Source organism: Microcaecilia unicolor, chromosome 2 (assembly GCF_901765095.1).
Source record: "Microcaecilia unicolor chromosome 2, aMicUni1.1, whole genome shotgun sequence".
Classification (NCBI taxonomy): Eukaryota; Metazoa; Chordata; class Amphibia; order Gymnophiona; family Siphonopidae; genus Microcaecilia; species Microcaecilia unicolor.
In genome coordinates this window covers 381,790,630-381,862,718 of record NC_044032.1, presented here as the reverse complement: position 1 = coordinate 381,862,718, position 72,089 = coordinate 381,790,630, and the positions used below count along the sequence as shown (strand labels likewise).

Here is a 72,089-nt window from a genome sequence, read left to right as displayed (position 1 = left end):
GGCATTGCATGTGTTCAGTATTTTGAAAGGTGATGTTGCAGAGGGTTAGGAGAGATTTTGGATTTTCTTTTAAATGTGATATAGGGACGGGCTACCACAGTATGTTCATTTTGTGTCATTTCACGTGTCATTTAAGGGAATTTTCATTCTATTCAGGTATTTCTGGCCATTTTGTCATTTTGGTCTCCAAGTTCCCTCTCCTTCCTTCCCTCCCTTCATCCTGAGGTGTTCAGGCCTTACCTTCCTTCTACTGGGGCAATGGCACTGCAATTGGTATCTATAGGCCTGCTGGCTCCCACCCCCTCAACAAGCAGGAAGTTCAGAGGGAGTAGAAGCTGGCAGGGCTTAAGCATGTATGTATGCTCAAGGCCCTGCGCTGGCCATGATACATCTTCTATAGCTGCCAACTGCTATGTCACTGCCTCAGAGGAAGGGAAGTAAGGCCTGAACTGTATGCGGGACAGGGATGGAGAGGGAGGGAGAGAAGGAAAGAGATGCTGGAGACCACAGCTGGGGATGCTGGGGGGTGGAAGGGTGGAATAGAGAGATGCTGAAAACCAAGGGAGGAAGGAGGGAATTAAGCTGCCTTCTGCCTGGAGGGGATCACACACAGCTGAAGTTTTGCTTACGGTGTCAGATACCCTTGGGCAGCACTGCCTACTATGAATTAAGAGCTGGTTAAAAAGTTAGAAAACAGAGAGTAGAATTAAATCAGTATTCTCAATCTAGAATGTTAAATAGTGGGGTTCCATAGGGATCTGTGCTGATACCACTGCTCTCTAACATATTTATAAATGGCCTGGAAACTGGAGTAACAAGTAAGATGATCAAATTTGCTGATGACAAAAACATATTCAAAGTTGTTAAATCATAAAAGGCTTATGACAAATTGCAAGAAGACCTAATATGATTGGGCATCCACATGACAGGAGAAATTTAATATGAGCAAGTGCAAAATGATGCATGTATGAAAGAGGAACCCAAGTTATAGCTATGTGATTCAAGGTTCCACAATAGGCGTCACCATCCAGGAAAAAGAGTTAGGTGTCATTCTGGATCATATACTGAAACCCTCTGCTCGGTGTGCAATGGTGGCTAAGAAAGCAAATAGAATGTTAGATATTATTAGGAAAGGAATGGAGAACAAAACTGAGAATATTATAATGCCTTCATATTGCGCCATGAATACTGTATGTAATTCTGGTCACCACATCTCAAAAAAGATATAGAGGAATTAGAAAAGGTACAGAGAAGGGCAAAAAAATGATAAAGGAGATGGGACAACTTCCCTATACGAAAAGGCTAAAGAGGCTAGGGCTCTTCAGTTTGGAAAGGTTTTCTTAATCTTAAAAAGGTTAAGAAGAATTAGGCATTGTTTTGAACCTTTGATTTTGAGTCAGCTGGACTAGTGTAACTTTCTGTTAGCTGGATGCTCACTAACAATCTTGAAGAAGGTGCAAATTTTTATTTATTTATGTGTTGCATTTGTATCCCACATTTTCCCACCTATTTGCAGGCTCAAAGTGGCTTACATTGTTCCGTCATGGCGATCGCCATTTCCGGAGTGAGAGATACAAGTAGTATTACATTAAAGTTCATGACTGACAGAGTAGATTAAGCAGTCAAGTATAAAGAGTTCATATTCGGAATGAGAGATAAAGTGGTATTGCGTTAAAGTAAATGGTTCATTTACCGCATGGACATTTCTTTTCCCCCAAAATGGCCAGCCTTTTACCTGCTGCGGAAAAAGGGGGTCTCAAAGTGCATCAAAAACATGCGCCGACACTAGCGCAGGCCCCCTTTTACCACAGTTTAGTAAAAGGACCCCTGTAGGCAGTAAGGCATGTCAATGCTAGTATTCTGTTCCCCATGTGTGTGAGACATGCTCCCGACTCACCCATGCCCCTCCCAGTTCCACCCACCTTGAAGTTTCATGTTCTAGAATTCGAGCACACAACTTATAGAATACCGACTGCTAACTGGGGCCATATAAGCCCAATTATAGCCTACTCTTGCTAGTTGAAACCAATTATCAGCTTATTATTAAAGGTACATCACGACTGGCCTTATTCTATAACTTCTACATGCAAAATCAATGGCACACTACTACTACTACTACTTATCATTTCTATAGCGCCACTAGACGTAAGCAGTGCTGTACATTTGAACATGAACAGACAGAGCTTACTAACTGCCAGATTCTATATAAGGCACCCAGAGATCTGTGCCGAAATCCAGGCGTATTCTATGACACGTGTAACTTAATTGGCTTAACAAGCTAATCAGTGTTGATAATAGCACTTAATAAGCAATAATGAACACTAATTGGCAATAATTATAATTTATGCTCACAACTCAGTAAGTGTATTCTGTAATGAACTGCACCTATCTTCTATTGTGTGCAGCTGAAAAGGGGTGTGGCTATGGACAGAGAAATGGGCATTCCATAGGTGTGCCAAAATTTACGCATGTAGTTATAGAATTTGACCCAGTGAACGTAATTCTACATGCAGGGATTTACACCATGTTTTTGTTGGTGTAAAAGGACCCACGTAGGTTTAGGTGCTGGAATATCAACTAAGCAAATTCTATATAAAACACATAGATCTAAGCATCGCTTAGGCGGATTCTGATACTGTGCAGATTTTTTAGGCACCATATATAAGAGGCCCTTTTACTAAGGTGCACTTGTAAATGGTCTTAGCGTGTCCTAACATGGGACTTTCCCTCATGCTAAGCCCAATTCTAGCGCAGCATAAATATGGCCTTTATAATTATATTATTTTTCCAGCCTTGCGCTTATATCACCATTATCTCACAGCCACTGAAAAAATTAACATGGGAGCAGTTACCACCTCCTATTTAGGAGGTGCTAAAGGCTCCTGCATTAAATTAACATTACTTAATTAGCATGTGTTAATGTCAATACACTAGCTGACTAGTGCTTTCATACCTATTCTTTGCTTCTGATACGCCTCCCACAAAACAAAATTGTGTGGTGGACCATTCTTCCCATGTTAAGGGCCAGATTCTATATATGACGCCTAAAAAAAATGTGCGGTAAATTCTATAAGCAGTGTCTAGATTTAGGTGTGGTATATAGAATACGCTTAAGCTGCTAGGATTAGACATAGTAACATAACATAGTACATGACGGCAGAAAAAGACCTGCATGGTCCATCCAGTACTTATGGGGATAGTGCATAGGTGGAGTTTTTCTTCACCTGATTTGTTTTTTTTATTGTTACTATTTATTTATTTGTGACATTTATATCCCACATTATCCCAAACAAGTTTGAGTTCAATGTGGCGTACAATAAACAGTATAGGATTCATAACAAAGAATAATGCATAAGAAAGTAATTTGTTGTAAGAATCCAATTTTACAATACAGCATCATAAACATACTGGGATAGCTATGGATGTTTAACATTTAGAAAATCTATTATGAATAAGAAATTGTATTGTCTCATAAGCAGAATGTTTTCGTGCATTCCTGTGTGGCTTTAGTTCAGTGCTTTCCTTCTATATTCCCCTTAATTTGGGCTGGATTGAGACATGGTACTTTTCTTCATGCAATTTTGTTGTTTCCTTGAATTTGTGGGGACGGGGTGGGGGAGGGTTTGTGTATACAAAACAGCACAAGAACTGCAGTGGCTAATGCCAGAGCAAAGCTAGGGTGCCAATGAAGTGGCAGCAGAAAAGGAGGTGATGGCAGGCCCTCCTCTAGAAGGTTCTGTTCTGGAGCCTGTCCAGAGGAAACACAGAGAAGAGCTGTTAAAAGTATGCAAAGTCTGTGTGGAAAGCCTATAACAGTGATGGGCAACCTTTTGAGCTTGGTGTGTCAAAATTCGCCAAAAAACCGAGCATAACTTGGGTGGTGTGTCACTTCGAGAAAAAAACCATAATTTCACGATATTTATCATGGCATAACCTGCTGTTATATTACTTATATTTATCCCAAACAATTTATCATGGGAGCCCATTCTTAAGAATCTTACCTCACTGTTATGGCGGCGGCTAAGCAAGGGGCAGGCAGGGCACAACAAGAGAAGAGTCAGAAGACAGAGACCAGACCGTCCCGCTGCAGCCTCGTGCTCTCGTCGACTCGCGATTATTATGGCAGCGGCTGAAGAGAAGGCGGCAGGCTGCAGACAGTAGAAGTAAGCCGCTGCACCTGCGTGAAGCGTGCAGCGTGCAGGATTATCACCAGCTGATGCTGAGCAGGCAGGCGCTGGCTGGCATGCGCACGAGCACAGACGCTGCCTCTAGCCTGCCTGCATTGCCGTCGCGCATGCATCAGAGCAGAGGAGTTAAGAAGGTGAGGTGGTCGCGTGCTCATCGGAGGATTCTGTCGGGGAGTGCGGGGCGGATTTGTCGAGAAACCTGGACAAATCAAGGAAATGCTGAAATCCGCCACGTGTCAGCGAAAATGGCACACGTGTCAGTGCTGACACGCGTGTCATAGGTTCGCCATCAGGGGCCTATAACATGAAATACAAGGAGTTCAGTGTGCAGACCCTAAAGGACAGGAGAGAGGAAATATAATAGAGACAACCAAATATTGGATGTATCCAACAAGTCAGATGATATCTGGATTTCTAACTTAGAATCCCTTGCTTCATATAGTTTATTTTGTTTTGCTTTTGAGTCCTCATGAGCGGTAGAACTAGACTGGAATGACATCTATCTGGTGACAGAGGGAACAAAGGGCAGCTCTTTGCTACAGCCATGCGATGTCTGCGAAAGGAATATGCATCTTTCTCCTTTTTCTCACACCTTCACCAGCTCACATATGCGATGCTGCTTAAATGTAAATTACTGTGAAGACACTGTCTATTTTTAACACAGCAGTCTTTTTTTTCTTTAACACCGCACTTATGACTGTGTAGTCAACATTTAACGGATGACACATATAGCTGCAAGAAAAATAGCTGTCATATTTCAGCAGACCAGGTTGCTGAGTGACTTGCCACTTCATTAAAAAGTATTTAATCTCTAGGCCATTGGTTCAAATCCACTTCAGGTCAGAACTGACTAAAAATTATTGGGTGAATGAGTTGGCTGTCCCAGTTCTAAGAAGGACCTAGTATCTATGTTGCTGAACTCAGGAAAAGGAAGTACTTAAAATCAGATAAATAACACTTAAACCAGTGGTTCCCAAACCTGGTCCTGGAGGCACCCCAGCCAGTCATATCTTCAGGATATCCACAATGAATAATCATGACAGATTTTTGCATGCAGTGCCTCCACTGTATGCAGATCTCTTTCATGAATATTCATTGTGGTTATCCTGAAAACATGACTGGCTGGGGTGCCTCCAGGACCAGGTTTGGGAACCACTGCCTTAAACCTACCAGTTCTAATCAGCAGGCAAGCCAAAGAATGCAGAGGTGTGGTAGCTGAATTACTGTTTGAGTGACATACTTTTTTTAGAAGGGTAGAATAGCTGCTGTACTCAAACTGCCTGTGCTATATGTCCTGTCGATAAATGCGGGACTTTGGTATCTGGTGCTGTTCAAACTGTGCAAAATTCAATAGAAAATGTAAAATGGGAGCTTTCCTTACTGATAGTTCTTGTTCTGTTGCTTCCAGCGGCCATTAGGACCGGTGAGTTTGTACTGCTCAGCAAGAGGACCAGACCTAGAGCATTAGTGTTATCCAGCAACTAGATCAAACAGGAGGCAATAGTAAGAGGTACATACACAATGAAAATGAAAAGGATGACTTTTCTGTTTAACTTGGATAAATCCTTCTTATCTGTTCCCTTCTCCACTACTGCCAACTCCAGACTTCGCGCCTTCTGTCTCGCTGCACCCTACGCCTGGAATAAACTTCTTGAGCCCCTACGTCTTGCCCCATCCTTGGCCACCTTTAAATCTAGACTGAAAGCCCACCTCTTTAACATTGCTTTGACTCGTAATCACTTGTAACCACTCGCCCTCACCTACCCTCCTCTCCTCCTTCCTGTACACATTAATTGATTTGATTTGCTTACTTTATTTATTTTTTGTCTATTAGATTGTAAGCTCTTTGAGCAGGGACTGTCTTTCTTCTATGTTTGTGCAGCACTGCGTACGCCTTGTAGCGCTATAGAAATGCTAAATTGTAGTAATAGTAGTAGTAGTAACTTGACAAAAAAAACTGTACTCGTTAATCAGAACGTCAGGCAGAGTTTACATAAGAAAATGACAGAATTCTGAGGAGAAAGAGGGTCAGTTCTATATCGTCCTCCCTCTTTCTGAATACAATTTATTTTCAGCAGTGATTTAGAAAGGACCTATAGAGGTGAATTCAAAAGTCCAAGTCAGAATGTGTGGAATTCACATACTATTTTACAAGCGGTTCTGCCACACTAAAACCCCTTTTAAAATAGGAGCAGGGCTACACATTCTAGCCCTGCACATCCAGAGGAAACAGAGATTACAGAAAGCAAGATATTAGGGGGGAGGGGGAGGGAACCATACTCCCCTCTCTGCCTCCCCTCCCCATATACAAACATAGACATGGGAGCAGCTTTCTAAAATTGCTGCTCCCGAACCTCTGCATGAGCAGCCTCCCTCTGATTAGGTTCCCACCCTGATGTCTACTTCCAAGACCTCCTTCCCTTCCCCACAATGTTACCCTACTCCCCCCAACATGAAAGGCCAGACCCCCATCATCATACCATCCCACAACCCCCACCAGCAAAGCCACATACTCTCGGAAGCCCCACATGTGAGCACAAGCCCAACACATGACAGCCTCTCCCAGACTTACAGTACCCTCCCCCCCAAGGGCCCAAGGCCTACCAATATGGCCCTTGAACCACAAGCCCCCCCCCCTCATCACCACCACCACTTAGACCCAGCCCCCAAACTTACTAGGGTTTCCTGGTATCTAGTGAGGCAGAAGCAGCCATTTTGGAGACCTGACAGCCATGAGGTGAGAGCGAGTGGGCATTGCTTCCACCCCCCTAGACATTGGGCAGGATGAGATTTACAGCTGCTCCTACAGTATGCACTGAAATGTGCTTCAGAACAGGTGCAAATTCCAATGTCCAGTTTTCCCAATGCAGACATGGATCCCTATTTCTTCAGATGTTTATACAGCTGCATGAAAAAGCAAATGAACAAACTTATTCTGACGAAGAAGGGCAACCTTCGAAAGCTAATCAAGAAATTTATTAAGTTATGTCCAATAAAAAAGGTATCATCTTATTTTCTTTTCCATGTTTTATTTTGTTTTATTTCTGTTGAATACCTTTAAAAGTGGACTAACACGGCTACCACACCTCTCAACTCCAGAAGTTTAGAAGCTGTCTTTTAGATGTGGGGATGTTTTCTCCAAACCGTTAAGAACCTTCTAAACAATTTTGCTGAGTTTCCAAAACAAGCAGCTATCAGCTAGTGTTTGAGACATAATATTTCTCTAAGAAGTATCAGTTTCACAACACTAAAAGCCAGCTGCATATACTACTCCATTCCACAGAGTGACAAGCTTTGCAGTCAAAGGCAACACTCCGAGTCACTGACAGAGGCACCCCAAGCATGCTCAGATCTCACACATGAACTGAACATGCATGAGAACTGAGTATTCTGCAGAGTCTGTGTTAGCAGTTTGGAGCACCACCAACGACTGCCAATTTTCTAATGGGGTGTTCGGCAGATTGCAGATGCCTTCAGCTGGCAGGGCTTGGAGATCCCTGCCAGCTATGTTAATGGTGCGCCTAGGGTTGCCAAATTTTTGAAAGATAAAAACATGGCACCTGCCATGTTCTATCCCTTGCCACACCGTGTTCCGCCCCCAGCAAATAAATTCAGTGATGACAGCTGTACAGGATTCAAAGCCTTCAAGCCATATTGAGAGCTGGGAAGGGATAGTACAACAGCTTGCACTCTTGTACATAAGTATTGCCATACTGGGAAAGACCAAAGGTCCATCAAACCCAGCATCCTGTTTCCAACAGTGGCCAATCCAGGTCACAAATACCTGGCAAGATCCCAAAAAAGTACAAAACATTCTATACTGCTAATCCCAGAAACAGTGGATTCTCCCCAAGTCCATTTAATAATGGTATATGGACTTTTTCTTTTGGAAGCCGTCCAGATCTTTTTAAAACTCCGCTAAGCTAACCGCCTTTACCACATTCTCTGGTAACGAATTCCAGAGTTACACGTTGAGTGAAGAAATATTTTCTCAGATTCATTTTAAATTTACTACATTGTAGCTTCATCGCATGCCCCCTAGTCCTAGTATTTTTGGCAAGCGTAAACAGACGCTTCACATCTACCCGTTCCACTCCACTCATTATTTTATAGACCTCTATCATATCTCCCCTCAGCCGCCTTTTCTCCAAGCAGAAGAGCCCTAGATGCTTTAGCCTTTCCTCATAGGGAAGTCGTCTCATCCCCTTTATCATTTTTGTCGCCCTTCTCTATATCTTTTTTGAGATACGGCGACCAGAATTGAACACAATATTCGAGGTGTGGTCGCACCATGGTACGATACAAAGGCATTATAACATCCTCATTTTTGTTTTCCGTTCCTTTCCTAATAATACCTAACATTCTATTTGCTCTCTTAGCCGCAGCAGCACACTGAGCAGAAGGTTTCAATGTATCATCAACGACGACACCTAGATCCCTTTCTTGGTCCATGACTCCTAACGTGGTGGAACCTTGCATGACGTAGCTATAATTCAGGTTCCTCTTTCCCACATGCATCACTTTGCACTTGCTCACATTAAACATCATCTGCCATTTAGACACCCAGTCTCCTAAAGTCCTCTTGTAATTTTTCACAATCCTCCTGCGATTTAACGACTGAATAACTTTGTGTCATCAGCAAATTTAATTACCTCACTAGTTACTCTCATTTCTAGGTCATTTATAAATATGTTAAAAAGCAGCAGTCCCAGCACAGACCCCTGGGGAACCCCAGTAACTACCCTTCTCCACAGGGCTGCCAAGAGACTAGGCCGGGCCTGGGGCAAGGCCGCCCAACCTCCGCCACCCCCCGTCGCTCCCCTGCTGCTGCCGCCCCCGTCACTCCCCCCGTCGCTGCAGTCCACGGTTTCACCTGCCTGCCTGCCTCCACGACTCTGGGCCCCCTGCATTTAAGGCGGCAGTTGGAGATCACATCTCTTCTGGCCTTCCCTCCCTGTGTCCCGCCCTCGTCTGATGTAACTTCCGGTTTCCGTGAGGGCGGGACACAGGGAGGGAAGGCCCGAAGGGAGGCGATCTGTAACTGCCGCTTTGAATGCTGGGGGCCCAGAGCCGAGAAGGCAGGCAGGTGAGCCCAAGAACTGCAGCGCCGGCGGCCTGACCCCGGCACCGGGCCCTCCTTGGAGGCCCGGGGAATTTTGTCACCCCTGCCCCCCCTCTTGGCGGCCCTGCTTCTTCATTGAGAATACTGACCATTTAAGCCTACTCTCTGTTTTCTATCTTTTAACCAGTTTTTAATCCACAATAGAACACTGCCTCCTATCCCATGACTCTCCAATTTCCTCTGGAGTCTTTCATGAGGTACTTTGTCAAACGCCTTCTGAAAATCTAGATACACAATATTAACCGGCTCACCTTTATCCACATGTTTGCTCACCCCTTCAAACAAACGTAATAGATTGGTGAGGCAAGATTTCCCTTCACTAAATCCATGGTGACTTTGTCTCATTAATTCATGCTTTTGAATATGCTCTGTAATTTTGTTCTTTATAATAGTCTCTACCATTTTGCCCGACACCGACGTCAGACTTACCGGTCCATAATTTCCCAGATCTCCTCTGGAACCTTTTTAAAAAATCGGCGTTACATTGGCCACCCTCCAATCTTCCGGTATCATGGTCGATTTCTAGGATAAATTACATATTACTAACAATAACTCCGCAAGTTCATTTTTCAGTTCTATCAGTACTCTGGGATGAATATCATCTGGTCCAGGAGATTTGCTACTCTTTAGTTTGTAGAACTGCCCCATTACATCCTCTAGGTTTACAGAGAATTCATTAAGTTTCTCTTACTCGTCAGCTTCGAATACCATTTCTGGCACCGGTATCCCACCCAAATCTTCCTCGGTGAAGACCGAAGCAAAGAATTCATTTAATCTCTCTGCTACGGCTTTGTCTTCCCTGATCGCCCCTTTTACTCCTCGGTTATCTAGCGGTCCAACTGATTCTTTTGCTGTCTTCCTGCTTTTAATATACCTAAAAAATGTTTTACTATGTGTTTTGGCCTCCAATGCAATTTTTCAAAGTCCCTCTTAGCCTTTCTTATCAGCGCTTTGCATTTGACTTGACATTCCTTATGCTGTTTCTTATTATTTTCAGTCGGTTCCTTCTTCCATTTTCAGATTTTCTTTTAGCTCTAATAGCTTCCTTCACCTCACTTTTTAACCACACCAGCTGTCGTTTGGTCTTCAGTCCTCCTTTTTTAATACGCGGAATATATTTGGCCTGGGCTTCCAGGATGGTATTTTTGAACAGCATCCACGCCTGATGTAAATTTTTGAACCTCGCAGCCGCTCCTCTAATTTATTTTTCACTGTTCTCATTTTATCATAGTCTCCTTTTTTAAAGTTAAATGCTAACATATTTGATTTCCTATGTGTACTTACTTCAAAGCTAATATCAAATCTGATCATATTATGATCACTGTTATCAAGAGGCCCCATCACCATTACATCTCGCACCAGATCATGTGCTCCATTAAGGACTAGGTCTAGAATTTTTCCTTCTCTCGTCGGCTCCTGTACCAGCTGCTCCATAAAATAGTCCTTGATTTCATCAAGGAATTTTACCTCCCTAGCGTGTCCCAATATTACATTTACCCAGTCAATATCGGGGTAATTGAAATCACTCATTATTATTGTGTTGCCCAGTTTGTTAGCATCCCTAATTTCCTGTAACATTTCTGCATCCGTCTGTTCATCCTGGCCAGGCGGACGGTAGTACACTCCTATCACTATCCTTTTCCCCTTTACGCATGGAATTTCAATCCATAGTGATTCCAAGAAGTGTTTTGTTTCCTGCAGAATTTTCAATCTATTTGATTCAAGGCTCTCGTTAATATACAATGCTACCCCTCCACCAATTCGATCCACCCTATCACTACTATATAATTTGTACCCCAGCATGACAGTGTCCCACTGGTTATCCTCCTTCCACCAGGTCTCAGAGATGCCTATTATATCTAACTAGCCGTTGAGCCCGTAAAAACGGGCTGGTATAGAGGTTTTCCTCCCCCCGCGGTCACCACCGCTCCCCTCCCCCCCCTCGAAGTCATCGCCGCCGCCACCCCTCCACCTGGTCCGGGCCCTCTCTTCACTTCTGAACTTACAGATCCATTCGCCGAACGCAGGCAACGCACATCAGCTGAGCTGCCCCTTCCTTCTCTGCCTGTGTGTGTCCCGCCCTCGCTGACGTTACGTCACAGGAGGGCGGGGCCACAGGCAAAGAAGGAAGGGCTCACTGCAGCTCAGCTGATGTGCGTTGCTGCGTTCAGCGAATGGATCTGTAAGTTCAGAAGGGAAGGGAAGGGAGGGCCCGGGCCGGGTGGAGGGGTGACGGCGGCGACTCCGAGTGGGGGGAGGGAGCGGTAGCAACGTCGGCGGCGCAGTTTCCCTCTCTGTCCCGCCCCCCCCCCCCCCGTCATCACGTATTGACGCGGGGGCGGGACAGAGAGGGAAGTCTCTACTGCGCATTTGCGGTGAGTACGGTCACTCGCCGTTTATATATATTGATTTTTCATTTAGTGCAATATATTCTATCTCTCCCATCTTATTTCTTAGGCTTCTGGCATTCGCATATACACATTTCAAACTATGTTTGTTGTTCCTATTTACATCATGCTCAGTACTTGACAGTATTAATTTGCAATCTTTTGTCTGTTTTTTATTTTTATTTAAGGACACCTGATCTACTACGGTCTCTTTTGCAACCTCACTATTAGGATACCCTATCTTCCATGTTTTGGTGATATCTTTGAAAGATACCTTATCCCGAACTATATGCTTTTGAGCGACTGTCAGCCTTTCCCCCCTCCCCCCATTTGTAGTTTTAAAGCTGCTCTATCTCCTTTTTAAATGCTGAAGCCAGCAGCCTGGTCCCACCCTGGTTAAGGTGGAGCCCATCCTTTCAGAATAGGCTCCCCCTTCCCCAGAATGTTGCCCAATTCCTAACAAATCTAAAACCCTCCTCCCTGCACCATCGTCTCATCCACGCAGAGTCTATCTGTTAATGCTGTGGTACAAAGTTTTTAAAACTATGGGGAAAAGACTATGGAGATTAGTTGATAAAATTTGCTGTTTTATATTTTTATTTTGCCTATCACTAACCTACAATTCCTCCTTTAAACCCCAATTTTTAAGTTCCCAAAGCACAAAGCAAAATAGTGTTCACTTGTAGCATGATATGATATGTAGCATTATATGAGTTTTAATTGTCAGAGTTATTGATTTTGCTGGATCAGATACAAATGTATATATAAAATATATACAGCTGCAAAGACATTACTTCCCCCTTTTCCCTGGAAGCTACTGATAACAAAAACTAGCTGGGTGGTTACCTAAGTCCATTAACACATCTCCAAAGAATAAAACTCTGAAGATGGATAGCAATCACAGAGACTACAGTTAACAAAAGACAGTGAAACTCCACCTATTCTCAGACAATGACTCAGACTGAAAAGCCCATCTAGCTATCTAAAAGAAGCCCACCTACTACTCTTGTAATCCTGTCAGATGCCTTATGGATGTGTATCTGCCACAGATGGTCAGACAAAGCCTCATAGATGAAACCAGTTACTAAAAATAGATGAAACCAGTTACTAAAAATAGATGAGACCAGGTACTACAAAAGGGGCTTGCTGGCTTCTTCCCTCTGGACACTTGGCTCATGGATTCCTGACCGCTCTCTCTCTCTCTCTCTCTCTCTCTCTCTTTGGATCTGCCTCTCTGCTGAACATTACACACACCCTGACAAGACTTTCTCCATGCTCCAGCAACAACTTTGCAACAAAAGACTTCTTTAGCAGAGAGGATCTCCTTCATCACTTCCACCAGCTACCAGCAGCCTCCATCAAAGTGAGTTACTATTATCCAGCATAATTTATAATTCAGACTTGATATCTTGAAAAGCACATTTCTCATGTGAAAGATTTTTTAAAACTGCCTCTCTCTTGTAACATTATTACATTACCTGTATTGTAAATAAACCTTTTAAAGTTAAATATATGGTCTTTACTTCTGACCACATGTCTTTAAACCTTGCAGTGCAGGTTAATGTAATTCAACAAATATAATATTTAATTCCCCCTTTTCTTACATATTCTTATAGTATTACCTTATAGGTAATTGGTGGAGAATAGAATATATATTATCTAATACACTTACTAGAGAAATGTCCTCTTCTTTCAGAACATCTGCCCCCAATAAGTCATAGATCTCTCTGCAGTCCCTCCATACAGAATTAAATCCAAATATATATTCTGCCTTCACAGAATCACTTGGCCTCTCCCCCAACAACTGGTATAGGGCAGAGCTAAGACATTTCCCCATAAAACATTGTACAAAAAATACAATCTCAGGAACAGCAATATAAACCCTGTCAGCATATTGTGAAATAATACAAAATTGTACAAAAATTCACTGAGGACCTAGAACAAGTATATTATTCCAACATAACTTCCAAAACTCACATAACATGGACCGTACCTAGGGATGGGCAACACCATAAATATGCAGTGGGCCCTAGAACATCAGAACATGTATTGGGAAAACTGACAAGCCAGATTTTCAGAGAAACATACATAGAAAATTCATGCTAATAGAGTATCTGGTCTCCCACTTGCAGAAAACACATAGAGACCCTCACCAAATTCCATACCAAGTGACCATAAACTAATAGAAATATGTAGACAAAAATTCAACTGAAACCCCAATGAACTAGACTCTTGCAGGCAGTACTTCAGATAAACAAAAATATTTCTCCTTGTATTGTAAATAATATAAAGATAGCAGATATAAGGATCAGAGCTTGGGGACAAGGGGGTGGGGGGCAAATGTGAGGATTTGTTGTTCTTATCAGGGTGATTGGGTGATGTTGGAGGTCTGGGGTTTCATGTCAGGGGGTTGAGGAAGCTGGCATTGGAGTAGGGATGTGACCGAGAGTTGGGGCATGGCCTTGCTCTGGGCTCACAGGCCAGAGAGGGCCCTAAGTCTGCCTGAAGCTGAAGAAGGCACAGCCTGTTAACAAGCACTGAGGTCCCCTCCCAAATTTCTGCCTTGGGCCCTGGTCCTGTCTAGCACTGGCTCTGTATAATCCAAAAACTGACGTATTCCCATCACTAATCAGAAATTAAAATTATTTCTACCTTTGTTGTGTGGTCATTTTATTTTTCTAATCATGTTTTCCCAGTATCTGGTTTCTGTGTTTCTCTGTTTTCTCTTAACTCTTTCTCCTGTATCACTTGCCCGTTTGACATTTCTTCTTTATCCCTGTCCACTTATCCATCTCTCTTTTGTGTCCCTGTCCTGTCCTCTCCAATGTCCAACAGCTCACCTTTGTGACTCCTTCTCTTATTCTTCCCCATGTCCAGAATCTTCCCCATTCCTTCACTTATGTCCATCATCCCATTTCTGTGTCCATAATCTTCCCCCCATTTCTTCCCTCATGTCCAACATGCCCTGTGCGCTATCCTTCCCTGTGTCTGTGAACTCCCCACATTCCTTCCTTTCAGTGACGTAACCATGGGTGGGTACAAGGCCCACCTAGCAGTGGCACTGATGTGATATGGCTGGCAGGGATCCCCAAGCCCTGCCAACTGAAGACTCTCGGCATCTCTTCCTCCCTCCCCTGCAGGCATTCCAGCATCTAAACTCTACCCCCAACCTATCCAATACCTTTTAAACTCATCAGCTCTTTGCCAGCAATGAGCAGCAGCTCCCATTCGCTGCTCATGCCAACCCCCAAGCCTACCTCTGATCTGGTCCAGACTAAGCGGAAACAGAAAGTCGTGTCACAGATAGGCCCAGGTCAGTGCGAGCAGCGCATAGGAGTCACTGTTCGCTGCCAGCAAAGAACTAATGACTTTAAAAGGTACCAGACAGGTTAGGGGTAGAGTTTAGATGCTGGAATGCCTGCGGGGGAGGGGAGGAAGGGATGCCAGCCGGGGGGCAGGCACTGTTTCCTCTAAGCTGAGCGGGAGTCCTCCAACTGCATAACTGCCAGTGGAGGGTGGTGCTTCAAAATAGTAATTTCAATCCTTAGGAACAGGTAGGTTCCCTGGAATCCAGCAGAACTTGCCTTACTATTGAAAATGTGATAGTGAACAGCATCCTCCCCCTCCACTGGCAGGACTAAAGGTGAAGGGGTCCTGCTCAGCTAAGAGGGAACAGTGATGGTGGGGTTGATATGCCCACCCATCTTGGGCTGAGGCCAACCCAAAATTTGATGTCTGGCTAGTCCCTGCTTCCTTTATTCAGCATCTCTTCTCTGTGTTCAGTCTTTTCCTTGTATCCAGCATTTTCCATCATTCCTTCCCTCATGTCCAGCATTCCTTCTCTACATCCTTTTTCTTCCCTTTCCCATCCAGCATCTCCTCTTTATTTCCCCGTCTTCCTCTGTGTCTTTATTCTTCCCTCCCACTCCCCCGGTATCCTAACATCTTTTCTCTGGCTCCTTTTTTCCAAGCAATGCTCCCTTTAGCTCCCTTCCAAATTCTTCTATCCCCTGCAGCACCTCCCTTCCCTGTAGCCCCACCAGCCCCTTACCCATGTCTACCACCAGATCACCCAAAGTTTCAGCAGTGACATCATCATCAGATGGCAATGCAGAACTTCCCAGCTGTCTGCACTCTGACGGCTCTCCAGGATCCAGTCCCTTACTAGAACACAGACTCCCTGTTTCTGCGAAGGTGGGACACTGCAGAGCCATCAGCACACATGCAGCTGGGAGGTTCTTCGTTGCAGGTCCTCATGTGGCAGAAGCGGTGCGAGGAGGAGGTTGGGAGGGAGTGCCCTGTCCAGAAGAACAGAGGTGGTGGCCATAGCTCCTTATTTCTTCCCTTTAACTAAATCTTCTCCTCTACTTTCCACTAGTTGCTTTGGCACCGTGACAGTGTCCTCGCTAGCAATGGGCTGCTCTGGAAGAGTTTCTTTCCTTCTACAGCCAGTGTAACTCTGTTCTCAAAAGATGTAGGTCAACTATGGTCCTTCATCCTGCTAAATCTGCAGAGACCTTATGAAACTGAAAAAGAAAGGTGTTCGCTTCTTGAGGCAGAGGCCCTGAATACTGCTGGTGTGCCTCCACCATGATAGAGAAAAACAAATGAGTACCTCTATCTCCAAAAGATTCTAGTAGAGGTAAGGATGATACAAAACAGATAACTCATGGGGAATCTCTGTAGACAGAAACATTTTAGTTAACTGTTTCACAAATGAATCTCTCCAAACTCCAACAGAGAAGCTATGTCCTTCAACCTAGTGTCCAGCTTGGGGTCTTTGTGTTGAGGTTCAGTGTGTCTAAAAGCAGAGGAAGTCATCGATAGCTAATTTACTTATTTTATTTATTAGGATTTATTTACCGCCTTTTTAAAGGAATTCACTCGAGGCAGTGTACAGTAAGAATAGATCAAACATGAGCAATAGGTAATTACAGCAGTAAAAATATTCAAATAACAATACAAAGTATGATAGTATACTACTTACAATGCCAACACAATACGTAATAGAACATTTTAATTGATAGTGAAGGATAAAGCAAAGATGAAACATATAGATAGGTAAGACAGTAAGAAGAGTTAGAAAGTAAAGTGACTAATTTAAAGAAAGTTGCACATGAGGTCAGAGAGAAGGTTAAATATTATCTCAACTAGGGTAGGAGTGGATAAACGTGTCCTGCTGCAGTACGTGCAGCCCATGTCACTCCTTGTGTGTGTGAGTGAGGCTAACAAGCCAGCTACTTCTTCCGTTAAAGGCCTAGATGAAGAGGAGCCAAGCTTTCACCTGCTTCCTGAAGTAGAGATAGTCTTGTGTTAAGCGGAATCTTTCAGGCAGTGCATTCCAGAGTGTGGGGGCTACTCCGGAGAAGGCTCGCTTGCGGGTATCACATCGTGTAATGACTTTTGGAGAGGGTGTGGTTAGTGATAGTCCTTGAGAGGACCTTAGTATCCTTGGCGGTGTGTAGAGGATCATCCTATTCTTCAGTACTCGGGGCCATTTCCTTTAAGGGCCTTGAAGATCAGACATAGAGTTTTAAATTTAGCCCTGTATTGTGCTGATAGCCAATGAAGGTTTTGCAAAAATGGTGTGATGTGATCATGTCACTTGCAAACTTCTATGAGTCTTGCAAGTGAAGTAACCACATCTAAATTTAAAACCATATGTCTAATCTTCAAGGCCCTTAAGGCCCTTAAAGGAAATGGCCCTGAGTACCTGAAGAATAGGATGATCCTCTACACACCACCAGGGACACTAAGATCTTGATATTTGCAGATGAAGAGACCTTCATAAAGCTGTAGGTGAGTTTTACAATCTTTGCAGCATCGATGTCAAAGCTACAAGGTTCATGTATATGAAAATGTTCACTTCTCAACATGAGAGCAAAAGAGCATATAAATCTTTTAACTTCTCACCATTTTAACTAATTTCTATGCAGATACAATCCCCAGTGCTGCAGCAAAGTATTTGACAGCATATTTGAACAAATCTGTATCGATCTGACTCCTCTAAATGCTCTTACTGTCTTCCCACATTCTCTTGGGGATAATACAATGTGCCAACCATTACTAAAAGACAAAAAGTGCAAGGAACCTTCAAGAGTGGGGGTGTCAACTCAATAATTTATTGAACAGACTCGACAGGGAATGTGTTTCGGCAAAACCGCCTGCATCAGGGGTCTATAAATAGGATGATATACAAATATCTCAAAATGTCATCAAAACGGAGAGCTCTCTGTGTAAGAGGAAGTGGTCTAGGATCAATAAAAGGATGCCAAAACAGGGCAGGAACACCAAAAGAGCTTCGGGAACAGAAATCTGTCCAATTAGAGCTGCTGTTGAACTGGCAGAGTAGCTACGGACACAGAGGATTCTCCTTTTTGATGACATTTTGAGATATTTGTATATCATCCTATTTATAAACTCCAGATGCAGGTGGTTTCACCAAAACACAGACCATGTCGAGTCTGTTCAATAAACTACTGAGTTGACGCCCCAACTCTTGAAGGCTCCTTGTGCTTTTTGTGGTTTTGCTCTGGTTTGAGTGTACTTTTATACTGGAGGAATAGCCTAGTGGTTAGTGCAGTGGACTTTGATCCTGGGGAAAAACAGGAACTGAGTTCAATTCCCACTGCAGCTCCTTGTGACTCTGGGCAAGTCACTTAACCCTCCATTACCCCTGGTAAAAATAAGTACCTCAATATACTATGTAAACCGCTTTGAATGTAGTTGCAAAAACCTCAGAAAGGCAGTGTATGAAGTCCCATTTCCCTTTCTTCCCCCCCCCCCCCTCTCTTGCGTTCCCAATGTGCCAACCATTGCCAAAACTGAAACCTTAAAACATAGGAAAACTTATTTCCTGGCTACATATCAATATTTTAGAATTAGGTTGAACCTTTAGCACTTCACAAGGGTATATATACATTGTCCTCCGCTGTGAGATGCTGTCTGATCAGATGGGGGTTGATTCAAGATCTGGGCACAGGTGATAGACTGAATGGTTCCTGAAAAGAGAAACCACATCAGCGTTCATCATTTAGAGGATTTCCTGATGAAAAGCAGCAGGTATGACCAGCATTCCCAACCTAACTCCTCCTCTTGCTCTCAATGGGACCAGCCAGGCAGAGTCAGTTTTCAGCTGTACAAGTTTCTCTCTGTGTCCCCTGTTGCACATTAATTTCGGACCTTGGACTGTAGTCTGCAGCAACAGTGATCATTCTATTTATTTATTTTTAATTCATGTAATGTTACTTCCCTAGTTTAAAAAAAAATTCACAATACAAAATACACTAATTCTGAGTGAATACGTCAAATAACCTTAGGGAAAAACACACAAATTTCAGCTCTTTCTCATCTTGCTGCTGGTATGTAACTACAATTGCATAAGACTACTACTACTACTATTTATCATTTCTATATCGCTACTAGACGTATGCAGCACTGTACACTTACTTGAACATGAAGAGACAGTCCCTTCTCAACAGAGCTTACAATCTAATTAGAGCTTACAATCTAAGAGCCACCCTAACCACATTCCTGCAATTTTCCTATCACACCACTCAACAAATCAAACACGTTCACATTCAGGAATTATATGGTAGGGAAGCCCTGCACCAGCGCATCTTGAACTGGGCAGGGCAGGGCGCCGCCATTTTAAAGGTGGTGCTGGCTGATGAAGGAATGTGCTATACCGTCCTCCATTGGAGAGGTACGGGAAGAGGGGGGAGAGCTCTGCTAGACCACCAGGGAGGATGGGGTTGGGATGGCAGCCCAATTGGGCCACCAGGGATTATTTTTGGGTGTTGGAGGGGGTTAGGGGAGCTGGAGATCCACCGGACCTCTAGCCCCCTGCGCCCTCATGTCAGGGGGGGTGTCGGGGGGTTGGAGGTCCTCTGGACCTCCTGCCCCATGTCGCTGTCCCGGGGGGAGTTGGGGCTTGGGGGGTACTAGGCCACTAGGGCCTTGATTGATTTTTTTTTGGGGGGGGGGGTTGTGGGGCCTGCAAGCATACAAATGCATGCTGGACAGGCTTCCCATTCCTCCCTAATGCTCTGCATTTGGCGTGCTGCCCACTGAGCATTTGGAATAGGTAATGCCCTGTTTAGATTGTAGTTGCTCATTGCATTCAGAGGTGGCGAGCGCATTGTTACACGCGCTCGCTGGCTCTGATCATCAGGCGGGAGCAAACGCGGGCGCTAGTATGGCACTATTGGCCTCTAGCACCCGCATTTGCTTCTGATCATTGGGGCCTAAATATTTTCAGACACACTAATGAACTGACTGCACATCCCTATTATTTTGTAAACTAGCTGAAATACCTCACCCAGAGAAAATATAGCAAAAGGTGTGAGGAGTGAATTGTATCCATTGCATTTCTTTAAGAAATTAACATCGCTAGTGCTGTTCTTATGACATGCATTTACATTGAAATCAGCTGACAATAACAAATGGCATGGTGACTGAACTAATTACATCAACACCGGCAGACACTTGCAAAAGATTTCCCAGCATTGTCTACCTCCAATGTGACTCAGGTACTCTTCTCTCTCTCCTGGCACACTATCTCTGTTCTCTCTCTTCCCTCCCCCCCCCCCCCCCCCCCCACTCTCTCTCTCCCCACTCCCCCCAGCAGTGGCTCTCTCTCTTTCTTGCCTCTACTCCAATTCCGTGGTCCACTGCACTGTGGCTCTTTGTATCCCTGGACTCACCTGTACATCTACCACCACAGCTCTTTAGATGTCATGATGGGCCCAACAGAATTTTAGCTCCTGAGGTGCTGTTCTTAGGCTCCTATTGGCTACATCCTCCATATATCTGTCTCTCACTGGGGTGGGGGTGAAGGGGTGCACAGCTACACTAACACACAGATGTGCACACCCCACCCAAAAGCAGCAGGCAGACACCATTCCTGGCCCTTGCATGCATTAGATAAATAGATGGCATAATCTACTTTTCTTTACATATTAAAGGGTAGATATTCAGCTGGTGGCGGTCAGTGATTTTTTTTAGCCACCAGTGGCTTTATTTCCAGATATGCAATGCTGAGCTATGTCCTGACACCGGCATTGAATATCCAGGCATATGTGGCCAGCTAACACACATGTGGTTAAGTGCAATGTTAACCACATAAGATGAACAGCATAAAGATAGAACAGTGTTTTATGCAGTCCAATTTGTCTGGTTACCTTATAAGGTTAAGTGCTGAATGTCTGCTGAATAACTGCCAACTCTGCCCCCTGACCACCCACAGATTAGCCGGTTTCAGGTTAGGGTACTAACCACAAATATTGCACAGTGCTATCCAGCTAAATGCCACTAAATATCCATGGTTAGCCCCGGATAAGTGATTTAAATGGCCAGGAGCCTCTCTTGGTCACATGCTCAGGGCACAGACCGTATAAGTCTGCCCAGCACTCTTCTTGTACTAAAAGTTCTGAAGCTAACGTCGAAGCCCCTTAAAATTTACACTCCAGCCCATCCCTATCTATTCAGTCACGATCAGGGCATAGACTGTAGAAGTCTGCCCAGCACTGGTTTTGTTTCCCAATTATCGGTGTTGCCACCCAATCTCCGCTAAGATTCCGTGGATCCACTCTTTCTAAACTGGATTCTTTTATGTTTATCCCACACGTTTGAATTCCATTACCTTATTGTAGAAAAGCATTAGCATCATATCTATGTTATCTGGATATTCTAATGCATGCTCATTTGATGTTTCATTATTATTATGCTGACATCATATTATATCTCTGTTATTTGAATTTCAGTGCTGTTAAATGTGTACATTTTTGATACTGTTTCATGGTAGTCCTATTATTAGGCTTCAATTTGCTGTTCTCAAGTTTGCCTCATTTATTGTGTTCATGTTTATATTTGGTCATTTTTACTATTGTTATGCTGTTAACAAAATTGTAAGTTTTATGCTAAACTGTACCTGCTATGCACTGCCTTGGGCGAATCTCTTCTAAAGGCGGTTTATAAAGCACCTCAGTATGAATTCCCTCAGTAAGTCTACTATGCATATAGACTTTGCTGATTGCCAATTGATCACTTCCACCAATCCCTAGTTGTTGCAGCAGAAGGCAACCTGCTTGTTCCTGGGCCTCTCCACTACACCTCTAGTACCACCATCAGCAGAAACATTTCAAGGAATGTAATACTTTTAGGCACTCCTGACTCCACCTGTTCCTCTGGCCACATTACTGCTGCCCCTTCCCCAATGAAGTACAGTAATACCTCGATTTTCCTTGACCTCAGTTATCGTCGGTTTCGGTTTTCGTCGATTTTTTCCGTGAAAAATTTGTCTCGGATTTCGTCGGTTGCCTCGGATTTCGTCGACGTGTCCACGTGACCTCGCTGCTAATTTTCCGAAAACAAAGGGCGACCCACGCGTTCTCCTGCTCAGTGTGGCGTTGTTTCTCGTTGTGTGAGCATCACCCCGTGTGTCTACCCAAACAATTCCATTGCTTTCCAGTGTTGATTCATATGGAAATAATTGCCTCAGTTTTCGTCGGTTTCGGATTTTGCCGATTGTTTTCAGACGGATTATCGATAAAAACCAAGGTGTCACTGTATGCCCTTAATCCTCCCCCATGGCATCTGTGAATAATTCTAACTGATCATTATACACTGTTTCACCTTGCCACAGTGCTGTATGGTCGAAAAGCTCCAAAAGTCATAACCTTTCTCATACACCTCATGATTCATCAAAACCAATACTGACTGGACAAAGGCTCTACCCATTGGTATCATTAGCTGGTGAAATTCAGGCTGCCAATTAGAGACTATGGGCCCTGTTTACAAAGGTGTGCTAATGTTTTTAGCTTGCACTTCAAATTAGCGTGCGCTAACTGTATAGATGCCCATAATATTCTTATTGGTGTCTACATGGTTAGCGTGCAGTGGCGTACCAAGGAGGGAAGCGGTGGGGGCGGTCCGCCCCGGGTGCATGCCGTTGGGGGGGGGGGTGCCGCGCGCCGGTCAGCATCGTTGGTTTCCATGCTCCCTCTGCCCCGGAACACCTATTCCGGGGCAGAGGGAGCATGGAAACCAACGACGCTGACCGGTGCGTGGCACCCCCCCAGCGGTGTGCACCCGGGGGGGGGGGGGTTCTTTCACCAGGGTGGGGGGGTGTCCCTTCGCCGGGGGGGGTCGCACTGCATGGGGGGGGGGGGCGCTGCACCCGGGGGGGGCGGGGCGCATCGGCGATCCGCCCCGGGTGTCAGCACCCCTTGGAATGCCACTGTTAGCGTGCACTAATTTTTAACGCACACTAAAAACGCTAGAGCGCCTTTGTAAACAGGGCGCAAAGTCATCTTCTTGGAACCTTCAGCACCGTTAACAGCCTCTCATAAGGCACTGATTTTGCCCTCCAGTAACTGTGATCTCTTTAACATGGAATTCGTTGCCAGAGAATGTGGTAAGGGCGGCTAGCTTAGCAGGGTTTAAAAAGGGTCTGGCCGGCTTCCTAAAAAGGAAAAGTCCTTAGACCATTATTAAATTGACTTGGGGAAAATCCACTGCTTATTTCTGGGATAAGCAGCATAAAATGTATTGAGCGTTTTTGGGATCTTGCCAGGTATTTGTGACCTAGATTGGCCACTGTTGGAAACAGGATGCTGGGCTTGATGGACCTTTAGTCTGTCCCAGTGTGGCAATACTTATGTGCTTATGTATGTACTTATTGTCCCCAGGAAGCAAATCAACGTGTCACAGCCTTCTGTTTTACCTCAGGCAACTGAAACTTCTAGTGATGCTGCTAATTCTAGAAAGGGTTAAATACGTCCTAACCATAAAACTGCTAAATTCTACAAATTCCAATTTTTTTAAGCTATTATGAGGATAACACTGAATATTTTATGCAGTTAAACCGCTGAAATAGAATAAAACTTGTTCTGTTTGTCAGTGTGGTGTGGCAGTTACAGCACAGAGCTGTGACCCCTGGAGTCCTCCCCCTCTCACCCCCTTGTGTGGCCTTCAGTTTGTCATTTAACCTTTCCAGCAGAGGTCTTGCAACCACATGCAGGGCTTAAAGTGGTGTGAAAACAATAAATATTTAAGTAAGAACACAGAACTGCAGCTATGGCTCTTTTCAATGCGAGAGACACAACACACACTTAAACATTAGACTAAAACATTCAACTGCTGGACTCCTATGACATCACAGCCAAAAACATATCTGTAGCAGGGCTTTTTTTGAGGGGGTACTGAGTACCGGCACCTTTTCCATTGTCTGCTAAAATTAACCCATGGACCCCAGGTTTTAATGACAGAGCTCAGGCTCTACACACAAATTCTGCCTTGTCATAGGTTCTGTGACATGTTGCAGGGGGCCTGGCTATTGTGGGGGTGGATCCCTCAGTGATTGCCCCATCCCTGAAGGGTGGCCTGGCATTTGAGTACCGGCACCTTTTTCACTACAAAAAAACACACTGTCTGTAAGTGTCTTAAGGGGTTCAATTTTCTTTTCGTACAAATAAGGGGCGGGTTAGCAAGTTGATAAGTGTGGAAAGTTAGTCACAGCTGTATTTTAGTTCAGTGAAAGACAAAACACTCAACCGACCCCTTTTCCCTCACGTTCAAGTGGGCTAACATGGAAACTACAATACTTTGCTCATTTTTAGGTGTGATCTATAATCCTACTGGAATTTTCAGACAGAACATCCTTGGCAGCCAGCTATGTGGGGAGGACGTTTCCTATCACTTTATTCAGCTTTCAAAGCCGAAATTTCTCCACAAGGCTCTTCTGACAGCAAAGTGAGAAAAGCACAATGACTTGAGCTTTGCCTTCAGGGCTGAATTGGTAAAGGGAGGGGTGGGGAGAGGAGGAGGAGGCAGAGCCAGGCACGTTTATTTGTTTGCTTTTCTAACCTGCGCTTTCAACTGCATTCCTTTGGGTACAAGAAGCAAGAGCTAAAAAAAGAAGAGAGGAAACCTCCCTGCGGTAGGAGTTGCTTTCCGGAGCCAGCTGCTCCTCCCTTTCCCTCCATTGGCATTGGCACACCTTCCCTGGCTCTGCCTGCCTCGGCTCCCAACCAAGGAGAGAGAGGGTGAGGAGGGCAAGCAGTGCCCCAAGTGTGATAGGTGGAGCTGAGACTCGGCACAAGTCAGGGCAGGAGAAGCTTCACCTGCCTCTCTCACCTTCACTATGCATTTAAGAGAAGCCTGAACACAGGGCAAGGGCAGGCAAATGTGAAGGGAGCTTTTCTGTTTCCCCCGAACTGATTGCTATTATCTTCACTTGCTGGATGCCTGACTATCCAGGGAGCTTCTCTGCCCTCCCCTGCATGGCCCGGGAGCTGAGCCAAGAGGAGGTGCTGGATTTCCTCTGCCAGGCAGGGGGGAAGGTGCCCAATGCCGCCCTCCTGCGCCACTTTGGCTGTTTCCTAAGGGACTCTGGTGCCAGTCCGGAACAGCGGCTGCAGCGCCGGGAAAAGTTCAAGCGCTTCGTCAACTCCGTGGCCGTGGTGCGGCAGGAGCATGAGGGGGCCACCGCCGCCGCCACCACCACCTATGTGGTGCTGAAGAGCCGCTACCTGGACCTGTTGGGAGAGGAGCTGCGGCCTCTGAGCCAGACGGTGGCGGGAGAGGAGCCGGAGAGGCAGCCTATCCAAGATTGTACGACCCGCCAGAAGGAGGTACCTTCCAATGCTGACCCTGGCCAGGCTTATCACTGGCAAAATCATGGACTTTCAGAGCCTCCCAGAGGTGGAGGAGGAGGGGGAGGGCAGTCAGCAGAGGCAGCAACACAGTTCCACCCTGCACGATCGGAATTGCCCAGAAGAGGCAGTGACCTGGTCCCTTTAGCCACCAAGTCTCAGGATGCCCCATGCCCACCTGCTCCTGCCCAGCCTATTCCTCTCCAATCACAACTGCTCCAGACTGCACACTGGCTGTCGAACTGTCTTCCGCCAGCACACAACCACGGAGTTACAGATCAGGAGGCATGGATGAAAGAGGTGCCTGTATTCAAAAGCATTAGGTGCCAGCTTTCCCTGCAGGATATGGAAGACTTTGTGGAGCAGGCAACCTGTGAAAGCGAGGGCAGTGACAGTGAGGAGGGAAGCAGCGGGGATCACCTTCAGGACAAACCCCCATCCAAAAGGGAGTCTGGGCCAAGCAGAGCCAGCAAGCTAGTGTGCCCACAGCCAAGGCAGAACCAGGAGAAACACATCAGCAACCCACTCCCTAGTCATGAGAGTGTAAATGTCATCCCTTCGAATACTGACCCAACCAATTCCTTGTACACAGGGCAGGAAAGTGTGGCATTGCCCAGAGCTCGCAAATCCCAGCGGCACCGGAAAGCTTCAAGTTTACAAGACAAAGCTTCATCCTCAGAGGATGACCTTAACAAGAAAGATCACAGAAAGAAGAACAAACGTCGTCCATCCCACTCCAGAAAGGGATCTCAGGTGGTGCCCACATTTGCTCTGGTCCCGGCTATAGAAGCACCTATCATACTCAAGCCTGTGGACAGCAGACGTTTCAGTTCAAACCGTGACTTGTCCAGTAACAGGCCAGGGCCGAGCCTTTGTGTTTGGAAAGAACAGGTTCAAGTGGACCCGAGGACATCATCGCATCCTCAGGGCTTGTTGTCGGTGCCCTTGGAAGCAAAGGAACATGATTGGATGGTCAGACTGGCCTCAGGCTCTTGGCTGCAGGTCTACACCCTCTTCCTGGAAGAACCCCAGCTGGCTGTACGGAGGGACTTCATTTCTGGCTACACCGCCTTGCATTGGGTGGCCAAGCATGGGGACAACCGCATGCTGCAGGATCTGGTGACTGGGGCTTGGAAAGCTGGTGTAGCCCTGGATGTGAATGCAAAGTCCAACGGTGGTTATACCCCACTGCATCTTGCTGCTATCCATGGGCACCAAAAAGTGATGAAGGTGCTGGTACAGAAAATCAAAGTCAGGGTGGATGTGCGCGACAACAGTGGCAAGAAGGCTTGGCAGTACTTAAGTGGCAGCAGCACCTCCGGGGAAGTGTGGCAGCTGCTGGGAGCGCCCAGAGGGAAAACCATCTTTCCTGTACGAGAGTTAACTAGGAGTACCTCTCCTACCCGAAAGGGAAAGAGCCAACAGGGGTCCGGTCACCTGAACAGGAAGGCTTCCCTGGCCGCCTTACTGAAACCACAGCACCTCAAGTGGAAATTAGCCAACCAATTAAATAACCTGTCTGTACTCATGGAGCGTGAAGTCCATAGTGATTAAAAATGAGGGGGAAATGCAATAATTCTTATTTTTACTACCTAGATATAGAAGCTGGAGTTTCTGGATTGTATGGAAACTGATTTGAAGCAACACCTCCTTCTCTGAGGCCTGAAAGAGTATTTGCCTTCTAAAAAGAGAGCTGAAGCTGAACCAGCAGGGCCCCCTTGAGGGGGAAAGAGGGTGGAAATAGGGTCCTAGCAAGTTATCTGGCAACTGGGGGAAACTCCCAATATCCAGTGGGCTTTCAGTTTCATCCTGTGTTCCCCTACAGCAGCTGCCTGACGCCACCTGAAAAGCATCCAGTTGATAGGGACCTGGTAAGTTAAACAGGGGAAACTCCAGATGGGTGTTCTGGGGCCAGCCAGCCTTTTTTTTTTCAGGCTTCTCAGTGATTCAGCTCCCTTGTATCTCTCTGGTTTGTCTAATTTCTGGTGAATGGGTGTTCCACCCACTGCTGCCTTAAAATGCTGTCTGTAACTACCTGTTGTCTTCTTTGTGCAGCCCTTCCCCCTCATTGGTGAAAGTCTCTTCTTGCAGAAAGGCGGTAGGGATGTGCATTCATGAGAGAGCATTCAGTTCATATGGGCACCTAAAACTTTATAAAGTGTGTGCCCAAATTGCTTGTGTATACCTATGAATTAACAGGTGTACAATCAATTTACGCATGCAAAAAAAAAATTCTCACATGTATACAGTGCATGCAAACATCACAATTGTGTGATTAAAAAAAAAAGAAAGAGACCCTCCCCCCAAAAATAACCAGCAAAACTTTGTTTAAAATTAAGATTAAGCAAAGTTTTTTTGTGGTGGTGCACATCCCTAGAATATGGAGCAGAGGGTGGAGGGAGTGAGTACTGGTCATTGCATGTAGAGAGAGTTGAACTAATAAAAAATAAGCCATCGATAATGAAGGAATGTGAATCTAATGTTATTGCAGAGCTAGGTGTCATGGTACCCTGCCAATGAAGAGAGCACAGTCTCATCTTCTAAGAAGGACATACAGAACAATGTATGAATCTGAACAAGTTTGAAACTTGTGAGCGGTGTTGCCAGTCGTCAAAACTTCAGCCTTAGATGCTGTAACATTCACTTAGTTTTCCAAACCGTTCAGATTTCAGTTACCTTCCAAAGAACAATTGTACATTCCTTTACCTGCGAGCTCACTGCTACATCCAATACATATGCTCACCATGAGATGCAGCGCAGCGTGTGGTGTGCGGAGATAAGGGGATATTCAAACATCTTTAATGGGTGGTTGAATTATGAATCTGGTTTGGAAAATTGTTCAGTGTCAAGTGGAATCTTTGATAATTGGAAATTCCGCTCCCAAGGGTCAGACTTAGGATACAGAAATTGTTCTTCTGTGTGTGCTGTCAAGTGTCCAGCATTTCTGTGTGTACTATGGATGTGCATATGAGAAAAGATTTTGTTCATTTTTGTTTTGGTTTGTTCCCCCCCCCCCCCCCCCACCCTGATTTTCAAGCATTTTTTGGTTAAATTCTTTAATGCACATTTTTTATCAACTTAACACACATTAATTGAGAGGCTCATGTACATTAAATTGATTTAATTGTTTCAAAATGTTTCTTTAACTAGACCCTTTAGTAGAAGAGAGAATTGTGATCATATGATTGTTTAGTCACTGACAGAAGCATGTGACCATGCTTTCTGGCTTTTGCCCTTCAGTCTTTTACTGGTGAAAAAATCCCCTAATGCCGCAGCCGCTGTTGCATAACGTAACTATTTTGTTGAATGTGGAGTTTAGATTTAATTATTTGCCTTTTTCTAAATCTGACTTCAGGGCAAGTCATATATTCAGGTACAGCTGGCAGATTCCTGCTTCAGAGGGCTCACATTTAAATTGTAACTGGGGGAAAGTGACCTGGTTTGCCCAGGATGGGGGAATCAGGATTTGAACACTAGCTTTGCTGGTTCTCAACCTGCAGCTCTGATCGCTAGACCACTCCCACTGGAGTTTTTACTAAATATCACTTCTGATATCCACCAGACCAGGGGGGTCCTCAAAACCCAGTCCACAAGGTCCACAACCAGCCTAGTTTTCAAGATGTGTGAGAGCTATTTGCATACACTGCTTCCGTTGTATGCAAATAGATGTCATACATATTTATTGTGGGAATCCTGAAAACCAGGCTGCATTGGGGACCCCGAGGACTGGACCCCTGCACTAGACCAATTGCCATGACTCTTGACAGTATGCACACCAGATTCATAGTAGACTTTGGGCTATTTCCAGCCAGAAACCATGTAATAATGCTACTGCAGCTTGTGTGATGCCACAATGACATATAAGTACATAAGTATTGCCATACTGGTAAAGACCAAAGATCCATCGAACCCAGCATTCTGTTTCCAACAGTGCCAATCCAGGTCACAAATACCCGGCAAGATCCCAAAAATGTACAAAACATTTTATACTGCTTATCCCAGAAATAGTGGATTTTTCCCAAGTCCATTTAATAACGGTCTATGGACTTTTCCTTCAGGAAGCCGTCCAAACTTTTTTAAAACTCCGCTAAGCTAACCGCGTTTACCACATTCTCTGGCAATGAATTCCAGAGTTTAATTACACGTTGAGTGAAGAAAATTTTCTCTGATTCGTTTTAAATGTACTACATTGTAGCTTCATCGCATGCCCCCTAGTCCTAGTATTTTTGGAAAGCGTGAACAGACGCTTCACATCTACCCGTTCCACTCCACTCATTATTTTATAGACCTCTATCATATCTCCCCTCAGCTGCCTTTTCTCCAAACTGAAGAGCCCTAGCCGCTTTAGCCCTTCCTCATAGGGAAGTCGTCCCATCCCCTTTATCATTTTTGTCGCCCTTCTCTGCACCTTTTCTAATTCCACTATATCTTTTTTGAGAAGCGGTGACCAGAATTGAACACAATATTCGAGTTGCGGTCGCACCGTGGAGCGATACAAAGGCATTATAACATCCTCATTTTTGTTTTCCATTCTTTTCCTAATAATACCTAACATTCTATTTGCTTTCTTAGCCGCAGCAGCACACTTAGCATAAGGTTTCAACATATCATCAACGACGACACCTAGATCCCTTTCTTTGTCCGTGACTCCCAACATGGAACCTTGCATGATGTAGCTATAATTCGGGTTCTTTTTTCCCATATGCATCACCTTGCACTTGCTCACATTAAACATCATCTGCCATTTAGCCGCCCAGTCTCCCAGTCTCGTAAGGTCCTCTTGTAATTTTTCACAATCCTACTGCAATTTAACGACATAATATAAATAGAGATGCTAGTAACCACCCAGATCAGTCATACTTGCATATACAGTGTAGCTTTTGTCTACTCACTAATGGAATTACACATCGAAAGTTGTGTAGGAGGTCCCTGGGGCAGTTCTTAGGGTGCCCATTTGATTTTCTCTGGTAAGTAACAGTCTGCTGCTCTTGGGGATCCTTTAACTAAGCCACGGTAAAAAGGGCCCTGCACTAACGCCGGGGGGGCCATTTTTGCCATACGTTGCGGCCCTTTTTATCGCAGTGGGTAAAAAAGGCTGAAAATAGCCACGGCCGTGTGGTAAGATTACTCTTACGGCGTGACCATGCGAGGGGGAGCACTTATCGCCACCCGTTAAGGTGGTGGTAAAGGCTCCCATGATAACCTGGTGGTAACTGGGTAGCATGTGGTACTGTCTGATTAACTGCCATTCTAGAAAATAGTGCCCTAGTTTCCCTAGTGCGGGAAACTAGGGCTGGAGCTACCACCAGTGCCCACGTTGGGCCAACAGTAGCTCCATATTGGTGCGATAAGCCCACATTGGGCTTACCGCCGTTTTGTAAAGGTGCCCCTAATAGCCAACTTTTTCTTTGGTTTGGTGGTGCAGAAAGAAGACTTGTGCTGGTAAAAGTGTGCCAACCTCTTCAAAACAGATTTGTTGAATAATTCAACAAACCTGGAGAAATTTGAAAGGTTCAAATTTGGACTGGGTGGATAACCCTTTTTAGAAGAAATCCATAAAATGTCATTTGGATTTTCAGAACAGTTGCTCTAGAATTTGAGAGCTTGTGGGTTTGCTTTGAATGTTTTGAATTTGCTCCATGTTTTTTGAAGGTCTGTCAAATTTTCTCCAGATCTGCCTTTACAAATCTGGTGGACATTTCCAGTGAGTTTGCATTGTTTGCAGTATTTGCAGGAGATTATATATATATATATATATTTATATATATAGGTTCACAAAATCATCTACAGAGAAGCCCCGAGTTACATGACAGACTTGATCGACTTACCAATTAGAAATACATCCGAATCAACACAATCTTATCTAAATCTGCACTACCCAAGTTGCAAAGGACTTAAATACAAAACAACTTACGCATCTAGTCTTTCCTACAAAAGCACACAACAGTGGAACACATTACCAAAAGCCTTGAAAACGACGTATGACCACCTAAACTTCTGGAAATCACTAAAAACTAACCTGTTTAAAAAGGCATACCCTACCGATCCAACATAAATGCCTGATCTTTGCAACACAACAAAACTAAAGAACGTAATGGACATAACACAAGTCTTCCGTTGTACGACTCCCTAGTGTGGCTGTGCCACACGAACTTTATCTTTACCACAACATCACTTTGTATTTGTTTACACCGGAGTCTGTAACGCCTCTCCAGTACTATGTAAGCCACATTGAGCTTACAAATAGGTGGGAAAATGTGGGATACAAATGTAATAAATAAATAAATGCACCCCAGACACCACTGGTGTGCACCCCAAATTAGTCAACTATATACAAATATATTAGCCTGAAAACTAAAGCTGGCTTAGGGTCTCAAGGTCCAGCCATAGGAAACTTCAGTTTCAAGTGAAATCTTTCAGCTGCAAAAATTTAAGGGTGGGCCGTCATTTTCATCCACATAGGAAATGTCAATGACATATCTTGTGTCATTTCATGTTGCTACTAGGGCTGCATTTTGATTAAAATTTTTAATCACAATTAGGTGGTGGTAAGCCTCAGGCAATAAATAGCCATGCACTACTTTTAATATTAGTGCTCAGCCATTTACTGTCCCATTAAAAAAAGGCCTTTTCCACGGTAAAAAATGGCCCAGCGCACGCCAATTTCATGCATCCAAAACTAGCACAGGACACTTTTTACTGCAACTTAGTAAAAGGCCCCCTTAGCTCTCCATTGCCCCCCCAGGTACAAAATAAGTAGCTATATAGAACATGCAAATGCTTTGATTGTAACCACAGAAAGGTGGTATATCCAATCCCATCCCCCTTTGTCTAATCTCCCTCCCTCCCACCTCCAGATCCAACAGCTCGCTCTTTCTCTACTTTCCCTCCCTCTCTTCTTTCCCCAGCTCCATTATCTCCCTTTCTTTCCTGGGGTCCATTCATTCTCTCTCTCTCTTCTCTCCCCCATCTACCCCCCATGAACAGCAACACATGCTTGGCCATAGCTTCCACCAGTAGCCCCTTCAGTTCTGCTTACAGGTCTGCAGCTCACTCCCCTCCCCCCACCCAGGATTCAGCATCTGCCCCCTTCGTAATCCCCCCTTCCCCCGTAAGTCTACCTTAAGGGTGGTCCTCTATTGGTCCCCAGAAGTGGTAGCATTGCACATATGCTGCCTGTGGCCTGCTGTGAAGCTTTTCCTCTGGCCCATCCCGCCTCTTATAACATCACTTCCTGTTTCTGTATGGACGGCACAAGTCAGAGGGAAAGCTTTAGATCAGGCTGCATATGTGCAACACTGCCACTGACAAGGATCAACAGAAGACCACCTTTAAGGTAGACTGGCAACGAGGGTGGTGGGTGATGTTGAATCACTGATGGGGGGGAAAGATGACGGATTGCCCTGAGGACAGAGGTTGGAAGTGGAAGAGAGCAGAAGAGATGTTTGAAGGAGACAGGAGATGCTGCAGTGTGTAATCATAATCAATTTTTATATCATGAATAATGATTAATGCTACCAAATGAAAATGAGCAGAAAAAACATGACATTTCATATTTTATTGTTTGCCGATAATAGTGCGCAGTTTCCAGAAATAGTGCACATTCTATCCCTATTTTGGAACCACCAAGTATGCTCAAACCATTGTGCATGTGCACAGGGCTGCCGAGAGACTAGGCCGGGCCTGGGGCAAGGCCACCCCACCTCCGCCCCCCCCCCCCCCCGCTGCCACCCCCCATCGCTCCCCCCCCCCCCCCGCCGCTGCAGGCCCCGGTCTCACCTGCCTGCCTCCATGGCTCCGGGCCCCCTGCATTCAAAGCGGCAGTTGCAGATCGCCTCTCTTCTGGCCTTCCCTCCCTGTATCCCTCGTCTGATGTAACTTCCAGTTTCCGCAAGGGCGGGACACAGGGAGGGAAGGTCCGAAGGGAGGCAACCTGTGACTGCCGCTTCGAATGCAGGGGGCCCGGAGCAGAGGAGGCAGGCAGGTGAGACCGGGGTCTGCAGCGCCGGCGGACTAACCCCGGCGTCGGGCCCCCCTTGTAGGCCCGGGCCCAGGGAATTTTGTCCACCCTTCCCCCCCCCCTCTCGGCGGCCCTGCATGTGCAAACTCAGGAAAAGAGTGTACCCTCTTTCCACCTAGTGTGTACTATTTCTGGGAAATATGAGAATGTCAAACTGGCCAAACAAAAAGAAATAAGAAGTCCCATAAACGACATGGGGAATGAAACAAAACCAACATTTTCTCGCTGCCCATCCCTATAAAAATCCTTGCAGTGGGTGTTATATTAATACTACGATATGATCTTTATCATGGTGCATTTATGTAGAGTGAAGAGAGTTTGGAAGCTGAAAACTTTCCACTGGGTAAAGCTTGCACTTGGAATCAGCTGAAATGAGAGTGAGCCCATGTAAATATGCCTGTGTAGAAATATGTCATGCAAAACAATGTGTGAATTCTTAAGGCTTTTGAATGTGATTGTTACACTGCATGCATATTGCCAATCAGGATCGAGAAGCTACTTCCTGATCCAACAGACAGCTCCTTGTACTGTATTATTTTCCTTAAACAAAATTTCACTTTTATATACTGTTGTGTACTTTTCTGCCCTTTGCTATTTATATTTGAGACTTTCTTGCTGCTGTTTCGTGTCTCTAGCTCATGTTGCATTCCTGAGCTGAGGCCCTCGGATACTTCACTTTCATTGAACATTATATGGACTTTCAGACGGGAAGCGAGGATACACAAACAGAGGACTCTTGTTTATCAAAGAAGTGTTTGAGTTGGCCAACTCCAGCCTCTTCCTTCTGATCTAGCTCACTAATATCTTAACAGTATACGTTCCAAAAAGTGGTACTTTGAGGTTTGGTATGTGCCAAGAAAACTGATTTCATTTCTGCCTGGTGAGGTTGGAACACAGGCAAAAGCCCAAAGCTATGACAAAAAGAATGTTTTTACAATAAAAATACATCTTTCTTTTTTTAAAGATGGTTTCAAGCTATATGTTGGTATTACACACCGAGCTGGTGAGCATTTCATCTGGATCAACTTTCATGTCAATCAAGTTGATGTGCCCTCTTGCTTTGACTGTGTTGATGGACAAAATCCTTTATAAATGGTGTCGTAAGCGCAGTATTATTATGCTTTCCCTTTGGGGATTTGCCAGGAAGTTCACTGAGAGAGGAAGGGCATATATTTTTTGGGGATTTATTAACCGCTGTTATAAAGAGATTCACCCAAGGTGGTGTACAATAGGTACAGTTTAGCATAAAACTTACAATTTTGTTAACAGCATAACAGTAGTAAAAATGGCCAAATATAAACATAAATAAAATAAATGAAGTAAATGTGAGAACAGCAAATTAAAACTTAATAACAGAACTACTATGAAACAGTATCAAAAATATACACATTTAACAGCACTGAAATTCAAATAAGAGAGATATAATGCGATGGCCACATAATATTTATTTATTTTGCTGCATTTATATCCCACATTTTCCCACCTATTTGCAGGCTCAATGTGGCTTACAATATAATACAACTACAATCACATTGATGGAATAGAGAATCAGAGTATATATAACAGATAAAGTGCATAGGAATATTATGGCAATCATATTAACGGAGAAGAATTTCAGAATTATTGCTATTAAGGTTCATACGAAAATTATGTTGATTAAGAAGTGGGTAAGTGGATAACAACATAATATAATGATACCAATGAAACATCTAATAAGACGCATTAGAATATTCAAATGACATAGATATGATGTTAATGCTTTTCTACGATACAGCTTACCATGTAGCCGAGGGGCCAAGTGCATAACCTGGTGACTCTCTAGTAACATTTTCAGCATGTAGACCCTTATTTTGATGGTTATAATAAGAGCTGGCATTTATTTGTAAGATGAGTTCAAAAAGTAAATTGACCAACACAGAAACAAATGGCATTCTGTTTCCACAGGGCCTTGCTGTGGTAGACACAGGCAATGAGAAAAAAACCTTGGAAAATTGGACCTGGTTGGTTTACAGAGTGTAATGTTATATATGATCTTCCACATGTAAAGCATGTTTTGCACATGGAAGAGGCCCTGTGTAAAACTCTGCAGCAAAATACATACTTTGACCAAACCATGTGCTCTGTTTACTAAGGTGTGCTAGCGTTTTTAGCGCGTGCTAAAAATTAGCACATGCTAATTCTAGAGACATCCTTATATTTCTATGTGTGTCTCTAGTGTTAGCGTGCACTAATTTTTAGCGCACGCTAGAAACATTAGTGTGCCTACAGCACTGCTGAGCATAGGAGCTAACTTTTCAAAATGATTGGGGGGTGCTGAAATTTTTTTTTTGTTTGTTTTACAGGTGGTGCATTTTCCCCCCTTCTCCCCTCTCCCTCTCTCCCCCCTCTTTCCCCCTCCCCCCATTCATATCCAGCAGTTCTCCTCTCTCCCCTCCCCTCTCCTCTCATCCATGTCCAGCGAATTCTCCTCTCTCCCCTGCCCTCCTCTCCCTCCATCCATCCATCCATGTCCAACAAGTCTCATCTCTCCCCTGCCCTCCCCCCCATGTCCAGCGATTTCTCCTCTCTCACCTCCCCTCCATGTGCAGTAACTCGCCCCATACACCACCTGCCCCTTTTCAGCACCCCTCTCCTCCAAGTTCCAGGCCCCCCTCTCCAAGTGCCAGTCCCAACCTCATCCCAACCTCCTCTCCCACAACAGTCCTCAGTCCTCGTCTTCCTCCCACCCAGAATTTAAAACTCATCTTACCTCGGTGCTGGGCTGGCAGCAGTGAAAGGTGAGCAGGCTCGGCTTCAGCCTTCCCTTCTCTCTCAGCTCTGGTCCCGCCTTCGCGGAAACAGGAAATCAGGGCGGGACCAGAGCTGAGAGACAAGGGAAGGCTGAAGCTGAGCCTGCTCGCCTTTCACTGCCCGGGACCAAGGTAAGATGAGTTTTAAATTCTGAGCGGCAGGAAGGTGAGGACGGAGGACTGTTGAGCCGGGCGGGTTAAAATATTGGGGGTGCTTGAGCACCCACAGCACCCACAGAATCGGCGCCTATGCTGCTTAGTAAACAGGGCCCCATGTATGAGCCTTCCCAGGGATGTAATTTGAGTTAAAAGAGAGACAGAGCTGTGATGTGCATATGTATTTAGCACTGCATTTTGTCTAGCAAAAAAGGCGCCGGTACTCAAATGCCAGGCCACCCTTCAGGGGTGGAGTGATCATTGAGGGACCCACCCTACAATAGCCAGGACCCCTGCAACCAGTCATAGAATCTATGACAAGGCAGAATGTGTATGTAGAACCTGAGCTCTTTCATTAAAATACGAGAACCATGGGTCAAGTTTAGCAGACAGTGGAAAAGGTGCCGGTACTCAGTACCCCCAAGTACCCCCTCAAAAAAAGCCCTGGTATTTAGTAAAAGAGACAGGGATGTGTATAGAATGCATTTATACTATCTTCAGAACAGGTGTAAATTTGTGCATATGAATTTTCATCTTATTGGGGCCTGCTTCTGGGAGATGATTTATAAAGTACATCAGCATCTATGTTGCATTTACAAAATAAGGGGTCAATATTCAACGCAATTTAAACTGCCTGTTCGGAGCTAAGTGGTAATTTTCAGCAGCACTTAACCGGTTAGCACCAAACTGAAAACTGACTCTTTTGGGGGCATTCCAGGGGTGGAGTCGGCACTTGGCTGATTAAGTGACAATATCCAGCACTTAACCGGTCAGGTTAATCATATAAATGGGACTGCATAAAAGCCAGTCCTATCTCTATGCAGAAACCCATAACCAGTTAAGTGCTGAATATGCACTAAGGGGCCCTTTTGCAAAGGCACGTAAGGACCTACGCATGTGCACCGTGTGTCAAATCAGTATTACCGCCTGGCTAGCGCGTGCGCCGGGCAGTAATTCTGAGTTTGGCATACTGAAAACCCACAGTAGAATAATTTATGCTCCTAAAATTTATGCTCCTAAAATTATGCTCCTAAACCTAGGATTATAATCGGCATCTCAGTGTTTAGCACACACTCATTTTTAGCGTGCGCCAAAAATGCTAGCATGCCTTTGTAAAAAGAGGCCCTAAATTAGGAGCATAGATTTACACTCAGAATTTAGGAGCGTAAGTTTGGGAGCAAAAATTTAGGAGCATAACCTTTATAGAATAAGGCCCATGTTGGGTAGAATAACCAGAGAGCTATAAATCAGCCAGGAGTGTAAATTTAGGTGCATAACCTTTATAGAATAAGGCCCCATATGTCTCCATCCTAACAGTGATTATCCTTGGTCAGCTGCCACCTGGGGCAGATCGCCGCTGCGTACTCCCTCCCCCCCCTGTTCTGGGGCAGAGGGAGCAGGGAACCAGCTGAGCCAACAGTCATGCTGCTGCTTTCTGCACCCTTCCAGCAGCATGCACCCGAAGCGGACCACCCCCCACCGTCCCACCCTCGGTACGCCACTGCATCCTAATGCCCTTTCAGTACAGTGCTGTTTGTGATACTGCATTTGTTGGTGTCAATCTGATTTTTTTAATATATTTTTTAAACAAAAGGAAGAACAACATGTAAAATACTGGTACTTAAAAATCTGCATTATATTGTGCCTAGACACTGACATGTTTCAGTATCTCTGGAGGTATCAAAAATTATTTTAACTGAAAAATAAAAAAAACAAGCCTTCAAACAAATGAAAACATAATATTATTGGATAAGAATTGTTTGCACCAGATCTATCTATTTTTCTCCTCGAGGACAATTCTTTGTGCATCACATCATACATTTCAGTGAAAGATATTTTGATTTTATCATAGTTCAGTGGAGTCAAAGTAACAGGGTTGAAAATGGCCCATTTGATATTAAAAGCAGTAGGATTCCTTTGCAGACTGTGATGTTTGGAGAAATCGCTGGGGAAACCTGTAGAGAAAGGAATTAGATTTCCGTTTTGGTTAATGCCCTCATTACTCCCCAGCAGAAGTAACTGATTCCACCCTTGCATCTCAGTTTTCCAAAAAGCCTGCTTTGCTGGTTCTGCAACGTTCTTGCATGCATACTGTTTTCCCAGATTTGCATACATGATTACCGGTAGGGACCAAAGTACAGGTTTCGATTGTGTAGTTTATTGATAGTGATGTTAAGGTTGTTATGCAGGTGCAGCAATATGGTTTGTGATACAAAGCCAAATCTAAGCATTTGCTGTACTAATTTCAATCTTAACGTCGATGGATTTATGACTGGTTTGAACAGCTGTGACAGAGCTGAGTAGAGGCTGGCAAGGAGCCCAGTGTTAGCATTTCCTACTTTTCAGTGCTGTGTGTCACTCCATGGCACCTAAAGTTAGGCGCTGGGATGAGCCATGCTAAGCTAGTATTCTGTAAAGGGTGCTCTCCCTCGGATTCTAAATAGCATTCCTAGAGATCCGCGCTGAAATCCAACCGTTTTCTGTAACAGCATGTGTAACTTAATTAGCCATGATGGTATGCTAATCGTGATCTCTTACAGAATATTGACAAGCAAGTACTTTGCCACTGGGCTTCTGCATGGGCAGAGTGTGCAAATACGCAGTTAAATTCTGCACCCTGGTCCACAAGATTATCTATGGCGATGTCCCGGGATATATGTCTGACCTCATAGAACTGCCAACCAGAAACTCAACTAGATCATCACGAACGTACTTAAATCTTCACCACCCTAGCTGCAAAGGTCTTAAGTACAAATCAATTTATGGATCCAGCTTCTCCTATATAAGTACGCAACTCTGGAATGCACTACCAAAAGCCGAAAAGGCAACGTACGACCACCTCAGCTTCCGGAAATCATTAAAGACCAACTTATTTGAAAAGGCATACCCTACTGATCAAACTTAAATGCTTAACTCAGCAATACAACAAACAAAAACTTACAGTGAACACTATATAACCCCTCTTCTCTACGATTCCCTACTGTGTCTGTAACATATTTATTTCACTGACTATAACATTACTCTGTATATTTGTTTCATCACCGGAGGTAGATACTACTACTACTACTACTTAGCATTTCTATAGCGCTGCCAGGGTTACGCAGCACTGTACAAGTTTAGACAAGGGGAAGGACAGTCCCTGCTCAAGAGAGCTTACAATCTACCGCCTCACAGTATTATGTAAGCCACATTGAGCCTGCAAATAGGTGGGAAAATGTGGGGTACAAATGTAACAAATAAATAAATAAAATACTACAATATATGCACATTCTGGCTAATACCGAAACGTGTATTTACATTAGCTGGTGTAAGTGGTCATGCCTAACTGTACGTGTTTTCAGCCAATTATGCTAATATTCTGTTTAACCTCTTCTTAGACACCCTGTTATAGAATCATCCTTTAAATTTTATACTATAGATCAGTGGAGTAAGTAGGAAATGAGGGGTCCCACAGCAGAATCCAACAATAGGAGCACAGAGAAGGATCCTCTGATGAAATCCAGTGACCCAACAGCACTTCCTGAAGGCTTCACCCCCACCTCTGATGTAAAGCTGTGGCACATCTTCGCACCTATCTTGTGGGTCGATACCCACAACGCACAACCCCATAGCACAACAGTGTAGAAAATGATCTGAGCAACGTTCAAAGATAATGATATGCAAATAGTATGCACGGTTAATTTGCGCTAACCAACTGAAAGCAAGGGGAGTGGCCTAATGGTTAGTGTAGTGGGCTTTGATTCTGGCAACCTGGGTTCGATTCCCTCTGTGACTCCTTGTGATCTTGGGCAAGTCACTTAGCTCTCCAATGCCCCAGGTACCAAAACTTAGATTGTGAGCCCTCTAGGGACACAAAGTACCTGTATATAATGTGTATAGTGCTGCACATGTCTAGTAGCACTATAGAAATTATTAGTAGTAGTGGAATGTGCCTGGCATGGTATGATGCCATCTTTCTCAGTGCTGCAAGCTCTGCTCATCTTGTGAATCATGAGATTGCTGTCATAGGTGCTTGTTTTTTGTTTTTGTTACATTTGTACCCCGCGCTTTCCCACTCATGGCAGGCTCAATGCGGCTTACATATTGTATACAGGTCCTTATTTGTACCTGGGGCAATGGAGGGTTAAGTAACTTGCCAGCTCTGGCTGCACTGGCTGCTTCAGCATCCTCATTTTTGTCAAACTTCTTTCCTATGCCCAGGAAGGTGCCATTGATGTTGAGTTTAGCACCCCCCAGTTGTTAGGAAAAGCTAACTGCTACAGACTGCTGAAATAGGCAAGTATAGTTTGGAAATACTGGAAGTGCCAGTATACAGAAAGGACTGGGGTTATAACAATTTTGTCAGTTTTTTCATATCACTTTTTTTGGTTTGTTTTTTCAACCCCTGTTGCTATTTCTGCCTCGTTGTGTGGATGATTACAAACAGATGTCAGCAGACGAAGCAGAATTTCAGTTATTCAAAAGCGTCAAATAGTACCATTTAATTTTTACGGATTATCCTTGCACAATTTTTTTCTGGCAGAGCTGATTTTTGTTTTTTACTGAAAAATTTCCTCAATCTAGTTGGATAAATTGGTTTAGATTTAGGCCTGCTGCTTATGCAGCTGTGGATTTCTGCTTAATTCAGCTGCTCAGTGTGAAATATCAGTGGTGACACATCCTGTAAATGATTCTCAGATAATTTGACTTGGCTAAATTTACACACCTTGCACATTTAAGAGTCCTTTTACTAAGATATGGCACAATCTTGGCTTAGCATGAGCTAAGCCCATTTTTAATTCAGCAGTATTGAGGCCATCTTAAACATACTTTTTTGCAGGTTTCACACTAATTTTTTCCATTAATTTATTTTTGTTACATTTGTACCCTGCACTTTCCCACTCATGGCAGGCTCAATGTGGCTTACATGGGGCAATGGAGGGTTAAGTGACTTGCCCAGAGTCACAAGGAGCTGCCTGTGCCTGAAGTGGGAATTGAACTCAGTTCCTCAGTTCCCCAGGACCAAAGTCCACCACCCTAACCACTAGGCCACTCCTGCAGGGGAAGGGGTAGGGGGGGGGGGGACACTTGCAAAAATATTAATGTGGGAGCATTTACTGCCTCCTTTGTAGGACGCTCTAAGTGCTCGTGCATTGTCAGCATTATCCAGTTAGCATGCACTAATGTGAATGCGCAAACTGCATAACATTTCCATACCCATTCCTCACACATAACATGCCTCCCCCAATTTTTTTTTTAAATTAATAGCATGCAATTACTGTGCACTGACAGGCAAATTACCCCAAAACACTTTTAACATTTTTTGCGGTAAGCCTTTTTTTCCTGGGTTAAGCAAATTCATGCTTTATGTGGTTTAGTAAAAGGGCTCCTTAGCTGCTTAATTTTAGCCAGTCAGAGGGAGGCCATTTTTAACTGTCAAGGTTTAACCAACTTATGCCACAGATAATCTTTCCTATAATGTCCTTTTTGATGAGACTGTCCATTTGAACCCCAAATGCTGGGGCCCATGTGTGCTCTGCAATGGAACCTCTGAGTTTATTTCTTGGGCAGCCCTCATAAAAAAAGGGGCAACTCTAAATAATTTCAGGCCTCAATAGATTCAATCTATCCAGTATGTTACAGTTTTTCTCACATGCTGAGCATGACCTATTTAAAGTCAAGATAATGCTTTCTATGAAGTGGTTTCCCAAGTGTTTATCTGGCTACCTTTAGACATTATCCCCCAAATTCTATTTAGTGCAACTTGAGTTGTGTGGGCCAGAATCCAGTCGTATTCTGGATTTGCACACGCAACTTAATTGGTTAACAAGCCAATCAGCGCTGATACTTGCTACTTAACAAGCAATTTTTAGAATTCACACACACAACTTGCTATGTGTATTCTATAAACTGGAGCACGTAAATTCTACCACGTGGACCCCAAAAGTGGGTGTGGTCATTGGAGGAGCATGGGCCGGACATGGGCATTCCTAAAATTTATGTGCAGTGTTACAGAAAATGCCCGCTCTGTGCCTTAATTAGGCATGGGAATTTACACCAAGTTTCACTTGGCATAACTGGCCATGTCTACATTTAGTCACCAGTAGGCGTATTCTATAAACTGCGCCACAAAATATGCCTAGGTGTATTCTATAAACTGCACCTAAAATTAGGTGCGGTTTATAGAATACGCCTAGGGGTATTCTTTTCACAGCCGATTTTTTTTTTAGGCATGATATATAGAATCTAGCCCTATCTGAATAAAAATAAAGGGGACCTTTTACCAAACTGCGGTAAAAGGTGGCCTCGGCATGCCCTTACGCAGGTATTTTCTGCGCACTGAGGCCATTTTTACTGCAGCAGTAAAACAGCCGAAAACCCTATTTTCTCTATTAATGGCCACACGCTAATTTTCCCTTTAACGTGGTCATTAGCACATGAGCCCCTATCATCACCTATTTCGTAGGTAGTAATCGGTTAGCACGTGGCAGTGTAGCTGTGCTAACTGATTAGCGCAGAACACGTCTACTCTCTGCCCAGACCCAGCGCTACAAAATAAAGTATTTTTTAGTGTGTGGAAAGCATCTGAGAGCACCCCATGGTAAGCACTTTTTTGCTGCAGTAAGCACGCGCTAGTGCTTGTCGCAGCATAGTAAAACGGCCCCGAAATCAAACGATTTACACAGAGATGCCAAATTACCCAGTTCCTGCAGGGAAAACTTTTGGTGTGGTATTTATAGTCCCATAATCTTCTACTGAAATCCATGCTACAGCTCCCATGATGCACCAGGATAGAAGTGCCAGGAAGCCTGGACTGGCCTAAAATCTTGCTTTTAGAACTGGGTAACTTGGCCAGGGCCGCCGGGGGAGGGGGGGCAGGGGAACAAAATTCCCCGGGCCCGGGCCTCCAAGGGGGGCCCGGCGCCGGGGTCTCTCTCCTCCTGCTCCCAGGCCGCCGGCGCTGCAGTCCTCAGTCTCCACCTGCCTACCCTCAGTTCCGTTGACAGCCCCCCTCTGTCTGCCACTGGGCCCCCTGCATTAAAAAAAAAATCTCTAATTGGCAGCGCAGCACCTCGTGTCTGTGTGAAAGCGGCAGATCACCTCAGGCCTTCCCTCACTGTGTCCCGCCCTCATCTAATGTAACTTTCTGTTTCCGCGAGGGCGGGGCACAGTGAGGGAAGGCCCGAGGAGAGGCGATCTGCCGCTTTCACACAGAGGTGAGGCGCTGCTTGCTGCTGCTGCTGTGCTGCCGATTTAGAGATTTTTTTTTTTAATGCAGGGGGCCCAGTGGCACACAGAAAGGGGCTGTCAACGGAGCTGAGGGTAGGCAGGTGGAGACTGGGGACTGCGGCTCCGGTGGCCTGGGAGCAGGAGAGGGAGGCGAAAGTAGTAGCAATTGGGGGAGGCGGCAGTGGGGGGGGGGGGGGGACCCAGCTCAGTCTCTCAGCAGCCCTGAACTTGGCTGCACTATTCGTAAATTCAGCTGGTTAGAAGAAAGGTGGCTCTGGAGGCAATCGAGAAGCCTGTCAGTATGGAGTGACTAAATTTGCCCACAGAACTGCATTCACACAAATAGCAGGCCTGAATCTAGTTGGATACATTTTGTCTGGCTTATATTTAGGAGAATTATCATCTGCAGTTCTAATTGGTTAGGTTTGGAAAATAATGCGGCTCTAAATATTCAAACATAATCCCTGTGTTATCATACCCACCATTTGAAAAATGATCTGTGTATATAATACTATCAATATTGAAACTTTTGATGACATTAGCACAGGTCAAATTGAGCGGGTATTGTCTCAGGGGTAGGTGTATAAACTAACCATGGACCTATGTGGTATATTTTTGAATACTGGTTGAAAAAAATGCCTCTTGAATAAATCAGCAATCTGTTTCTCTTTTGAGTACAGCTGGCATCTTTGATTCTGATATAAAATGTATCCCTATTTTCAAATGGTAACATTAGCATTTTGATTTGTGATTAAGCAGACATTTCCAGAACTTTCTCTTTGTGTTTTATAGCTTATGTTTATTTTCTTGTCCAATGAGATACATCATAACTTTTCATTGAAACTGTCATAATGGCCTGTGAAAGTCACAAATAAGCCAAATGACTTTCCTAAAAGTCATGTCACCAGCTACGAAAGGCAGACAAATGATCAGGCCATGTAAACACCAAATGCTCTGCCATGGAAATACCTCCATCCTATTGCACTAAACGAGAGATGAGGGGGTTTGACATGACAATGCAGCAATATGGGGAAATTAGCGGGCCGAACAGGTGTGCAGCTAACAGCACCCAGTCCAGATCACTGCGTGCTGAAATGTTCGATCTATGTGCTGTCATTTTGACATTAAACACAACATTTTATGTAATGATTATATATTACACTGTCATAAGAGCTTCAAAATACTGTCTTTTTCCTTTCTACTACTACTACTATTTAGCATTTCTATAGCTCTACAAGGCATACACAGCGCTGCACAAAGATAGTCAAGAAAGACAGTCCCTGCTCAAAGAGCTTACAATCTAATAGACAAAAAATAAAGTAAGCAAATCAAATCAATTAATGTGTACAGGAAGGAGGAGAGGAGGGTAGGTGGAGGCGAGTGGTTACAAGTGGTTAGTTCATCAAGAGTCCATCCTCATCTGCCTGCAAATCAAATGGTGACCAGAAGCCATTGCCAGAGGCCTGCTGGAGGTCCATGCCTCCATGATATATAATGGGTGTGGCATGTTTTGCATACAGATTGAATTCATTCAAATACACTGATGCATTTTTTAAACCCTCCAAATAAATCCATGTGTCATAACATTGGTTATCAGTTAAGTAGTTGCACAAACCGAGATGCAGGTCTGGCTGACATTGCAGAGGCTTTACTTAAAATAAAAGCTAGACAATGTAAGGCTGGATATTGAAAGGATTTATGCTTCTAAGCTGAGTGCATATATTTATACTTAAAATTTCACTAAACTCCTAAATGTAAAGCGAATAAAAAAGTGAGTGGCAACATGGGTAGATTTAGAGCAGGGAAAAGATTATCCCCCGGATTCTATATAAGGTATCCAGATTTATGTGCCCAAATTTGGTCACACTTCTGAGATCTGTGTGCAACTTAATTAGCTAACAAGCTGTTAATCATCAATAATTGTATGCTAACAAACAATTATTTGCATCTGGCTAACACAGAGGTGTATTTTCAAAGCACTTAGCCTTACAAAGTTCCATAGGTTACTATGGAACTTTGGGGGGGATGCACTAAAGTCGTCGTTAGAGCTGTTCCATACCAAATTCCATAGCGAATCGGTAGGGAACGGCTATGCATGAAGCAAAAGGGAATGCAAATGAGCTGCTCATTGCAGCTCACTTGCATTCTCTAATCATTCGTAAAACCGTCGGATAATCGGCCGGTAGAGCATGCACAGAGCAGCCAAGCATTGTGCTGGCTGCTCTGCGCCTGCCAAGGACGTTTAAAAAAAACCACACCCTTTATGGACGTCCTTGCCCCCCCCCACCCGAGGTCGCCGCCACCACCGCTCCCCGCTCACCCCTCCCACTGCATTGAAATCAGAACCTTACGCAGTCCCGGCCCCCCTCCCTCCCTCCCTCCCTTCCTTCCTTGAAATGACAGCTTCCCCGCCATCCTCCGCCCCATTTACGTCAGATGAGGGCGGGCCAGGGAGGAAAGGAGGGAAGTCCGGAGAGGCGATCAGCTGTTGTTGCCGGTGCAGCGCCTTCACACGGAGGTGAGAGGCACTGTGAGGGCCCGGTGGCAGATAGAAGGGGGCGGGTGGAGGTGGAGACAACCTCATGGGGGGCGGCGGGGGCGGGGCCACAGGGGGGCGGAGGATGGCGGGGAAGCTGTCATTTTAAGGAAGGAAGGAAGGAAGGAAGGAAGGAAGGAAGGGAGGGGGGCCTGGGTTGCGTAAAGTTCTGATTTCAATGCAGGGGGGAGAGGGGAGTGGGAAGTGGCGGCGACCTCGGGGGGGGGGCAAGGCTGTCCATAAAGGATATCCATAAAGGACGCTCCTGACAAGTACTTGGTCATTTTTGCCCCCTCCCGATTTTTTTTTTTACATTTTATAAGTTTTCCAAGCCCGCGCAGCCCCAACGAGAGGTACAGACCTTTCATTAGATTTCCCAGCGTTTTCCAGCATTAGGGCAAGCGGAAAAGCTTAGTGCATCTCATTTCAATAGGGTTTCTACACAATTTGCTCATCTGCATTCCGTTTGCATTAGTATTTAGTGCATGCCAGGGTTTACTACTTGCTCGTTACTGGCTCGTTATTGGCTCGTAAAGTTTAGTGCATCTGGCCCTTTGTAAGGCTAAGTGCTTTGAAAATGAGCCCCATAGTAACATAGTAGAGGACGGCAGATAAAGACCTGTACAGTCCATCCAGTCTGCCCAACAAGATAAACTCATTGTATGTAATACTTTATATGTATACCTGTCCTTGATTTGTTCTTGCCAATTTCAGGGCACAGACCATTGAAGTCTGCCCAGCAATGGCTTTGCTTCCCAATTACCAGTGTGGCTTCTATGGATCCATTCCTTCTAAACAGGATTCCTTTGTGTTTATCCCACATATTTTTGAATTCTGCTACCGTTTTCATTTCCACCACCTCCTGTGGGAGGACATTCCAAGTATCTACCGCCCTCTCTGAAAAAAATACTTCCTGACAATATTCCTCAGTCTACCCCCCTTCAACCTCAATTCATGTCTTCTAGTTCTACCGCATTCCCATCTCCAGAAAAGGTTTGTTTGCGGATTAATACCTTTCAAATATTTGATTGTCTTTATCATATCACCCCTGGTTCTCCTTTTCTCCAGTATACATATTCAGGTCAGTAAGTCTCTCCTCGTATGTCTTGCAACACAAATCCCATACCATTTTTGTAGCTTTTGTTTGCACTACTTCAAATTTTTTTACATCCTTAGCAAGATACAGCCTCCAAAACTTTACACAATACTCCAAGTGGGGCCTCACTGATGACTTGTAGAGGGGCATCAACATCTCCTTTCTTCTTCTGGTTAGCCACCACCTTGTCGCATTGTTTCTTCACCTTCAGATCCTCGGACACCATCACCCTAAGGTCCCTCTCCTGAGTCGAGCTTTCTAATCTGTCCTCCCCTATCCAGTATATCTGTTTTGGGTTTCTGCACCTTCACTCTGCATTTCTTGGCATTAAATTTTAACTTTTCACTATTAATTATAAGGGGTAACAATATATCCAGTTTCCTTAACTAATTACAATCAATTATACAGAAACCAAAATTTTTATTAAAAAAACCCTTTATTTAGAAATGTTTTGTAGTACTCTCATTGATTTATTATTAATATTAATATTATAATAGTGCTCAGATAAGAGCATCATACCAAACATGGTTCAGGATCCATCTCCTCCATAATGCACTCCTCAAACATCATCACACTAAGTCCATCCTCCCTGCCTAAAATCATTAGATCTTTAAAGATAAGGAGTGGAGGAGTGGCCTAGTGGTTAGAGCACCTGTCTTGCAATCCAGAGGTGGAAATCCCACTGCTGCTCCTTGTGATGTTGGGAAAGTCACTTAACCCTCCATTTCCTCAGGTACAAACTTAGATTGTGAGCCCTCCTGGGACAGAGAAATATCCAATGTAACTCACCTTGAGCTACCACTGAAAAAGGTGTGAGCAAAATCTAAATAAATAAACAGTCATACAAATGTAAATTTCACTTATCTGCAGAGATGCCACTTCTCAGATGAAATATCCTTGTAAACAGTGTTGATATAGAAGAGGATCCCACTCTTATGTACATCCGCTGTGTCAATAAACCCAAAATAAACTGAATGCTTCAAATTTAACTTCAACACACTGTTAGTAAACTTAGTCTTATACTCTGTTGTCTGTTCTCTCTCATTCCATTTTCACTTTACTCAGTTGTTATTTGTATATACTGTGGCTGTGATGCCCTTCATCCTCACATTCAGAGCACATTTCTCCAGGTCCGGTATTAGGGAGCATCGAGCCCACAATTTTAATTCTGTACATCTCTCCAGAAAGACCAGATATGCTAGAGGGTCTCCTAATCCCCATTCTCCCTGATTTCACACCTACTCCACCCACAATTCGATCTGGTATCCATCTTGAGGACAGTAAAGTTTTGCCTCCATGTCACATGAGGTCACTTTCACAATATGAACCATACTGGAGAAAATAAATACTACAATGAACCATGTGGTACCCCAGGTATCTTATGAGATCTTTGGGTACCACACAGTTCATGCCTCAAAACTGGACCTGCACAGTAGAACGACCTAACATAGATATGAAGCACTGTTCTTCTATTGCCGATCAGTGGGAGAGGAAGGGGGTATTTTGGATTACTGAGGGTGATGACAAATATTGGGCCTTAGGGTGGAGGGTGGAGAGAGGACTTTGAATCAGCAAGAGACAGGTGAGAATGAGAGAGAGAGAGAGGGCTGGAGGTTGTGCTGAGGTGGGGCAAGGGAATGAGAAGTGACCAGTAATAGGATCAGGGGAAGGGAGGTGGTAAAGAAAGGGAGCAGACCAGGGGCTAAGATGGAGAGAGGGAGGGAGGGAGGGAAGGAAGGAAGGAAGGAAGGAAGGGAGGTCAAGCTGTGAGTGGAGGAAGGGAAAAGAGAGAGAAAGGGAATTAGAAATTAATCTGAAGGAAAAGAAAAGGGGAAAATTATATCTTATCCAATAAGTGAATGCCCCTCCCCATATCATTCATCTTGGAGAGTAGCCTAGTGGTTAGTGCAGTGGACTTTAATCCTGGGGAACTGGGTTCAATTCCCACTGCAGCTCCTTGTGACTGTGGGCAAGTCACGTAACCCTCCATTGTCCCAGGTATAAAATAAATACCTGAATATATGTAAACTGCTTTGAATGTAGTTGCAAAAACCTCAGAAAGGCAGCATACCAAGTCCCTTTTCCTAAGCCCTGTATGCATGCCAAGTGTGGCCCTAGCGGTAATTTCATTTTTGATATGCTGTCACTATGTGCACTGGAAAATATTTTTATTTTCTGGTGTGCAGGTGGTAATTGGCATTTTACGCACATAGACCATTACCACAGTTACCACGTGAGACTTTACCGCGAGGTCAATAGCTAGAGGTAAGGTCTCAGACCCAAAATGGATGCGCGGCAATTTTCATTTTGCTGCACATCCATTTTCGGCAAAAATTTTACAAAGACTTCTTTACTGGTGCGCTGAAAAATGATTCTGTGCGCACCCAAAACATGCGTCTACACAACCACAGGCTATTTTTCAGTGCACCTTTGTAAAAGGGCTCCCTTGTGTCTTTCTCCTGTAACATAGATGGAACTGCTCCCCTGAGTCATAATTCTGAAGTTCATTTTTTCCAGGTACAGTGACTTTCATCACAGAGGAGGCAGGAAACAAAGAAAGAAAGGTGTTCTGTGTTGTTAAAGGGGTGAAAATTCACTGTACAGTGTTACAGAAGAGCTACTTCATTATAAGCCTTACTTTTTCAGATTACTGGGTAGCCACCTGGGTGCATTCTGGCACCCCGTGCCCCCCCCCCCAACAAAAAAAAAAAAATACAAATTTTATATGCAAGATCCAGCAATGTTAACTCTTGGACCATATGTCATAGGTGGGAGACCTTAAAATAAGTACTGAAAAACTGACTTTGTTAAGGAGTTCTTTTATTGTCACACACAAGAAAAGCAAATGTCCTTGTGCGTTTCTCTAATAAAGAAATGGTCAAGCCAATTTACATAAACCTTGCAAAGTGCACATTTGCATAGACAATTTCTGCCAAGTTTCTGAGCTATGCAAATGAGAGCACCTGAGCTTTATAACTACTTAGGCTGGACTTCTACCAGCTAGCAACCATATAATATAAGTCTGCTCAGTGGAATTTTTTTTTATTACTGCTTGATCAAAGTCTATAGAGTTCTGTAATTACTGAGTGTCAAAAGCATGAAGGTGTAAAAACACTGCCCTGTGCCACTGATTAATTATTACATAGCTTTTAAAGAGAGATCAGGACACATGCAAGGGCAGTGCACACCACTGTTTTCACAAATCTTGCATAAAATGCTCTGTTTCTCAAATTGGAGATCACAAATTTTGAAAAGGGAGGGATCAGGTGTTGGAGAAGCAAGGTAGTGCTGTTTGCTCTATCCTCTTCTTCCCAGGGGCGTAGCTACGTGGGGACAGATTACGCCCTGGCCCCCCTCTACATTTGACCCCCCCCCCCCCCCCGCCGCCGCCGCCTGCCCTGCCGCCGCATCAGGTACCTTGTTTGCTGGCGGGGGTCCCCAATCCCCGCCAGCCGAAGAGTCTTCTTCAGCGCCGGTCGACTCCGGTGCCTTCGTGGTGTGATCATCTGTTTCTGATGCCTTACATCCTGCACGGGGCTACATGCATGGCGCAGGACGTAAAGCATCAGAAACAGATGATCACACCATGAAGACACCGGAGTCGACTGGCGCTGAAGAAGACTCTTCGGCTGGCGGGGATTAGGGACTCCCGCCAGCAAACAAGGTACCTGATGCGGCGGTGGGGCAGGTGGCGGTGGCGGTGGCGGTTGCGGCCGCAGGCGGGTCCAAAGTGGCAGTGGGGGGAGGCAGCTAAACAGTGCCCCCCCATCTTGGGCTCTGGGCCCCTCTCCTGCCGAGGTCTGGCTACGCCCCTGGTAGTGTGTGAAACTGAGGAAACAGTGTCAATGAGAGAACAGGGGTTCCAGAGCTAACTATTAGTAAGGATAGTGTGTCTGGGTCTTGAGCAGGGGTGTAGCCAGACCTCAAAGTGGGGGCCGGCAGAGTCCAAAAGGAGGGGGGATATTTTGGCCCACCTCCCTGCTGCTCCACCCCCCACCGCCAGGGGCGTAGCCAGACCTCGGCGGGAGGGGGATCCAGAGCCCAAGGTGAGGAGGCACATTTTAGCCGGCTTTCCCCGCCACTTTTGAACCCCCGATGACGACGACCGTCCACTGCCACTTTTGACCTCCCCACCACCACCGCTACCGCAAGTTACCTTTGCTCTGTTTCACTTAAAGGACATGCTGGACGTCAGAACTCACTGCACAGATCAGCGAATGCGCCGGAGACCAGCACTGAAGAAGACTAAGGCTGGCGAGGATTGGGGACCCCCGCCAGCAAAGGTACCTTGCGGTGGTGGCAGCATGGGGGGGGGGGTTGAAAGTGGAGGGGGCCAGGACTAAATCTGTGGGGACCCATGCCCCTGTGGCCCCACATAGCTATGCCCCTGCCCACCGCAATGCCACTGAAGCGTTTCTCCAGCACTGTTCTCCTTACATTGCCTGCCTTTCTTCCCTTCACATTGTGCATGCTCGATTTTAATGAAATTGAGCATGCGCGAAGTGTCGCATGTGCTCAGTTTCACTAAAACTGAACTTGCACACAGCGAGAGAGAATCAGGGGCCCCCTGGATCCATTTTGGGGGGCTCAAGCCCCCGTGCCCCCCCCCCATAGCTACGCCACTGGTCTTGAGTGTGAGCTGCATGATATTTATGCTGAAAGGAACTATAGAGTGAAAAATACTGAGGGGCGGGATAATTAGTTTAGGGATTCACAACTTTCTGTTCTTTTTAAGTGAAAAGGTAGACAGAAATACAAATAAAGATAAGCTGAAGCAGGACACATTAAAGGGTACACACGCAAGGTAGATGGGGTTTTCATTATTGATTTATTTAAAGTTACAGTAGGAAAGAAAAGAGGAAGAAGAGTCAAGAAGACCTAAGACCTGAAGATCTTCAAAGCCGACCAACGCTATTCCTGCAAACAGAGAATTGGACTACTAAAGCTAATTGACTACTTCCTTTTACTCTAAGTATGCACACCTTGAGAAGGGTGTCAGTGTTTAATTGAAAAAGAGTTACAGTTATCTAAAAACTGTTTTAGTGGTGTTATTCGATGTCAGAATGTTAAAATTCTGGAAAAGGAATGTAGAAATTGATATTTCTTTGACTGAATTAGAATGATATATTTTTTTTAACTTTTAATTATTAGTGTGATAACAAATACATTTTTAATGTTAATTTCCCTGCATGCTGTTGAGTTTACTGGGAAACCCATTACCACTGACCTCGACTTGTTAACAACCATTTTCTTAACTTGTAATATTATTGCTCCACCAGCAGGAGGCGAACAACAGTATCCATGCAACCATACCTTTTATCTGCAGAATGTAAGCTTCACTGCACTGGCCTTTACCGTGACAGGAAGGATTGAGGAGCACACCACCTGTGCACTTGTCTGTTTTACCCTCTCCTCCAGATCCATATAGTTACTTTTGATACTTACAGTGGGATACCTAACAGTATCCTTTGTGCCAACATGGATGAGCAGCATCAGATAATTGTTAATAGGCTTGATGAGTCTTGGCAAATTCTCTATAACGTCTTAGATCATCAGGCAGATATCACAACTCCCAGACCATCCTGTATTTTTCACTCTATAGCTTCTTTCAGCATAAATATCACACAGCTCACACTCAAGACCAGTGGGATAGCTACAGGGGGCAAAATGGATGCTTCTGTATTCCTCAGAAGGGAGCTATCAACCACCACTACCTTTAGATTCCTAATGGTTACTGATATGGTAACTTGGGGGCTTTTCGAGTTCCAGTTCCCGGGATGTTCTTGCCTCCTTCACTTCCAGTGCTGCATACTAGTTCTTCAAGGAAAGGATGTCAGCTAAGCAGACTTTGCTAATCTGTGTCCAGCTGTTATCTTTCAGTACAGTTTCACCGTCCCCTCTTTTGGAGTTCCTTGACACCTCAACTATTTCATCAATGTAGTTCTCATTGCCACTGATCAGGTTGTCTGGAAGGAAGCAAATATTGTAATAGGAGCAAGGTTTTGGTGACACATCGTTCTCAGCCACACTTCAATTGTAGGAGATTTTAGTACCCCTTAAAAGAAATTCAAAAAAGACCTACTAAAGCACCTCTTTTTCTCAGCTGTCCTGTAAGTCAAAAGAAGCAATTAGACTCTTTAATGTGAGATTTAACCCCTATGCTCTGATTCTCTGTGTGTAGTCCTGCTTGTAGAAGTTTCTGCTTCCCCTTCAAACTACACAAATATGCTTATGTATTTGTGGTATGTAGCCTAGGTCCCTTTGTAAAATTACCTCAGAGATCTAATAAGACATTACTATTCAGAGGCCCCTGAAATACAATTAATTATTCTCTTTTCACATATTGACCTGATTGCTTCCTTGATTTTCAGTACATATATGTAACCGCTGGCAGTGAGCGCTCTTTGTATGTATTCAGTACCGCCAACCAGTGGCGTAGCAAGGGGGGCGGGAGGGGCGGTCCGCCCCAGGTGTCAGCTCGGGGGGGGGGGGTGCTCCCTGCCAGCTCCCCCCCTCGGCGCATCGACACCTCCCCCCCTACCCAGTGCCCACCCTCCTCCGTCCAACCAGCTCCCTACCTTTAAAAAAATATCGGAATCCGAAGTGAGGCGCAGCGCCTCGCGCCTGCACGTAAAAGAAATGTGCACGTCTCATCGGGCCTTCTCTCGCTGTCTGTCCCGCCCTTGCGGAAATAGGAAGTTGCATCAGCAGAGGGCGGGACAGACAGAGCGAGGGAAGGCCCGATGAGACGGTGCACATTTCTTTTATGTGCAGGCGCGAGGCACTGCGCCTCGCTTCGGATTCCGATATTTTTTAAAGGTAGGGAGCTGGTTGGACGGAAGAGGGTGGGCACTGGGGGGGGGGTTGATGCGCCGAGGGGGGGGGGTATGTCATCGTGCTGCACCCGGGGGGAGGGGGTGCAACGGCGAACCACCCCACCCCGGGTGACAGCCTCCCTAGCTACGCCAATGCCGCCAACTAAGGTTTAGTGATGCTGAATATAAGTATTGTTTAAACTGCTGCAGTTGGCATTTAAAAATAACGCTCACCGCTGGCTTTTAATATGGATTCAATGATATATAGCCGTGCTAGTCTTATGTCTCTCTCACCTTTGAAGAGGAAACACAGATTAAAAATAAAATGCAGGACACACCTCACCTCAGAGAGGCGGGACATTATTTTGGGTACTTCTGGGCTGCAGATCCAAACGTGTGAGCATTAGGAAGCTGGGCTGAAGTCTTTCTTTCATGAAATGACTTGGGTTTGCACCCTCCTCCCTCGCTCAGTCATCATTTACTTGCTGTTTTGGTTTGGTGAACGCACCCTTCTAATTACTCAATAATTTTGCAGTCTATAAATAAATGGTTTCTTTGGTAAACTTCAATTCGCTCATTGTCTCTTAGGGATAAGAGCTCTTGCTCACCTTGTTCATGGAATAGTTAATTGTTGACCCAGCTTCCTGTGCCTCAAGCAGTTAGAAGGTGCTCCACATTCTCTCAGCAGCATTCAACAAAGTGCTGTCCAGGCCCAGCATGAAGGTGTGACCAGTCAGCTAAAGAGGCTAGTACAGTGGTTCCCAAACCAGGGCTGCCAGATTGCAAAAAACTTTCCAGCCCAATCTGTGGCCAAAAGAAGCCCAAAAGGAGCCCAAAGTTAATATTCCTGAGGAATCGTGCATATTCATGAGAAAATCATGCATATTCATGAGGAACTCGAGAATATATGTATATACTTTTCAAATTACATTTTTGAGTGGATTAGGAGTGGCCTAGTGGTTAGGACTTTGGTCCTGGGGAACTGAGGAACTGAGTTCAATTCCCACTTCAGGCACAGGCAGCTCCTTGTGACACTGGGCAAGTCACTTAACCCTCCATTGCCCCATGTAAGCCGCATTGAGCCTGCCATGAGTGGGAAAGCGTGGGGTACAAATGTAACAAAAATAAAATAAATAAAAATAAGCAAGAACTTAGCTTAAGTATCAAGAAGATCCTGACAGGAAATGCTGAGGCAACAGGAACAGGATGCCAACTGAGGCAGGAACAGAGCACCTGAAAAAATAGAAGCAGAGCACCTGTAAACACAAGCAGCGCACCTGGAAACACAAGCCGCAATGCTGACTGAGGTAGGCCCAGGCCAGGAACAGAAGACTGAGGCAGGCCCAGGAACAGGGTACACACTGAGGCCTGCCCCTGCCCCAATCTTCCTCTTCCTGAAACTGCCCTGCTGTTCCTGCTGATGGCCAGAGGGACAGGAACAGGACCATCACTGTCCATCACCAAGGCAGGAACAGGCACAGGAACACTGAAACTGAAAGAGAAAAAGAAACAGATTAGGATGGAACAGTTAGAACTACACTGAAACAGATGAAAATGGAACTGTCTCACCCAATGGTCAGTCAGGCTACCCACCCCCTCCAAACACAGTACTCACCGGGCTCTTACGGCCTGGAAACTCCGCTGCCGGAAGGTGCACAATCGTCATCGTCGGGTATCAATATTGCGTCTTCCTTCTCCTCCTCCTCCTGGGCCTGGCCTGTACTCGCATAGATATCAGACGTGAATAAACTCAGCATCCGATCTGTAGGAACAAACTGATTGCGGCTTCCAGAGTGCCTTGTCGCATCCTGTTTCTCAGTTTTGTCTTGATAAGATTCATCTGAGAAAAGGTTCTTTCCACAGCTGCATTGCTGAAAGGCAAAGCCAACATACATAGGGCAAAATTCCCCAGCAGGAGGAAGCATAGGCGGTCGGTGGCCCAACTGTTTGGGGAGGCTAAAGGGGGTGGGGTTAGGGGGTAGAGCCAGGGGCGGAGCTTATATACATAATTGTCTGATAACACAGAGAAAAAATAAATAAATAAAAATAAAATAATCACAATTAATACCTTTTATTAAATTTAGCTATTAGATATGTATCATATGTCAAAGAATAAAGTGGTTGCTCAAAGCATATTCTAAGCACAATCGCTGAACTGCAAAACACTATGCACAACTTTGTGCAAAAACACACTCAGAACCTTACTGTACCATAAATATTACACTGGGCAGAACCTAATACACCAATATACCACCCATACGGAAAATGCAGACCATTAACAATATGAAACAAGGGATCATATCATCACAATTCTCATGTTGAGCCATAAAACACTCTAATTCATGTTTAATGTGGGATAAAATGCCATAAATAAGTAAATAAATATAAACTTTTAATGTTGAGCACCTGATTCTCAAAGTGGACATATTCCAAACACTATAATGAAAATAAAATGATCTTTTCTACCTTTTTGTCTGGTGAGTTTTTCTGATCATGCTGGCCCAGTATGATTCTGCTGCTATCTGTCCTCAGTACAGGTCAGGAAGTCATCCTCGTTAAATATCTCCCTGGCAACCCAGGACACTTCCAGCCAACCCCCCCTCCCCCGTTCTCCCAGCAGTAAGGTAAACAAACCATAAACCAATTTCTACAACTGGACAAGGCTAGAGGGCTTTCACTGCAGCTCCTGCTGTGAGGATAGAGGTAAATCAACAATTTAAACCCCTCAGAGCACAGCAGGGGAGGCTTAGCCTGTCCAAGCCTCTTATGGGTGCCTATGGGAGGAAGTCATGATCTCCTGTAGCATCTATGTGATTTGCTAAAGTCCCCCAAAACTGCTCAATCTCATTGTCACTGTAGATTGGCCATAACACTGTGCTGATCCACAGCCACTGTTGCTCCAGATCTCCAATACGACCGTTATACAGAGGTAGGAATGACAATTTCGACAGCTGTGGTTTCAGGGCTCCAAGGACAACAGATGGAGAAAGATCTGACAGAGACTCTAGCAGGTGGACATTTGACGGTAGCCTCTGACGCATTTCCCTCAGAAGTTCAAATAGGTAATTTCTACAGCGTTCTTTAATGTGTTCTACAGATGCGGGTTCCATTCCAGAGTCATAAGAGTCCAGCGCCAACTGGAATTCGATACCAAAGTTCATCGCTGCCAGCGGTAGATGCTTAGACCTGTCTTTCAAATCATACAACAGAGTTGCTCCCCACGATGTGCATGTGGTCGGTCTCACAAGTCGTAGCAGCATGGTGCGATACAATGTCATCAGCTCGTCGAGCAAACGGACAGGGCTTGCTCTATCAGACTGAAACAGCTTATTCACTTGGTTGACTTCCTGCAGTATGGGTCTCAAAAATATCAAGTACAGCTTGTTTTGTGGTGTGTTGTACATCTGGTAGAGCTGGTCGGCGGTGTAGCAGCATGTCTCATCCTTCACTACCTGGAAGTGAAGCTTCAGTTCGTCTTATTGATCAAGCACACGCTGAACACAAGCAGCTATGGACAGCCAGCGAGTGTCTGACACTAAGGGCAGAAATGGTTATTGAAATCCCAATGCCAGGGTCAGCTGATGCCACCTGTCTGGCCACGAAAATGATAGAGGGGACCGGGCCAGTTTCCCTGTGAGGAAAGGCTAAAGAGGCTAGGGCTCTTCAGCTTGGACATGAGGCGGCTGAGGGGAGATACGATAGGGAGTGGGGTGGAACGGAATGGCTAGAAGTGCACTGCACTCCTTCTTCCAACAAGGTAAGGGTATTGCCATATGAGAAAGGCAGTTTGAGCAGGCTCTCTGTTTCACTGAGGTAGCCTTGGACCCTTACGGCTTCAGCATTCTGCAACCCCAGGAAATGCTGTTTGCACCAAGGTAAGGTATTGCCCTGAAAAAGGCTAGGTTTACCATATGTCCGGTTTTACCCAGACATGTACTCGACATGGCCGGGCAGCCGGGCAGGTTTTGCCTACCTGCCCGTTTGTCTCGGCGCAGATTCAAAATGGCCATCGAGAGTTGAAGTCTCACGAGGTCGCTTCAACTCTCGGTGGCGCCTTAGACCGCTCAGCCATCCTGACAACTATGCTCTCAAGGTCACAGGGAACCTACCCCTGACTGAACTGAAGGGCTCCGTTGGGGGGTGAGGGGTGGAAACTGACGCCAAAGGCGTTCTGCTCTGTGAAGGGAGCCAAAAAGTCAGCCAAGATCCTTCGAGCTGGACTTGAACCAGCGGCTTAAGGATATCTATAGTCTTGCCCTACAGTCCTCCGCTCTACCAGCTGAGCTATCGAAGGGGCAGGTGGTTGGCTGAACATTGTGACTCTACCCCAGGTCAGTCACACCTCTGTCCCAGGAAAAGGATCTTTGGTGCCCTCTTTTCGCTTGTGTTTCCGGCCCTAGCTGTGATCTTTCTCTCCTGCTTAAAAGCGAGCAGAGATCCAGCCGCACAGAGCAGGCGAGGGAGTCTCTCGGCGCAATGGCTAGCCTTTCTCCATGCTGCTGCAGAGATGTCACTGTCCCTCCGTCACATCGCAACTGAGGGCATAAAAAGCCAGGAGAGTGCAGGCCAAAATGCTCCATTTTATGCTTGTGCTGTTCCAGTTTTAGAAGAAGAGCATGCGCTGCCTTGCTCACCGACCTGTATGCGTGAGGTTTGTGCGCGTGCCTTGCGTGGCGACATGCGCTATCAGAAAAGCCAAGGAGATGAGAACAAAATACACAGCCCTAGAAGAGGGTGCTGTAGAACTTCCCCAGGGGATCCCCCTAAGATTGGTCCAAGGCTGTCTTTTAAAATGCAAATTCTGATTCCTTGCAGGTGATTAATCCTGCTTCACAACCTGTGCTGGGTTTGTGGGGAGCCCCCATCTCTGACTGCCGCCCCGCTCAGTTTTGGAAAAAAACTTTGCACGATAATAGTTTTCGTGGGATACCTGCCTTCCACAAACTGCTGATGACCCATACTAAGGGCAGAAATGGTCATTGAAATCCCAATGCCAGGGTCAGCTGATGCCGCCTGTCTGGCCATGAAAATGATAGAGGGGACCGGGCCAGTTTCCCTGTGAGGAAAGGCTAAAGAGGCTAGGGCTCTTCAGCTTGGACATGAGGCGGCTGAGGGGAGATACGAAAGGGAGTGGGGTGGAACGGAACGACTAGAAGTGAAACGCTTGTGGGCTCTTTCCAAAAACCAAGGACTAGGGGGCGGGTACGCAATGAAGTGACTTAAGTAGTCAACTTAAAACAACTCGAGAGAAAATATATCTTCACTCCACGTGTGTGTGTGTGTGTGTGTGTGTGTGTGTGTGTGTGTGTGTGTGTGTGTGTGTGTGTGTGTGTGTGTGTGTGTGTGTGTGTGTGTGTGTGTGTGTGTGGTGTGTGTGTGTGTGTGTGTGTGTGTGTGGTGTGTGTGTGTGTGTGTGTGTGTGTGTGTGTGTGTGTGTGTGTGTGTGTGTGTGTGTGTGTGTGTGTGTGTGTGTGTGTGTGTGTGTGTGTGTGTGTGTGTGTGTGTGTGTGTGTGTGTGTGTGTGTGTGTGTGTGTGTGTGTGTGTAAGTAAATCATTGCCAGAGAGTGTAGTAAAAGCAGTTAGCGTAGCAGGGTTTAAAAAAGGTTGGGACAAGCTCCTGCAAGAAACCCTTGGGATAATCCACTGCTTATTCCTGGGATAAGCAGCGCAAGATCGTTTTTTTATTCTCTTTGGGATCTTGCCAGGTACTTGGTGACCTGGATTGGCCACTGTTGGAAACAGGATACTGGGCTGGATGGACCTTCAGGCTGACCCAGCATGGCAATGCGATCTGTGGCCTTCCTAAAGCACAGCCCCTGCCCAAGCAGTCCCTGGTGGTCTAGTGGTCATGATTTGGTGCTATCATCCCCAAGGCCCGGGTTTGATTCCCAGCCAGGGAAACAAGCTGCCTCTGCCTTCAGGGCTGGCAGCCGTCAGCTGCTCTCAAAGCAAAGTTTTGAGGATGAGCCCCTGCCTGCCACCCACCCAAATGTTTCCCCAGTTTTTTCACCATACATTTTACATCTCAGTATACCCACCTAGGCGCTTTACATAAGTATCATAAATAAAGAAAAGAGAAATTGGAACTACAACATTCCTAGGAAAGAATCTTGAGGGTTAGGTCTCAGCAGCGGCCTCCGATTGCCCACGGTGAAAGTCAAGCACCAAGGAAACAGAACGGCGACCTAGAGATGTTTGTCAACCCGTTAGAGTCTACTAAATGATGAGTCAGCTGGAAGGCAGAGAGGAAGACTGCTGCACAGGGCTGGGGCAACAACAGAGAAAATAGATTCGAGGAGAGTGTCAAAGCAAATTTTGGCAAAATTTTGGCAAAATTGTGAAAAGAGATAGTTGAGAGGACCAGAGCGAGCATGAGGGTACGTAAGGTGTAAGCATTCGGAACAGGAACACAGGTATTCCGGAACAACGTATTTTGTAAGCCAGTGTCAGGATTTTGTAGGGAATTCACGCAGATACCGGTAGCTAGCCTTATTAATTGACTGCTGTAATTGTCTATTGCTCATGTTTGATTTTTATTCTTACTGTACACCGCCTTGAGTGAATTCCTTCAAAAAGGCAGTAAATACATCCTAACAAATAAATAAATAAAGTGAATAACTAGATAGATCAATTATCGCAATCATGGCAGGGGTGACATTGTCTCAGGGATTGGCTCCTGTATCAGTCTGACAGCAGTGTTTTTGCATGAGCTGTAATCCTTTTCTCTACGAAAACCCATAAACAAGTGCGTTACAATCATCCGAATTCCCCAGAGGGCGAAGTCTCTTCCTCAAGGCTTTCTGATCAGAAAACGATCAAACAGAGCCTTTTTGGACAGTAGACTAGATGCATAATTGGAACTTTAATTGGCCATCGATGACTACTCCGTAATTGGAACTTTAGTTGGCCATCGATGACTACTCCCTGAATTTTCAGGGATTGAACAATGTAGATCTGAATCCCATCCATTAAAAAGGGGTATAAGTATGCAGTGTTATGGGGCAGCGCTACAGAGCAGGGCCTACGTTTTATTCACATTTAGCTTCAGTTTGCTGGAACCTGTTCTGGGCTTTACCACCCCCTCACGTTCTGTATTTTACCATCGTCTCCAAGTTCGCCGCCGATTCTAAGACGTGTTGCCTCAGAGTGCTAGAAATCTGGAATCAATGGTTACGGCTACAGCGTGGTGACAAACGTAGAAACCTGAATGTATGTGTGTGGGGGGGGAGGGGGAGTGGCCACGTGAGGGTGAGATAACGCCCATCCACACCAGCTCACCCCACGCTTTCTCAAATTCGGATACAGCTCTGGTGTGCACTGCCCGCACTGGGAGGCTGTTGGCGCATCCACCGCCCTTTCTGTCAAGAAAAGGTTTCTTTGATTACTGCTGAGTCCCTCAGCCCTTGCTGTTTGAACAGGCCAAATAAACATTTTCCCTACTTTAGGCACCCTTCTTGCCAACTGGAAAAATGCCTTGGGGAACAGCATCTCCTTTTGGGGGGGGCTTGTCCCACCCATACAGGAACTTGAACCCTGGACCCTCAGATTAAAAGTCTGACACTCTACCGACTGAGCTATGTTCCCAGGCCTTCCCAAGGTTGCAAAGTCTGGCATTCTTGTCCTTCCCCATGCTGTGTTTTCAAGGCTGTGTAAGACCATAACATGGGCAGGCTGCACTCACTCCCGCCCCTTCCCTCATCTTAACCCAGTCATGCCCACAGACCAAGCACGAAACAGGATTTTCTTTGGGAATAAATGGACACAGCTTTATTGTAAATACATCAAAACATATTAACAGTCCCTAGGAAGAACCTGAGCCCTGGTCCTGGAATTGCCGATGACCCCACTCTCCGCCATGCCTTCCAGCTAGAGAGCCTGCTTCTCAATCAGGCGCTGCGGCCAGCCATGCTCCGCCCCCAGCGTGGCCGTGCGTCTATCGGATTCGGAACTGCGCCCCCAGACCAGTGCTCCACCTGCCATGTGAACCAGCGAGGTGTTTGGTCTGCTAGCGACGAGCGCCCCAGCTCCTTGGCAGAAGTGCTGATCTTCCTTCCGCCTGTCGCTCAGGCACATCCCAGGTTCTCAGGCTCGGGTGCCTCCGCCACAACCCTGTGGGCGACATGCCCCCCGGGTCCCCCCCCCCCCTTTTCTTTCTTTTTTTTTTTTTTTAAATCCCCTTGTTTCTTTAGCAGTACTTCTCCAGTGCCTCCTGGAAGTCGTTAAGGAGGAGGTAATTGGCGACCTCCGAGAGATGCATGGCGTCCGAGAGAAAGTATCCAGGGCTAAGGGGAGAGGCCCAATGATGCCAGATCTTAGCGCCGCCGAGTTGCTCCACCCACTTGCCAACTTGCCGATTGACTTTGATGACCCCTCTGGACCATAACTTAGAAGTAACTCCACACCAGCGCGGGATGACATCCGACCAGAGGATTGTGGTTCCAGCCATCGTGCTGGAGAGTTCGCTGAGATCCCACTTGATTGTGGCGATTAGGCAACGGCATGGGGTGCGTCCGATGTCGTTGCCACCTAGGTGAATGAGCAAGACATCCAGCGGCGGGGTATTCTGAAGCAAGCGGCGCACAGAGGGAAGCAGCTGACACCATCGCATACCAGGAATTCCTATCCATGCCAGTGTAACCCCTCTTTCATCCAGCCCCAGGTGCTGGCCCGGCCTCCTGCCCATCAGGCGCTTGGATGCATTGACGATATAGGAGTGTCCGATGATCCACACCCTTTTGCGTGACTGAGGACCTGCGGGAGGAAGGAGAATGGTTAGGTGGATTGTACGTGGTGCTGCGCAGGGGGAGGTGGCCTGATATAGGTTCGGAATGCTGCTGACTTCCAGCGGCCCAACTGCTTGATTGTCCGAGTGGCAAGGCCATACTGGAAGGCAGTAGTTGCAGCTCCTATTCTGAATGAATGTGTCCCATAATTGTCTGGGGCCTGCCCTGCTTCAAGAAGAGCTTGTCGGAAGACCGCCGAGAACTGGAATTGTGTGAGTGGGCTGGTGTCCTGATGTACCAGAAGGGGTGTACCTGCTGCTGGTCTGGCCGCTAAGTAGGCAGTGAGATTGGCTATTGGGCAAGTCGGTAACTCTTGGACGCCCTTGAGTGTGATGGTGTGTCCCCTGCCCGCCTGATCCGTTTTTGACCTGGGTATTTGCAGGGAGACCGATCCATGTGCAATGGATGCATCGGCCATCCGCAAGCCTCCGGTTGGTGTCGTCTTGGATTGTACTACCAACTCGCCTATGCGCAGCGCCGCAAAGAAAGCCAGGGAGAATGCTGCCCTGAATAACGCAGTCTCATATCTGTTCAAGCACACTCGTTCGAGCGCTAACCATAAGTGATGGAGCAGTTCGATCGTGACAGGCCTCCCAGTATCAGGGAGCATGGGGGCGAATCGCTTCCATCCTTTCAGCAGGAAAGCTGGCGCGAGGGTTGCCCCAACCATGCAGCTTGGTGAAAAAGGAGAAGCTGGCGATGCGCAATGTGGTCGTCATCCTGGAGTCACCTGCGTCGAATGCGTCTGTGATGTACCGGGCCAGAAGTCGGTCCGGGACTGGTCCTCCTGTCCATCCATGCACTTGCAGGTGTTCACATACTTGATGGAAGGAACGTCGGTACTTGCGCAGAGTAGAACTGGCTAATGAGCTGGTGATGAGTAGGTGCATGGTGTTGTCACTAGATGCCATAGATGCTCGGGGATTGGAGTTGGCTCCTTGCTTGCTGAGGGGGCCAGCTGCTGGAAGAGAGAAAAGTGAAAGCGTGAGAGAGCATCAGCTATGCGGTTATCAACCCCAGGTACATGCTTTGCTCGCGCTGTCAGGTTAAGCTGCAAATAGCGGAGCACGAAATGGCGCAGAAGCACTGCGGTGTATGGACAACGCGACGTTTGTTTGTTTATAATTTCCACTACTGCTGCATTGTCTGACCAAAGGGTTACACCTCTGTTGGCCAAGGCCGAGCCCCAGATGTTGACCGCTGCGACAATGGGGAACAGTTCAAGGAAAGTGACGTTCTTGGTGAGGCCATTGTTCACCCAATGCAACGGCCATGGGACCGCGAATCAGTCTCCGTTGTAATAAGCTCCGCACCCTACAGCCCCGGCAGCGTCTGTATAAAGGTTAAGGTCTACGCTAGAGATTGGGGCTGATTGGATAAGAGCCCTCCCGTTGAAATCTTCTAGGAAGCGCAGCCAGATGATCAGATCTTGCTTCATGGGCAGGGTTATGCGCAAATGATGGTGCTTGCGCGTGATGCCGGCAGTAGCAGCAGCAAGTCTGTGGATGAACACTCTACCCATTGGAATAACCCTGCATGCAAAGTTGAGGGAGCCAAATAGGGACTGCATCTGGTACAGGGTGATCTTGGGTGAATGCAAGGCAGTGAGGATTCTTTGCGCCAACCCCTGTAGCTTGTCCTCGGGAAGTTTGGTGGTCTGAGTTGCTGAATCACTCTGGATTCCCAAGAAGGTAATGGTCGTACAGGGTCCTGTGGTTTTGCCACTTGTGATGGGCACCCCAAACTCCAGTGCTACTTTGCAAAAGTCTTCCATGAGGTCTCTGCAGGTGTTGGAGCCACGGGGACCGACGAAGAAGTCGTCCAAGTAATGAACGATGGTGTTCGCTGTCACCTTTGTGCCACCACCCAATGCAAGAAGGTGCTGAACGCCTCAAACAGGTTACAGGAAACTGCGCATCCCATGGGCATGCATCTGTCGAAGTAGAACTGCTTCTCGTGCTCGAACCCCAAAAGCGGGAAACAGTCTGGGTGCACCGGGAGGAGACAGAAAGCCGATTCAATATCCACTTTGGCCATAAGCGCCTCCGGACCCGCCTCTCGTACCAGGTCTAATGCCGCGTCAAAAGACATGTACTGGACAAATGTCAAGCTCTCAGGTATGGAATTGTTTACTGATTGTCCGGGGGGGGGGGGGGGGGGGGGGGGCAGGTTGTGTATGAGGCGATATTTGCCTTGCTCTTTTTTGGGGATGGCTGAGAGAGGGGAGACAAACATTCTCAAGAAAGGAGGATAACGGAAAGGCCCCGCCACGCGGCCATCTGCCCTTTTGCCTGCAAGCTTGTCGGAGATGATGTGAGCAAGGCGGGTCCTGGAGCGCGATGGTAATGCTGGAGTACAGAATGGTATGGTCCCTGAAAAGGTATCACGGAAGCCACGCAAAAGCAAGGTCGCAGCCTGCCGTTTGGGGTATCTCTCGAGCCAAGGCATCATGGCATTCAATCTGATGGGGGTGGGAGCCCTGGAGAGTAACTCAAGGTTTTTGCAGCCCTCCCTGCCTCTGCGCTGATTTCTTAGGGCAAACGGCAAGAGGGTGCGGGGCTCCGCAGGTGGCACACAGGTGCTTGAATTTGCAGTCATGGATGTTGCAGGTGCCTTTGTTGTACTTCCAGCAGACCTCTCGGGAGAGCGAGGTAGGCCTCCCGTGTCTATTCCCCGACGGGGGTGCCTTATGCCAATAAGCGCGCTTGGATGCGCTATTGGTTCTTGTGAGAACGTTTCGCAACCACAGGCTGCCGTCGTCCGTGTCCCACAACATCTTAGGGTTTGCTTCCATTTTGTCCCTAAAATGCTCGTCGTAAGCTAGCCAGGCATATCCCTCGTGCTACCGGTAGATGGTCAGGACTGTTTCCAGGTAACAGAGCATAGGGTCAATTTGTTCGGGCTGCCTCCTGCCCACGATACTCATCATGCGTGCATAGGATATTACCCTGATGGGAAAGAGAGAGGAAGAAGAGGAAGAGGACGAGGAAGAAGAGGAGGAAGAGTCGGAAGACGATGAGGAGCTGGAGCGACCAGATCGCCTGCTTTTCTTACCTTTCTTCCTCTGTTTGTTCGCCCGGTGCTTTTTTGATGCCGGAGGGAGGTTGCTGCTTTCTTCTGATAAGGTGCGGTCCCTGGGAGTCCCCCCAAGAGCCACATGGTGGCTACCCGATGTCTCTGCTACCTCTTGAGCTGGTGTGCGCACGACGCCAGCTCGTCCTCGACGCGTGTCTCCGTTCATGGGCGCATAATGTGGTGAAGCCAAGGGTCCATGCACGGCGTCACAACTCTCAGGCTGGGAGGTTGCCAGCGGGCGTCCGTGATGAGGTGAGGGACCCCTAGGGCCCAGGCAAACGGGCGGTGATCTGGAGAGATCCCTCTGCTGACAGAAAAGAGGCTTGTGACGGTCATGTGTTGAGCGGTATCTGCAGTGGTGTTGATAGCCGTCGCAGGATGGGGATCTGCTCTGCTCGTGAAGAGGGTGAGATTGATGACTACCAGGACGTTCGGCTGATCTGCGACGTCTGGGGTCGCTCCTCAATCCGCAGGATCTTGAATCACAATGCTGACGAGGGGTCTGGGCGTGATCCATGCGCCGAGACCCGCTCAAGCTGCTGCTGGAGAAGGACCATCTTCTTCTCTGGGTGCCTCTTGCCTGCCGGCTTGGGGATGCGTGACATTGTAGCGTTGTTGAAGCCGGTGCTGCGCTGCTCGTGCTAGGCAGATCAGGCAGCGATGGGTCTTCTGATGGTAGCTGTTGACCCAACGTACTGTGCAGGGAAACAGCTTGCTGTTGGCCACCGGTCTCCCTAGCTGAGGCCACTGGTGCACGAAGAAGAGGCAGGTCGACCGAATCGATGTATCTTTCAGGACATCTCCGGCGTCTCGTTGACATGCGCGGAGACGGAGGGGGGGTCTCAGGTTGTCCCACTTCTGATTGGCGTGGCGGTAACTGTACAACTTGCGCCCGGCGAGGCATGTCGATCACGTGAGAAACTGCATGAAAAGAAAAGAAACTCAACCCCAGTGCATAGGACAACCTTCCAACCACCTTTTGGCTTAGCAGGCAATGTACTAACCCCTAGGCCGCTGCCCTGCGCGCCCTAACGCAGTACCGAAACGGGAGACGAGAGCGCGGAAATGTAAGCATGCGAACCAGTTAACTCGGGATAAGCCGGACAGTGAATACACCCTTAGACAGTACTACCGCGCGCAAAGAAGAAGAAAAGAAAAGAAACACAGAACGAAAAGCACGCGCGCCGGAGGGGTTTGCTCCGGGAGCCTATATGACCGTATTGTCTGGCTTACCATTCTGTTGCTCTACCACTAGACTCCATTCCACTGTGGAATTCATGCGTGGTTCCTTTAGCAGGGGAGTGGCCTAGTGGTCAGGGTGGCGGACTCTGTTCCAGGGGAACCGGGGGAACCGAGCCCGACCCCCCACCCCCAGGCGCAGAGAGCTCCACGAGATGCTGATGGGTCCCTACTAGTTTCAGGGTTACATAATCTCCCCCTTTTCGCTACCACCCCGCTACTCAAAGGATCATTGCAGTTATATTGGCCTCGACTGGTGGAAGCTCCACTGCAGGGAAGCCCGGATACCCAGCTCCGGCAGAGGCATGCAGGTTGATGATGCCCTGGGATCCCCAGAACTCGTAAACTGAGCTGGCTATGCAGGGGAGCTCATACACGTACCCAGGAAGCGAACAAACGCGGTAGGCCCCCCGTAGCTCGCTCTAGCTCTCGTTCACATTCTAGCTCTAGCTCTCGATCCGACGGAAGGAAGACCCAACACGCCCACTACCACACCGCAAGAAGACCTACATGCTGAATTTAAGCGGGAGCAGCCATAAGGGCTTGAAAGACGCGCAGCTAAAGGCGGGAAATCTTATTTGCATCAACATGAGCGACCGCCGAAGAGTCTCTAGCTGGCGACCTGCTCCTTTGTTTGTTCGCTCGCAATTTAAAAGAGCGCGTGCAGGCTGAAGAAGGCCAAGAGCAACACGGGAGTAGCCCGGGAGAGAGGAGAGAGAAAATGAAAAGCCCCCCCCCCCCCACCCCGGCAGCTTGAAGCGAGAAAGGAAACTCACGGTCTAGAAGCAAATTTCACGGTCGGACCTTTTTCTTTCCGGGAAACTCGGGCCAAGAAACGAACTCTGACTTCGGTAAATCCTGAAAACCGTGCACTTCCTGCCTGCCGACGAGAGACTCTCTACGTCTCACCGGCGAACATTTAAACAGCGCACGGAGCCCGCCCGCTGAGGTCCCGCCCACTTCGGGCCTCCCCGCCAATGACGCCGAGGTCTTCCCTCAGCGTCACCTAAGGGAGCGGGGAAGCCGGAAGCGGGCCCGATTCGAGCCGGGAGCTACCACGAGGCAGCCACCATGTTAGGTTCGGCTGCTCCGTAATTTACATCGCCGGCCTCCTTTTTCCCAGGCCACTAACTGCCTTCCGGTAACATTTTGCAGAGATGCCATAGATCCAGAAAGGAACAGAAAGGGTGGCAAATGAGGAAAAGCCTGCACTGCTCTGTGCATGAGAAAGGCAGCTTGAGCAGGCTCCCTGTTTAACTGAGGTGGCCTTGGAACCTTACAGCTTCAGCATTCTGCAACCCAGGAAATGCTCTTTGCACCAGGGTAAGGGTATTGCCATGAGAAAGACAGCTGAGCAGGATCCTCGCCTATGCTTAGCTGAGGAGGCAGCTGAGCAGGCTCCTCGGCCTATGCTCAACTGAGGAGAAGGCCTTGGGGGCCTTGCAGCTTCAGCATTTTGCAACCCAGGAAATGCTCCTTGCACCAGGACCAGGGTAAGGGCATTGCCATGAGAAAGGCAGCTGAGCAGGCTCCTCGGCCTATGCTTAACTGAGGAGGAGGCCTTGGGACCTTGCAGCTTCAGCATTCTGCAACGCAGGAAAAAGCCTGCACTGCGCTCCTTCTTCCACCAAGGTAAGGGTATTGCCATATGAGAAAGGCAATTTGAGCAGGCTCTCTGTTTCACTGAGGTAGCCTTGGAACCTTACAGCTTCAGCATTCTGCAACCCCAGGAAATGCTGTTTGCACCAAGGTAAGGTATTGCCCTGAAAAAGGCTAGGGTTACCATATGTCCGGTTTTACCCGGACATGTACTCGACATGGCCGGGCAGCCGGGCAGGTTTTGCCTACCTGCCCGTTTGTCTTGGCGCAGATTCAAAATGGCCACCGAGAGTTGAAGTCTAACGAGGTCACTTCAACTCTCGGTGGCCATTTTTTTAGGGGGGGGGGGAGTGATGGGGCTGGGGTGGTATGTGACAGAGGGGTGGAGCATGCATCTTCTTTTTGGGGGGAGCAAATAAGGTAACCTTAAAAAAGGCAGCTGAGCAGGCTCCTTGGTCCGTGCTGAACTGAGGTGGCATTGGAACACCAGGTTGCATATTCTGGGTACTGAAAATAAAGTACTAGAAAGGAAAGAACTTGACTGGGGTGGCCCTGGAGCCTTGCAGCTTCTGGGTTCTAGAAAGGTAGAGAGCTCTAGGGGGCTGGTGTGTCAGGAGTGGGATTTGAACCCATGCCTCCAAGGGAGACTGCAACCTGAATGCAACACGCTGCTTGGCCATCCTGACAACTATGCTCTTATGGTCACAGGGAACCTACCCCTGACTGCACTGAAAGGCTCCATTGGGGGGTGAGGGGTGGAAACAGACGCCAAAGGCGTTCTGCTCTGTGAAGGGAGCCAAAAAGTAAGCCAGGATTCTTCGAGCCAGACTTGAACCAGCGGCCTAAGGATATCTATAGTCTTGCCTTACAGTCCTCCCCTTTACCAGCTGAGCTATCGAAGGGGCAGGTGGATGGCTGAACATTGTGACTCTACCCCAGGTCAGTCACACCTCTGTCCCAGGAAAAGGATCTTTGGTGCCCTCTTTTTGCTTGTGTTTCCGGCCCTAGCTGTGATCTTTCTCTCCTGCTTAAAAGCGAGCAGAGATCCAGCTGCACAGAGCAGGCGAGGGAGCTTCTCGGCACAATGGCTAGCCTTTCTCCATGCTGCTGCAGAGATGTCACTGTCCCTCTGTTGCATCGCAACTGAGGGCATAAAAAGCCCGGGCTTTTAAGCCAGGGGAGTGCAGGCCAAAATGCTCCATTTTATGCTTGTGCTGTTCCAGTTTTAGAGGAAGAGCATGCGCTGCCTTGCTCACCGACCTGTACGCGTGAGGTTTGTGCGCGCGCCTTGTGTGGCGGCGTGCGCTATCAGAAAAGCCAAGGAGATGAGAGCAAAATACACAGCCCTAGAAGAGGGTGCTGTAAACTTCCGCAAACGATTGAAGACCTATCTCTTTGACAAAACATACCGCAAGGATCAAAACTTATAAATCCCATATACACCACAACAACGCCTCAAGATATTACCCCATGTACTCCACTTCCCCGTACTCTCTCCCATTCAACAATCTACCCACAGATAAAAACTGTCTACCCCATCGCTCTCTTGCTATTATTTGATCAGCGTAGTAATTCCCCAACGTCATATCCTATAGTTTCTACGCCACAAAGGTGATTGATCTGACTCCATCTTCCTTAACTATTCACAATGTAACCCATAATCGTAATGTAACAAACTATATTTCCATCATTTACAATGTATTGTAAGCCACACTGAGCCCGCAAATAGGTGGGAAAATGTGGGATACAAATGCAATCAAATAATAAAATAAATCCCCCTAAGATTGGTCCAAGGCTGTTTTTTAAAATGCAAATTCTGATTCCTTGCAGGTGATTAATCCTGCTTCACAACCTGTGCTGGGTTTGTGGGGAGCCCCCATCTCTGACTGCCGCCCCGCTCAGTTTTGGAAAAAAACTTTGCACGATAATAGTTTTCGTGGGATACCTGCCTTCCACAAACTGCTGATGACCCATACTAAGGGCAGAAATGGTCATTGAAATCCCAATGCCAGGGTCAGCTGATGCCGCCTGTCTGGCCACGAAAATGATAGAGGGGACCGGGCCAGTTTCCCTGTGAGGAAAGGCTAAAGAGGCTAGGGCTCTTCAGCTTGGACATGAGGCGGCTGAGGGGAGATACGATAGGGAGTGGGGTGGAACGGAACGACTAGAAGTGAAACGCTTGTGGGCTCTTTCCAAAAATACAAGGACTAGGGGGCGGGTACGCAATGAAGTGACTTAAGTAGTCAACTTAAAACAACTCGAGAGAAAATATATCTTCACTCCACGTGTGTGTGTGTGTGTGTGTGTGTGTGTGTGTGTGTGTGTGTGTGTAAGTAAACTCTAGGAAATCATTGCCAGAGAGTGTAGTAAAAGCAGTTAGCGTAGCAGGGTTTAAAAAAGGTTGGGACAAGCTCCTGCAAGAAACCCTTGGGATAATCCACTGCTTATTCCTGGGATAAGCAGCGCAAGATCGTTTTTTTATTCTCTTTGGGATCTTGCCAGGTACTTGGTGACCTGGATTGGCCACTGTTGGAAACAGGATACTGGGCTGGATGGACCTTCGGGCTGACCCAGCATGGCAATGCGATCTGTGGCCTTCCTAAAGCACAGCCCCTGCCCAAGCAGTCCCCAGCTGCTCTCAAAGCAAAGTTTTGAGGATGAGCCCCCTGCCTGCCACCCACCCAAATGTTTCCCCAGTTCTTTTACCATACATTTTACATCTCGGTAAATCCACCTAGGTGCTTTACATAAGTATCATAAATAAAGAAAAGAGAAATTGGAACTACAACATTCCTAGGAAAGAATCTTGAGCAGTGGTGTGCTGGAGCCGGCTCGCACCGGCTTGCAAGAGCCGGTTGTTAAATTTTCTTCCAGCTTGTGAGCGGTTGTTGAAAATAGCGAGCCAGCTCTGGCTCTCCTCCCTCCCTCCTCCCTACCTCCGGATCCGCCTCACTGCCCGCTTGTTTTTTGAATTCTTCGGGGCAGGCAGTCTTGCCTGCCCGCTTCCAGCGCTGACTGTCCTCCCTTGCTGATTTGCGCTTTAAAAATGGCCGCCGAGACTTCCAGAGGCGGCCTCGCGAGACTTCGGCTGAAGTCTCGGCAGCCATTTTGAAGCGCGAATCGGCAAGGGAGGACAGTCAGCGCTGGAAGCGGGCAGGCAAGACTGCCTGCCCCGAATAATTCAAAAAACAAGCGGGTGGTGAGGGACCGGATCGGGAGGGAGGGAGGAGAAGAATTCGCGATACAACTTGGGAGGGGGTGGCAGTGGGGAAAAGGGAGTCGCTGCTGGGCATGGGTGGAGGGGGTCGCTGGGTATGGGTGCATGCAGGGCAGGGGAAAGGAGGGTCACTGCTGGACATGGGTGAATGCAGGGGAGAGGAGGGTCACTGCTGGACATCTGGGTGCATGCAGGGCAGGGCA

At 46.4% G+C, this 72,089-nt stretch overlaps 1 protein-coding gene and 2 non-coding genes across 3 annotated transcripts; 2 read left to right on the top strand and 1 right to left on the bottom strand.

Moving 5' to 3' along the window:
- Nucleotides 1-24,823: 24,823 nt before the first annotated feature.
- On the top strand, nt 24,824-29,260 carry SOWAHB (sosondowah ankyrin repeat domain family member B). Its single transcript, XM_030190545.1, has one exon. It carries the CDS (start codon nt 24,941-24,943, stop codon nt 26,903-26,905), a length of 1,965 nt encoding a protein of 654 aa, XP_030046405.1. The 5' UTR covers nt 24,824-24,940; the 3' UTR covers nt 26,906-29,260.
- A 28,918-nt stretch (nt 29,261-58,178) lies between these two features.
- On the bottom strand, nt 58,179-58,266 carry TRNAY-GUA. Its single transcript is given in 2 exon segments — nt 58,179-58,214; nt 58,230-58,266. It is a non-coding gene; the product is annotated as a tRNA-Tyr (tRNA).
- Nucleotides 58,267-59,801: 1,535 nt separating this feature from the next.
- TRNAD-AUC lies at nt 59,802-59,873 on the top strand. The gene has a single exon. It is a non-coding gene; the product is annotated as a tRNA-Asp (tRNA).
- The last annotated feature ends 12,216 nt before the right edge of the window (nt 59,874-72,089 follow it).

What these genes read in the sequence shown, in the direction of transcription:
- SOWAHB (XM_030190545.1), top strand. Translation starts at nt 24,941, where the DNA reads ATGCCTGACTATCCAGGGAGCTTCTCTGCCCTCCCCTGCATGGCCCGG.